The sequence below is a fragment of the Athene noctua genome, chromosome 4 (assembly GCF_965140245.1).
Source record: "Athene noctua chromosome 4, bAthNoc1.hap1.1, whole genome shotgun sequence".
NCBI classification, from domain to species: Eukaryota; Metazoa; Chordata; class Aves; order Strigiformes; family Strigidae; genus Athene; species Athene noctua.
In genome coordinates, this window is record NC_134040.1 from 70859416 (window position 1) to 70927887 (window position 68472).

Consider the following 68472-nt stretch of genomic DNA (forward strand, 5'->3'; position numbering starts at 1 on the left):
TCTGTTCCAACATACCTATGGTTGTTATGAGTAATCTATAAATTAAAACCTGGATTTTGGGAGAAGGAAAATGAAAGGAGAAATTTGGCAAGAGTTAGAGAGGGGCAGCAAGAAGTTTCCTGACCACTTTAAAACTACTACAAGAGCTTCAACGTACTTTAGCAACCATCCACGATTCAACTAACTGAGAAGACCTATTAATACCATCTTATTTCACCTTGTTCATACTCCTAAAACAGCACAACATATTAAATCCTGTCACTTTAAATGATCTATCTCAGGCAGTGTTAGCATTACCCTCTAATTCGAAGGGAGAAAGTAGGATATTGGAAGGACAGGAATGAAAGCGGAGTAGATTGGCAAAATCATTTGGACTTCCTAAAAATAAAGACAATTAAGGGTACAAGTTTTTCTAACACTACATGTCCAATTCTCTATCCAGGGAAATCCACATTAACATCAACATTGCTAAATAAGACCAAATGTGAGATCTCCTAGGGAGCTCAAAACATTTTTCCATCAAGAGATGGTCTTGCTCATCCCTATACTCCTGTACTCTTGAACTGTTGTGTCCACAGAAGTACCAAGTAGTAAACTGGACTACTCCGTTTATCAATCTAAAAATAAATACCTGCTTAGTACAAACACCTGTCTACTTACTGAAAACCCAGCCTAGATATTCTTTCAACTTGAGAGATTTTTCATTATGGGAAAGCAGTGGCCCACGCTGCACTGCTACAATATTTAAAAGCTGGACTGCAGTTACAAGTATTTTTTTCAGCACATTGCATTTATCTGGTGAGACTATGCAGGCATTTCCCTTTCCGAAGGGTTATTCCTTTTGATTGTGAACCAAAAGGCATATCATCCTACTCAAAAGCAAATAGCAGAGATAAGGCAAGCATAAATGAGAGGGTTTGCTAGCAATAGAAGCCCAGAAATATATGAAAAATGGAAGGGCACTTCTTTCTATAATAAACCATATGACAGATTTTCTATGCGTTATTTTTCAGTTCCAGTGTATTCTGAAGCATTTATTCATAATGATCGTATAATGATGACACTTCCAAGTTTCACCCTGGAGAGATAGTGATCTGTAGCCACTACATTTAAAGGCTAAAATTATATGTCTGTCATTATGCTCTAACATAGCACATTGCTTTCTGTTTAGACACATACCACAACTGCTCAGGATTAAGTTTTAAAAGCTAGATCCCATTATATACTTGGACAATTTGTGAATATAAATACAGACTTTAAGACCTCAGTGTTGACTGAGGGTTATTGTGCTTATGGCTGACTAACTAGATCTCTTAGGTACTCTATTCAAAGCCCATTTCCATTTTCTTGCCTTCTGTCCAAGACATCAGACATTTGCATAAAAAAACATTTGTAGTGTAGCATTATTTATTAGTCTATACAAATAAGAATTCAGGAGGTACTAACAAATAAAGATTACTCACAAGTATGGGTTTTTTTGGCTTTTTATCTTTTATTATATTCAAAACAGTAAGTATCTGATCTCTCTGAGACATATTCAGCTTACTTAGGCATTGTTCAGAAAACCTGTAAAACAAATTTTGTTAATTCTTTTGGATAGGGTGTGAATAGAGATTTCTCTCTTTTGTGTTTGTACCTCACATACTGTTGTTTAAGAAAATTATTTCCATACCAAAGGAGTGAAGAAGGACTTTTTAAAGAAAAAAAAATAATCAAGTTTGATTCTGGTTTTACTACATACAAAGCAAATTCAAATAAATATTAAGTGATGCAAAATTTCATCCTAAGTAATAAATATCAAGAAAAGTATTCCTTTGGTAATAAAAATGTTAACATTTTAAAGCGCAGCTTCTTACGTGTTAAAAAGTGTCTGTTTTACTTGCTGTCTCTGGTTTCTGCATGATGTTGTAAGTGAAAATAAGTAAACACTTGTCAAGTAGTGTTTTTAATCATCAAGATTACTTGATCATCAAGAGCTACTGTAATTACATTTGGAAGTTATTAAATTTCTTCTTGAGTTTAAAAAAACTACCCTCTTTTGTAATCACAACTGTAATGGAATTTGAAATGCAATAATACATGCCAGCAGAATTGAATATAGGAGACAAGTTCTGGTAGGGAAATTAAATTAATCACTTTAAAGGCACAGCAGTAAAGTTAAAGCTCCAGATTATTATTTTTTTAATCACTGACAGCTTGACATGTTAATAATCAGAAAAAAAATATACTACTACAATGATATTGTAGTTTCATCATAAAGACGTATGGATGTTGAATACTTCCAAGACAATATAAAAGACCATCTACTTTCGAAGAATCATAGAATAGTTTGGGTTGGAAGGGACCTTTTTTAAAGGTCATCTAGTCCAACCGATACCCTGCAATGAGCAGGGACATCTTCAACTAGATCAGGTTGCTCAGAGCCCAGTCCAACATGACCTTGAATGTTTCCAGTGGTGAGGCATCTACCACCTCTCTGGGTAACCTGTTTCAGTGTTTCACCACTCTCATTGTGAAAAATTTCTTTGTTATAGTAGTCTGAGTCTACCCTCTTTTAATTTAAAACCCATACCCCTTGTCCTATTGCAACAACCTATACTAAAAAGCCTGTCCCCGTCTTTCTTATAAGCCTCCTTGATGTACTGAAAGGCTGCAATAAGGTCTCAGAGCCTTCTCTTCTCCAGCCTGAACAACTTCAACTGTCAGCCTGTCCTCACAAGAGAGGAGTTCCATCCCTCTGATAATCCTTGTGGCCCTCCTCTGGACCTGCTCCAACAGGTCCGTATCTTTGAAGATAGTATGGGAAGATGCATTATTGATCAGATCTTCTTGAGATCTTTTGTCTTATTATTAGGTTTTCTCTTCAACTGAGTCAGAAAACTGATCCCACTGATAGATGAGCACTGTTATTCTCAGAAGAAACAGACAGGTACGTAGCAGAGAGGATACGGCCACCTTTTCAGTGCATTTTTACATCCACTTAACTGCTCATGAAACCACAAACTGAAAACTAAAAAAATGAAAAGGCAGCCAGGCACAGCTCCCCACGTAGAGCAGAACAGTGAACCACCACAGAAAGTGACTTAAGTGTGGATCCCTCCATTCAGTCATTTGTATGGGGAAAACAGAGGCCACAGACATCCTAACAATGACAGATAATGTGAAGAAAATGCTAACAGATGGTCCCCAAAATAAGCATTTTCTTCATCTCAAGGGGTAATCTAAATTAACATTTTAATTGATACAATGCAATGGAATGAGAGCGTCAACATACTCAGCCCCTTTGATTCAGCAGTCTTACAGTAACTGGTTAAGCAGTAATTTGTAATTTGTTGTCTGCTGCTGAAACTTAGCATGAGGCAGGCTAAGTTACATTAGTTTAGAATAACTAACAAATATTTGTTTAGATATTTTTTTTTTTATATATACTCACATATATAATCTCTATATATAATTTTATATATACTCACATATATAATCTCTAGTGATAATTTAATATTTATAGTTTAAAGTGCATATGTTATAGATTATTATATTATATATACATGCACACATTTCTTTATATTGATAATAAAACTGCTTACTGGAAATAAAACATTAGATTATGCTTAAGATCAACTGTATTCAAAAAAAAAAAATTCTTCCTCGATAGGAAGGGGATTTGCTTCCCAAGATTACTTCTGAAAATTAGAATCTAAGCAAGACATAAAACATTGCTTCAAAGATTTTCTATGTCTCCTCTTTTATTACATTATAAGCTAGTTCAGAGTCAGTCATGATTATTCTTTTTTACTCATTTATGTTCTCTATTCTGAGACTGAAACAGAACATCACAACTTAACTGGATTAGTGATAGACCACCTGTAGGAACTTGGCCACTTTTGTAGCTTTTTGGCTCTAAAGAAAATAGGCGTAAGATTTTTAAAAAATGTGGATAGGCCCAGAAATTGGACAGAGAAATAAATAATGCTTTCTGGTTATGGCTGCAAAGTTGGAAAACAGTTTGAAAGGAAGACATCTGCATTTCTACAAGCAAGCACCTAGTGTTGATGTTTCCAGAACTGCATTCTTCCACAGTTTAAAGGCCCAAATTAGTGCTAAAATATTCCACTCAAAAATCTTTCAATGTCTGTTGAAAGAGAGTTTGTTTATGTTTTTTCCTCCAAAACCAGGTTAGAGTTCTTATTTTTAAGTCCCTCTGTGCCTTATTAGATGCATTTGCAACAGTTTTACCTTTAGATTTACTTGGGTTTAATCACAAATTATGAAAAAATTCACCTTTAAAAAATATCATCATCACTGGACAGTGAAACATTCAAAATTCAGGAACACCAAGACTAAGCATATCTTTACAGATATACACTTTTTCATCCAGAGATAAAAAAAGAAATACGATGTGTAAACAGCTTTTGGATTAAAGACTCAGAAGCCCTGCTCATAAGATCTTTAAAAGCAATACTCTGAAGTGACAATATACATAAAGTACATCATGCAAAGGTATGAGTTATCAACAAAACACCCCTTACCTGACTCTTGATAAAAAGGCAAATCAGGTTAGTCTCTAATTTTCAAAAGGAATTAATTTGTTGAAAAGTCAAAGCAATATTCTGTATGTGAACAAATTCTATATGTTAAAGTCACATTTCCACTAGTATTAATGCAAATAAAATTGGTTTATTACTATTATAAAAATAAGTGTGAAAACATTGGATTCTCTGAAGATTTTAAATTATTTTTAGGTCAATCTTCTCTCTCAAAGCAATTTTAGATTAACATTTCCATAGAGGACTACAGGAAAAGAAGTCATGGGATTTGGACACATTTCCCATTAATCTTCCAGGAAGATATAAATCTAAATCCCTTATACTTTAAAAATGCTGAGCTAATTTGCTTTTTTCAGGTCTGATATACAGTGAGTGTCAAGAAAGTATCAGCAGTATCTCAGTTTCTACCTGCTAATCTTTTGCCTCACACACCTCTCATGTTAACATTTTTCTTAACACTGCAGAATAAATGACAAGTAAATGTCAAGGAATGCCCAAATCAGAAATATGTTTTAGCCAAGTCAAACTAAAACAGAGTGTAAAAAAGATATTGAAGACATTGTAAAGACACTTAACTGTAAAACTCTAAAGACAGATTATGTGTTTGTGGTTTTGCTTATTCATAGAATCCATGAGGATGTTGTTATTTTCAGTATCACAGGTATATTCTAGTACCCAACAATGAAACATTAAACTGCTGCAAAATATCTTTCTCTGTCTATTTGTTTGTAGCTGCTTGAATCGACACAAAATATATTTCTTATTGACACCGTACAGTTTTAATTTATATGTATCTTTCTATAAATTAAATTCAAAGTTAAATTTCAAGATTACACTTTACTAACCAAATTATGTGCAGAAATAACAAAAAAAAAAGTCACTACGTAAAAGCTCATTTCTGTGTTATCCTTATGTCACACAAATGCATAAAGATGGGTCTTTAAAAGTTTCTAACTGTTTTAGATTCACGAGCATGGGACAAGAGAAACTTAGTATCGGATCCTGAGTTTTCTCTGAAATGCAAATTGAATTCCTCTCGGGATCCAAAGTTTAATGTTTTCCAGATGTCCATACTAGCCATATTGATTCTGTCTGAAATTGCTTTTTAAATTGAATCTCTGAATCAGTTACAAGGCACAGGAGACACTGACTTAACCTGTGACAAATTAGAATCATCTCTTCTCCAAAAGGACACTATCTTTATGGCTAGTTATAATAGAGTCATCTTCCAATGTGTTATATATTCCAGCAAAATTAGTTTGAACTTAATAGGAAATATTTTGCCTAGGAATTCAAAACTTGATAAATGCCATAGCTCTTTACTGGTTTTCTCCTCCTGCTTCTCCAATGGAAGAAATGGTTGATTTGTATAAGAGGTTGTGGGTGACAAAGCTGAATGTCCTATGCTATCATGCCCGGACATGCCTCAATTTTGGGGAGTATGATAATCCTCTTCCTAAGATCACCAAGTCTTTCTTCTTTCATTACATTGGAATAGTAAAATGAATAGCAAACAGGATTCTCCACTCACAGACAAGAGAGGATCATGACCTACATAACTTACCCAAGGCTGTATTTTCCTCTAGAGTGCAGTAATTGTTTCCATCTCAAACTCTGATCTCACCATTTCATCACCTTATGCTGGAGGAATGGAAATCTTCAATGCCTGAGAAGTTTCAGGGTCAGAACTGTACCGAAAGCAAGAATCAGGTATATCTTAAATAGAAAGAGAGCATAAGGGGTATATACTGGATACACTGCAAGGGAAAAAACAAACAGGCTGTTATCAAAAGCAGAATATCAGTGCAAGTGGCACTGCATCTCTTTTTGATATAACAGAGGAAGAGATGAGTGTTGTGGAGTAAGAAGTAGGAAAAAAAATGCAATGTATCCATGCGTTCTCTACCTTTCAGAATGTGTTAACCACGACCAAAGATCATGTACATCGCTATGCAGCAAAGTAAAGAAGTGCAGACTGAGAACTGTAGGGTATAATAAATAAAAGCAAAACTATGTGTGAAATAAGTGTGTCATGGTGAAGAAATTAAATGCTGATCATGATTTCTGGGAAAAGTGCTCATAAAAAAATGTCTTCTCTTTGCACTTTTAATAAAGTTTGCTCAGATATAATGTCCTGTTATACAGGACAGCCTAGGAATGGTGGAATCAAGGGTGTAAAGATGCAATAGAAAGGTTAAACAGGTCTTTATAGACTAGGTATACTTTTCACTTGTAAACTGAATACTGTAGAAAGTCTACTTTTGGACAAACTAAAGGATTCAACTGAAAACTCACAAATTGTACTCTTTTCTTTGATTCTATGTTGAAGAAAATATTTTTTCAGATCTCACATGCATGCAATCTTCACAAAACAGGTTTAAGATTACCTAATTTACATATTAAAAATCGAGTAAAAATTACTAAATACATATAAGTAATGACATTTTTCCTCTCTTTGAAGAAAATCTTACCTGTATCCTATTTTAGAAAAGACAAACCTCCATGACAACTTAGTCTGAGATTAAGTAGCAGTTCATTCTTGATGATTAAGAAATTCTTAGATTTTCTTACTTTCCACAGTAGGAAGCTTGCAGAGTGAAATCTTCCTGTTTAGAACATAATGCAAACAACAGCCTTTGAGACAATATAAAAACATTTAGATACTTCATAACCATCATCACTCCCACATTAGTTTCAGCACTTGGTGAAGCAAGTTATTTTATGCCCAGGTACTCACACTGCTCCGGTGGGCACAGAAAAGTCAGAGACAGAAATCCTGTTTCCAAGTTCAACAGTAGAGTATGTGACAGTTGCTCACCACTGTCTCTGTGTACAGGTGGCTGGCTTCATGCTAATAAATGGCAAGTGTAATGTATAATTTCTACCCATTTTAGATCTCAGAAGTCACACAGAAAATTCTAATAAAGCGTTTTCGCAGATCATTACCTAACAAATTAAGAGCATCAGATTCATAGGAAAAGCAACAATAAATATTCTTCCATAGTTACCACAGATTTCATTTACAGCAAATTAAGACTATTCCATGTTCAATATCTTTCAAGCAATTGAGATAAAGGAATAACATTACTCATGCTTTCCAAAATTATATATTTGCCCTGAAAGATAAGATGTTCTATAAAAGCCTGGTGCTATGCCTACAGTAATACCTTTATTTGCCTTATCATCCTTGGCAGTGTTTTCCATTTTTTTCACCTGTCACCATGTAAGATTCTATTACCAACTGTTCTGTGTAGATTCAGCAATACTTTAAGTCAGTATGTGCATCACTAAATTCACTAGACAAGAATAACTGACTATACCTTTGACTTTCAAAGAAACAGAAAACAGAACCTGGAAATGGCTAAACATAACCTATAAAATCTGCTTATTACTAGTTTTCATCTGTGTGGTACTAATATGCATCCTGGCATGAGTGCCCAGCATGATTCAAAAGTTCTCCACTAAGGCAAAAATTCCTTCCTTACAGAATGTTTGTAAAAATAATTATCAGGGATTCTCTTGGTTTGTATTCTGTCGGGTTTTTAAAAAACTTTTTTGGGCATCGTTATTCATTACTTCATTCTCTAAATAAATCATACAATATAAAGTGGTTTACCCCCGAAGAGAAAATGACAGCAAGTGAGCCTTTCATTAGTATTAGTTCCCAAACAAGTAATAAAAGAACAATTCTTCAAATCAGCTTACATCCAGTGAAATGGAAGCAGTCATTATCTTCCACAGCAAGTCCAACTTTTAGCACAGCATGGATATTTTAGATTTAAAAATCTGTAGAATAATGAAAGAACACAATAGCACAACAGAAAAGCTAGGCTTCCCAAACACCAGTAATCCAGGCTAGGCTATTCATGCTTTTTAGCATCTAGAGACAAAGGGTCTCTGGTGTGAAGACAGAACTCCAGAATGACAGCAACGACAAGAGTAGTTTAGGTTGGGATGGCTTTCATAAGACCATCCGGTCTACCTCTCCACTCAAAGTGAGACTAACTTGGAAATTACTTCACACAGGCTCTTGTCTACAGTCAGTTTCTGAATCCCTCCAGGATCACAGATTCCACCATTTCTGTGGAGCAAACTGCAGCACTGTGAACTTCCTCCTGTCCCCACAGTACTTCTCAGAATTTTGCTTTAAGAAATCTCACCTCTAGGAAAAAAGTTCAGGCCCTTCTCACTGCTGACACCTATCCAAACTGGAGTTAAAAGTCAGCAAAAGTACCAAAGTTGTTTGTTAACAAATGTAAAAGGAATGTTAAGTATGTGATTACAATTTTAATTTTCTCATGTCACCACAGTTACATTTACAAAGTCCAATAGTTTACTGTATGCATACTTCTATTTATAAACTTCAGCCATTTGAGAAATTCCAGCCAATTCTTCCCCTAAATCTCTGCTTTTCCTCAAGTCTCTCCCCTCTCTGCCTTTTCACTCATCCCATGCCTTAAGCTTCCTAGAGAAAAGTAGCCCATGAAGAAACATTAAATCCCATGGAAGAATAACTAAAAATGTTACAGAAGTGACAGGACTCTACTGCAGGTCTCCAGGCCGAATCTGAAAATAGACATGAGTCATAGAGAAATGATGGCCTTCTACGAAATGTTACTTTATCACATCTGACCCATTACAGCCCAGAGCTAGCTATCTCTGATACTTTTTGCACAGATGGAGGGGTGGCGGGAGTCACCTCTGAAAAATCCATCTTGGACTCAAAACTTTTCTGATGTTGACTTTGCTTTACTCATGTTGAGAGGAAAATGCTCTCTTCTTTTGAGGCTTTTACAGACTTTCCAACTATATCTCAGTGAATGAAAGCAAGCTATTGTAAAGTTCTAACCTCCCAACAATTTAGCAAATCCTAACAATTTTGTAAAAAAAGTGAAAAGTTCATAAACAAGTCATTGTAGTATTCCTACACCAAATACATTTATTTAGAAAGACAGTATTCAGACATAAGTAGTGAATTACGTTGGTTAACTGAAGGAACGTAAATGAATTTATAGCTGAAGTTACTCCACAGGGAAGATATGATGGCATTTTTCCTCCACTCTGATTCATCTTCAACCCCTGAACAGTGTAAGTTTACATTTTTTGTATTCAAAACAGGGTGACTACCCAGCAGAATTATGAAGTGATATCTGTACATATGGGAAGACAAATTCAGAAATTAAAAGTTTGGGTGGTTGTTTGGTTTTTTTTAAACACATGGACTAATGTGAACTGTATTCAGTAAGCATTGTGGAAGCTGGGATCCCCCTCTTTCTTCACAGCTGGATATTTCATTGCACAAATCCACTTCACAAATTTAGCATGGGGGTTTTTGTTTGGGTTTTTTTTTTTTTTCTGTAGCTGTTTTTTGAGGGTAGGGGAAGAGGGGAGAGTTAGATAGTTTTGTTTGTTTTTAAACACAACCTATCAGATATATTCCAATGTTTTTATTCAATAAAATGCTGGTTTCGACACCTTTTTTTTTTGTTATCAGTGTACTAATCCAGCAACCTGCCAACTGCTGACACAGTGGTCAAAGCGAAATTCCTGTCAAATAGGTGTTTGCTGGTATTTTCAACTGGCATCACAATTGAACACTATCAATAGTCAGAGGGAACAGAGAATTTTAAGCCCTTCTGTCTTTGTGTACCTGTATTAGAAACATGCCTAAGCAGTATCTATGAAAAACAAGGTTTATTGCAGTACATGCTGAATATTAAAATTACACCCACATTAGCAAGAAGTGTGGACCAGCTAACAGAGATCTGCAGAGAAAGTGTTGGTGCTGAGGACCTGCTTTCTGCACAATTCACATTTCATGGCTTCTATTTTCTGGCTGACTGGCTTTTTAAATTTGGAGTATTCTCTAGAAAGGGTGCATTACACACCGAGTTATTTCAGACTTAAAAGCTCTGCCTGCTCCTAAGTAGCACCGATCAAGGATTGGGCTAATGTGCATTACTCTTCAATTTCCAGCAGCAGAGAAAAATGAAGATGATGTGCTTCATTTGCCAAGGATCTGTCCCTGTTGTGTCTAGGACTGAACTGGTGTCCCAGACACAAGCGTGTAGTTGAGCAGATCAGTTACTGTAATCCTATTATAGCATATTGCTCTAACACTTTAATGCAGTAATATGTTCAATGTAACACAGTAACATAGTAACATAGATTTCTATAAAACAGCTTGACATAAAAATAGCTGGGGCCAAACAAAACCAGCCATTCTTACCACTAAAATTGTCAGGCCAGTTCTCACAAGCTTTACAGTTAAGGCTTTAAAGCCCTGTGGACAAAGAGAGGGACATTTTTCAGAGTTAAAAGATACAAAAGAAGAAAAAGGAATGTCATGGAAACACTGTCAAGCACACCGTTTTATTTTCCATCCCCCAACAGCTAAACTTGCCCACACTTCAGTTCTAATCTCCCCTAATCACTGCATCTTTATACTGCTTCCTCAATAGCAAGCATCTAGCACACTGAACCAGGGTCCGATGGGATCTGTGCAATGCTACTGACTACAAACAGCTATATGAGGAAACTTAATAATCAATGATTACATATAAGATCTTTACTAAAAGAAAAAAAAAGTTACATTAGCTCTATTTTCAAATTAACACAGTGGTACTCTAACAATCTATTGCAGAGCTTATTCTTCGGTGTAAGGGACATTGTGTGCAACACACTATTTTGGGCAAGGAAATCAATCCTCCATATATTTCAAACTCAGTAATTATACCTAGCTCTCAAGTAATTTTATAATGAAGAACTAAAGTTGATTCCAAGCAAAGTTCTGCAAGTGTGACCTGTACTCACTAAATGCAGAACACCTGCCAAATTTGTTTCAACATAAAAAACAAGCAAGAACACACAAAACCAGTACTGCAGCTAAGTACCAAACATTAATAAAATGGCTTAGACCAGAATAAATTTCTGTCAAACTACCTTCTGTAACCTAATTTTACATTGGCTTTTGTTCCAAATAAAATGTTATGGCAAGACAGGATACACCTTAGTATAACTGAAATCTTAACAGACTAATCAAAGAATTATTATTAGTCCAGATCCAATTAAAAGAAAGTGAACATTACTATACATAAAAAAAGGTCTTAATAGCAGTAATAGTTAAAATTGTTGTACATACACTTCCTATTACCTCACTCCTTTTCCTAGTTATGCTTAACCTTTAACCAACCCTTAGGATCTCGAGGCTGATGGCATGGGTCTGTGCCAGGGACATACAGCAAGTCATCAGCATCCCAAACCCGAGTATGTCATTGGCAGTTTTTCTTCTTCCTTAATCTGTCATTTACTTGGGATCGCTTTTATGTCCGATAACACGCTTGTAACACCTTGCTCTTTCTTCATCTGACTGCATGTTCACAATTACATCTGATATTACTGTATATGGTGCATTTTACACATGTTGCATAGATTTTCTCTCCCTTATATTCAAAACAAGTTTTGTGTACAGCCAGGATTGCACTTCCTCAACTGACCACTGGGGAGCAGTTTGAAACCCACTGGCTTCCCGTGCCAGCCCTGCCCCATAGAGACCACACATCCCAGGAACTCCTCTACCCTGCAACCTGTGCTGCCACTTCAGGCTTCCCTTATGTCAGGTCTCTATTCCACTACACTATCTTATTCCATTAAAGCCATAAATACTGCAGGCTACATAGAATAACTACTTTCCACTGCCATCGCTGTAAAAACCTATGTGTATATCATTAAAAAAAATTCAAGTAAAACAAATTAATCATACCTACCTGGTCATTTAACAAATTGTTGTTATAGCTAAGTCAAGTAAAAAGAAAGCTGCAGGTGAGCCAAGGGAAGCTCAGACAAACTAAATCTGCTAAGCCTCAGAGATGAGGCTGTAGTGAGTTTACTCACATTGTGACCTATCACTAGCAATGGTAATAGCTGGGGTACAGCTTAGCCCTTCTCCTTTCCCCCAAAACATAAGCATTTACAACAGTCTAGAACTGAACATTTTTTTTTTACTAACAAAAAAAAAAAATCTGCAAGAACAGTTAAACACTACTGTCTGGAATGATATTGTTCTGAAACAAGTTTTTGCCATTCCACAGTACGTCTGCCATAAAATCTGGGATCTATATAATCTTCTCAGTTGCACACCTATGAAATAGTAGTTTTAGATAGAGAATACAATTTTTACTTAAGTATATTATGGGAAAATTCAGAAGTCTGAAATTAAATTCTAATTCACAGTAGCAGCATCTTAACAAGATGGTCCTTCCCTCTGTGCATGAAATTTTTTCTTCATTCTTAAGTTATTTGGAAATAGAGTAAAAGTCTAAGCAAGACCCACAGAGCTTAATTAGCTTTTAAATACATATCCAAAGTAACAAGGCCAATATGCATTTGAGAATAGAAATACATACTGCACACTTCTATCAGTTCTGTTCAATGGCTCAAAGCATCTAATGATCCAAAAATCATTAAAATTAGTAACGATTTTTCAGTGGAAATGCCATCTTTAAGATGGCTGTCTCACAGTTATTTTTTTCCTCTTTAAAATCTTCATGCAGTAAGAGTTTCCATTCTAGTCAGTCAGAGCCACCTTCATGGAAACTAAGGAAGTGAAATTTCTGGACTGACCCTTAGGACAGGTGGCGTTTGTTCCAGACTGTCTTTGTCAATTCCATCCTCCTCATAGAAACAAGCTGGGAGAGCTGATGAAAATTGTAATTTCAGAAGAGAGTTTTGACTGTAAAAACAATCAACAGTAAACTAGTGCTATCTGCATTTTGGATACAAATTTAAACAAAAGAGTTCTGAAATAGCATACTTTCTCTCCCTGACAGGTCTGATGACTTCTTCCTAGAAAGGCTCACTACATACTGTATGTATCTATGGGCATTTCTGCACTAGGAGCAAAGACAAGCTGGCTTATAAAGTTTTAAGCAGGTTTAGAAGTTATGCTCATTTTTAAATTCCCCATACCATGAAGTTTTACATCCTATATTAACTACTAAACATCTAATCGATAAGTTATCTTCTACAGCTATTGGAGGACACTAAATCTGACAGAGTAATTCAGCTGCTTGTCTATCTACTTCAGTTATTTAAAAAAAGACCATCCAGCTGCAGTCTTTTAATTAATACAAAATTAACAAAATACTAGAAGTTGGATTAGCAGGACTTTATACCTTATATAAATACTGGAAAACCTAGTTTAAAATCTAGATGTCATATTTTTACTTTCCATGCAAGTAGGTTTCAAAATTTGCAGAAACTGAGAAGATTTGTTTATCATAGCAATATACAACCACTCTAAAAGTATTAAAATACCATATATGTGACATACCTTCATCACTATTAGACAGCAGTTACATAAACTCTTAAATTTAATACAAAATAGATTTCCACCACTACATATTAGTCTCCAAAAAGTTTTTATTTATCATCCCAAACTAATAGGTATAATAAAAATAAATCGTCATTTAATATTGAGGTTTTTTTCTCATACAGCTTTCTTTTTTGAAACAGAAAACATATATAGAAAATAAAAAGATATCTATGGATGTCCCACAAAGCATCAAACTCTGTATTTGTTCTACTGTTGCAGAAAAATGACGCATCTCCAAAATAAGGGGATACAGTCTTAGCAGCCTGTTCTTCCTCCCTTTACATTGCAATGCTCTGTATGCACATTTATAGAAACTTAGTAAGGCCTAAACTGAGAAGGATGGCTATCTGGAGGAGGTGGAGGAGGTGGTGGCGGTGGCAGCAAAAATGGGTATGATGAGTTGTACATGTTCGGGCCTGTCCAAATCATATTCAGATTTGAAGGTGGAAGGTGGAATTGATGCACGTCATTAACAGAACCAAAAACTGGAGGAGGAAAGGAATACTGTTGCATCATTGGATTTTCTTTTCTATGAGGTTGTGGAAACACCGGAGATTCCTGATGTATTCTGTTCTCTGAAGAGTATAGCTGTGGTGGTCTTACTTGTGGTCTCAAAAAACCTGGAGGGCCTGATGGAGGAGGAAATGGATCCCTGGAGAACCCTCTGCCACGGTATCCCCTTGCATAACTTGAAGCAGGCTGTTGAACTGACTGATGAAGTCCTTTATTCTCACCTAAAAAACCCACAAAACCAAAAACAGACGCACACAGTTTTAGTATTCTTTTGGGAAGATTAACTACAGTCCTCACAAATCCTTCAAACTGAAATCAAGGAAATTTGCAACTAAGCTTATCAGTAAATAATACTGCAAATAATACATAAACAAAATAATACTGGCAAGTCTACTGTTTAGTAACTCATCTAGATTTATTAGAGCAATATAGAAAGGATGATCCTGAGGGTTGCAAATTCAGCCATTAAGAGAAAAATATCACATTCTTTCCCTCCAGGCATTTTCATTTGTATTAACGAATCACGGGAACACTCAAACTGTGAGTATTTTGGAAGCTTTGGTTTAAAACAAGATTTAAAAGCAACACATTTTAAAACTGAAGATAAATCAACACTGTATTACACTACAGCGGTATACAGCTTTCAGATCTGAGCTGGTATTACAGCATGGACACAGGACACGAGAAATTATTCAAACTTAAATTAATAAAATTAACTGACTCTATGAGAAAAAAGGAAACCTGTACCTTCAGCCAATTAGCTTTCAACATTCATCTTTCCAAGATGAATTTTCACTGTACAGGTCACTGTAAACCTATATTTAAGGTCTGTAACAAAGGTATTGACACTGTAACAAGGTATAAACACCATGAGAGTATTAATGGGTTAAGTGCTATAAAATTAAGAACACTGAAATATTAAAAAGAGCTGCTAAGATAGTCAAAAGGCTGTAGAATTTAAACTGAAACCTGATCTCTAAAGGATTTTAGGGCTAGAAGCAAAAAGGTATTTAGGTACATAACACTGCATAAAATCACTGAATTTTAAGAACCTGTGTGGACCTAATCCTTGGCAGTAGACTACATAGAAACATTTTCACCTTTGAAGAGCTAAGTCTGGAAAGGTAAATGGATACCAAAACTCCCACTCATTTTCATGGGGGATTAGGACTTAAGACTCCTTTGGTGCATGCAGGCCTCAGAAGCACTGAAGTGTAAGCACCTGAATATTTTTTTTCTTTCTTCTTCTATCAAAGGCTACAACAATGAGCCAATTTTAATATACCCAGAGTTTTATGAAGATGCAACCAAGAAAAACTTCAGTTGAGACTGAGTTTGTACCTCAGTTTGCCAAATATCCTTGTTGTTGAATTCCATAGCCAAACTAAATTGCGCACAATGCCAATTTATACCATGTTATCTACAGAAAAACACAGGAAATTGTAATCCATACTCTTTTGACAGATTGAGACAGTTCCTCCTGTTGTGTTCTCAGTTATGGAATATAGTTCAGTAACAGCCTCAGCAAGCCCTACGCAAAGGCAGGTCTGCAATAAGCTGGCAGAATAAGGATATAGTGGAAAACATGCCATATGCTAGATAGGCAGAAACCAGGAGATAACCATCAGCAATGAAGGGGAAATATGGCATGATTCAGATCCTTTCCTTAAGGGAATACTGTCACAACCATAGGGCAAAAGCCAGTCCAAGAAAGATCGCAGCTGTATTTAAAGGGTACAAGGAAGGGATCTACTCTACACAGAGTAAAAGAGTTAACAGGACAGTTACTGACTTCCTAGATCAAAAGAAAAGGGGTTCAGTGGGGCACAGTGTCTAGCAGCTTTACAAATGAAGAGCAGCAAACTCATGGAAGCAGTCAGTCCAAGAAAATCAATGGGGTATAGCACTGTGCTGATACAGTTGAAACAACCTGATATGTAAGCAGTAGAAGAGGAAGAGGGAAGAGGATGCGAGTCAGTAGTATTTAAAAGGAATGGTACAAAAAACAGGCAACAGAAGCAGACCAGCAAGAACAGAGAAAGAAGGATGTGATTTAAATTATTCAACCAAAAAGCAAAATGATTTGTCAGTAGAGAGGCATGAGAGAAGGCAGATACAAAAATCTGGTTACTGCAGAGCACAGCTGCAAGCATCCACCTGGAACAGATCTGTCAACAGGAGAAAGGAAGGTGAAGGCACCTAATAAACTACACATAGTTTATTAAACTACTATAAGTTTGTTTATCTAATGACTGTGTTAGGTAAACAGCGAGGTTCTCAGTGGGCTACACAAGTAACAGTTATTTTAAAGGAGTATTTATATGCCATGGGTGAGGAAGAGCTTCCTTTTCAGACAAAGGAATAAATGCCCTAAGACTTGTGTCTTCTCTCTGATTGTCAAAAAAATGGGTTTCCAAAAATTGCACATGGCCTTCCTCTATCTTCTCCCTGCACTCAAAGGCTTAAGCTGAACTTGGGCCTCAATAACCCCTGCAAATAAGCAAGCTCTAAACTCCAAATGTGCCATCTGTTCAATATCCTCACTGTGTGTCAGCTGACACTGTTGTAAGAGCCTGTGAATCTCCTCTGACAAGTGTCCTGTTCCTATACTACTTCTTTTCCATAGTTTAATGGAAAACACCTTAGTTTTCTTTTTTTTTTTTTTTAAAAAAAAGGAACGTAGCCACAAATTCACAAATATAACTTGTAAAGCACAGAAATACTCATTAACTGTATGAAAGCTCAATTATTAAGACAGATAACATTGCGTATGTCAAACTGTTTAACAGACAAAAGCATTATCCTGTAACATTCACTCACTTGATACATTTGTTTCTGATCTGAGTTTCTTCCTTCCTTGACTTTGAGGCTTTTTTTTCTTCTGTTTTGCCTCTCTTTCTTTTTCATCATCACTGAAATCCAAGGCCTGGTTAAAAAAAAAGAAAAAAGAGAGAACGAAGCCATATAAAGACTGCAGAGAACTTCAGTTCTAGCAATAATTCATTATTTAGGAAACAATCCATCCTGCAGTCAGCTTAGAAGAATATTAAAGCTGCACTTTCCTGTTCTGCAGTCAAAGAGCTACCATGTGTTCAGCTGGCTTCTCAACACAATTAAAAACTTAACACTTCACAAATTTCTCATAAGGCAGTTCTACAATACTTTCGGGAAATTCCTTCTAATTTTCCTGAACACAAATTTTTGATTGCCTAGATGTTAGTAAGAAAAAAATTGGGAATCTCTGAGATCAATGGCTAGTTATTGCCAAGAAAAAACTTTTGAAAGGCAAACTGCAGACTAGATAAATTAAAATATGGATTTTTAAAGCAAATTAACTTGGTGACCAACACTTATCACCGTCAAACTACATTAAAAATATCTCTATTGTAAATTTGTCACTAAACTGGAATTTTCTATAGTATATTTAATAACATTGTTCCCATTAAACTTCCAATAGAAATGTTATTCCAAAGGAATATTGAACTTTGGAGAATGATGTCACTTACAATACAATCTATGTCACTGAAACATTCTGTTCCTATTACAAAGTTTTGCTACCTTTCAAATCCTAGCTTACATTTAGGATGAGCAAGTCATTAGTGACAGGAAAAACATCTGTCAGCATAATTAGTTCCCTGAAAAACAGCTTGCTCATAGGACTTACAGGGGTAGGGTTTGTTCCCACTCTACTCTTCCCAGTTCTGAAAGGAAGGGTTTTGCTGATATCTCTATAGCTTATACAGAGCATGGATCTCAAAAACACTGCACTAAAACAGTGCTAAAAAAAACACATAAAAATTACTTCTGAATACAACTATCTCCTTGTCTACATATTTGGATTACATTTTTACTCAGGAAAAGCCACAAGGAATACAAGGTAATATATACCATGAAGTAAAATGTTCCACCAACTCCTGCTTTTTCTAAGGACTTCAATACCCATCTTCCAGTAGAGCAGAAATAACAAACAGGTACCTTCTATTTCTAGCTAATTTCCATGTAACATTCCATAATAGCCAGCTCACCCAGAAATAAGAGTTACCTGCTCCTTTTAGCTTTGCAGTATACAGATCACATGTCATCTTATGACCCCAAAGACAAGGCCAAGAGAGACTGTATTACTGAGTGGACAGTTAAGCTGGGCTAATTATGAGCCTGTCAGAAAACAAACGTTTATCATATGCCTTAAAGTAGCAAGCATAAAAGGGCCTAACATGGACTAATTTAACATTCAAACAAAAATAAAGCTTCACTGTATCACAAAAAGAACTGACTCCAGCAACCGCATGCAGTTTACCACGGGAACTGGCCAGAGAAGTTACAGAATCAGCTACCAGCTGAGGGCCCGAAAAGAGGCTGTAAGAGACAATTTCAAGCATCAGTAGCATAAAATTTAATCTGCAGCCCTGTCAACAGCTATTACCTTCACAGCAACAGCTACTTTCTATCAGCTCATCAGCTGTCACAGTTTGGATACCTTAGTGTGAACTGTAACTGCTACAACTACCCACAGATTATTCTAGTTCAGGACTGCAAGATGTTACATGTGGCATTTTCTCCACAATAGAGCACACAGATATATCACAAAGTCAGAAAGCAACGGAAACAAAGGTGTCACAACAAGGAATCAAGTTTGCCCATCCTTGCCATCACTGATTTCGTTCAAGCTTCATTCCTTCCTACAGTGAGGAACATGAAGTTCTTCCTGTACTTCCAGATTCTAACTTGAAGGTAACAGTATCATCATTAAAATTAAGAAACATCATAAAAAACCCAACCCAAACAACTTTGGAAAAAGCAATGAATCTGTATCTGCAGAAGATCTGACTGCTTGACTGTATTTAGCCAAGTTTTACAGTTACTTAGGTTCCTACAAATTCAGACTACACATTTACAAGCTTATCTCCCGAATAGCTTTAAAAACGTGACTAAAACTAAAAAACCAGCTCACCATTAGCCAATAAGCACATTTTGTGTCATCACCACTAGAAAACTGTTCAACGAAGGAAAGCTAAGACTAGCCAAAAATTTCTAAGTATGCAGTCTTTCAAAGCTCTGTTCACCACATACCCACAGTCCAATTCTATGCAACACTTCTGATTCTCAAATGACGTTTGTGAAATGTGTCTCCCTGAGAAAGGAAGGCCATTTACAGTCAGACCTGACAGACAGCATTGTTTGAGAGAAGTTAACACTGCTCTGCTCAGTTTTGTTTGTGGGAAGAAAGAAAGATATTTCAAAATGCATCATTCCATCCATAGCAGGAAAAGAAACATTCTGGGTTGAGACTGATAATCATTACAGGACCTGTCTTCAACCACAGAAAAGTCCATCACAACATCTCTCCTTCAAACAAGAACAAAAAGCCTGGGATAAGGACTGTGAATGTAAAAATTGATACAGTCCCTCACAGCATGATACTGTCTCTCACAACATCCTTCTGGACAAATTGTCCAACTGTGGACAACTGTAGCAAGGTAAAACAGAGAGCTGCAGTGAAAGAACAAAGCCAAAAATTCCATAGCAGAAGCTAAACTGTTAGGCAAGGTAAAAGCACTGCTACTCAAAGTTGAACATTCAGGTTGCAATACATGCTCTTGAAGGACTAGAGGAACTGAAGACAAAGATACACAATCTTCCAACTGCAAAAAGGAGAAAAATACAGCTAGCATACTCTACACCGACTGTGTGTGAGACCTCTTCAAGAAATCTTCTTTTCAATGAAGAAAAGAGGTTCATCCAACTCATTTGTGTGAAAAGTAAGCTTGCTAATTAGTTATTCTGCACATAATTTTTCCTATAGGTATCTTGTGTAATCAAAAATAATAAACCACAAAAAAAAGTAGTTACTTCAGGTGGTGGTTCTTGGTCGTTCTTCCAAGATGCATCTGAACCTTTTTCTCTGAAAGAAAAAAAAAAAGAAACCACAAATCAGACAACCAAGATGAAGAAAGATTATAAGCAGGCTATGAAACATCTCATTTGGATCATGTAGTAGCAACATATTCCAGGTTAGAAATAATTTGCAAGAACTGTATTGTACCAAATAGGGTATCAGGTATCATATCTCCTAAACCAGAAGCTGCCCATTTTAAAAAACGCATTTGGTTTTTAATGTTGTTTTTAAGGGAATAGTAATGTATTGTCACGATCCAGACTGGAAGCCCAGAGATTCACAACAGTTCTGTGATGCCCCCAGGTTAAATTGAAGTGATACGACACCAAACTACCTGTTAAAATGTTTTACTTGCAGTAGAAAACAGTTTAAACGTGAAAAAGGGTAATAAGCAATGTGGTCTCTTATAAATCTGTAAGAAGAAAAGGACACGGGACAGGGGTCAAAGAAATCTGGACCACCACCCCTGGATCCAGCATTGTCTCAGGTCCAGTAATGGACCCACTTGGGTGGTGGGTGCACACACAGCAAAGTGTCTGGCCCCTTTTAAATTCATCTTATCAGTTGATTAACATACTAGACGAGGAGGGGCAGGTATCCCACAAACTCATCTCCATGAGAGACAAGGAAAAAGGTGGAGCATGGGCTCCAACTGAGTCAGTGGTCATACTCGCCCTGTCCGGTTTTGTTTTTTCCTCTGTTCCCAGAGATTTTTGCTGACTTCATGCTTCTTATTGGTCATCGCAGAGGCGATCAGTTCTTCTTACCACTTCAACGGTGAGGATACAAAGTCATTAGCAAGGCAAGCCTGGTGTCTGGCTTGCACCAGAGCCACAAAGTATCGGGTTTAGCGGTATTTGTGCTTAAGGGGAAACAACCTGGTTTCACTGAGTCCATGTCTCCCGCTTTTGAGGTTTATCTACGGAGTTTGTCAATGCAACTGCAAGGGAGTGGGGGGTGCCTCCTTCCATACACTCCCGCTTCCCTGGGTGACATTCCTTAGACTAATGCAAAGGCCACAGCTTGTCCTTGAGGTTTTCTGTGTCGATGAATGTTTGAGGCACCACTTCCTTCAGTTCCTTACATGTATGTGTCAACTTCAGACTTCACTACATATGCCAATTGAAAAATGTTCCTACTCTGAGTCTGAACATGTCACACAGTTAATATTAAGCTTTGATCAATATTCTCTTAACACACCCTTTTGAATTTAAATTGAGGTAGTTCACTGCGACTTTCTTATGCTGACTAACTGCTGACTACAGTGACAAGCTTTCTTCTTCTGGTTTCAGAACATATTGCCAGTTAAAAAGGAACTGGTCTAGTAGGACACATGCTTTAAGTGTAACTATAGCAAAGTGAATTTGGAACCAAAAAACCCTCTAAGCTTGGCTTATAATTTTATTAAGACAGGGTTAGCTAGATAATTAGGTTTCAACTTCTATTTTGCTGTAAATATAAAATTAAAAAGGTAAAAGACGCTTAGGGAAGCGAAAATTCAATTGTCTTGCCTGACAAGCACCAAAATCAATTTGAAGTGGTATCATTTATTCCACCCAACACTAAGAAATTCGCTAAAAATCAAGTTATTTCTTTGATTAGTAACAAATCTGTGGTACAATTTTAAATTATGCTGTTAAAAGTCTACGGAAGGTTTTTCCACACTGTTTTGGTCTAAAACGTCAAGACACAACCCTTATCCATGCAGACAAACTACATGAAATAATGCAATATTGAAAATTCTTACCTTCAAAATGGAACCGTACAGTTAAAAACATCAACATGTTCAGTGTGAAATCCTTCAATCAGTGCTCTAATATGTATTCATGAAATTAGCAACAATTAAGTAGCAAAAGCTACATCAAATGCATAAGCATCAGCTCTACGTAGCCTGGACTTATGAGGCCCTTAGTCAAAGGCTGCCCATGAGAACACTGGCAAGTCATCTGGTGGTACTTTGTGCCTCAACCCCTAACCATAAAACTGAAGCTCAATCTCTATGTATTACTAGAAAACCATAAAGACACACCACCTTTGTGATTATAAGCAAATCGTATTAGCAAGCAAGCCATTTTAAAGTTCAATTAGAACAAAATGTTAAGGGAGAAAAGGAAGATAAGGGCTCTATATGAGTAATCCCTTGGTTGCAGAAAACTACCTATGCAAAGATGAAAAGTAACACTGTTATTTTTTATTATGAACCAATTTCTTTGTTTCTCCCTCTCATCTTGTTATTTCAGGACAATACATGCCTGCCAGAAATACCAGAGCATGCAAGATCTTTCGTCATTAGTTAATATGTAGTACCATTGACTGAAAAATTTAAGCTTTTTAAGTTTTTCAGGCAGCTTATCTCCCTCTTCCAAGATAGCCTTCCCCATTTCACTGAAACACAAAACACTTTTCATGCTCTGAGATACTTAATAATCTTATGCAAAGAACAAGATAGGAATTCTTTGATTTCTGAACTCAGATACTGTAAGACCTAGAAGTCTAACAGAAGGTGAACTCAAAGGAATCATGAAAATACATGAGGTTTTTTAGAATTACTTTGTGTTTCAGGCAACACAACACTAATCTATTTTTAGCAACAAATTACTTTGCATTCAGGAAGTTTTACACTACATTTTCATTTATTTTGCAATAAAGTGTAAAGCTTATTCATAGCACTGCAACTTCATACAATGCAAGCAGATTGCATTCTAGATTTTTAAAAAAAGCTTCAAACTTAAGGTTTCTTTCAGATCTTAATCCTGATTCCTTTACTTTTCAAACTGCCATCACAGTTTTGAGTAGCAGTTCTAAAGCTTTAAGCCTATAGTACTCTACAAGCTGGTCTGCACACAGTCAAACTAACAAAAAACAGGAAATAAAAATCACTGGTCGTCAAAATTTCAATATGCCAAGGTCCAAAAGCCTTCTTGTGAAGCACTGAACAAATCTCAACTTTTCTACTATCCATGACATCGTGGCTTCTTTATAGAGACATTAGGTCAGAAATCAAAATTCTTCATCCTTTTTCAGTGATACTTTGTGAAAAGGCAGCTTCAACAAACAGTACCAATTGCTTCACAAAAGCTTAAGAAACTTTACTGACAAAACTCAGAAATAAAATCATTTCAGTGAAATGTAACTTAAATCACACCATTTAGAAATTAGTGTTTAGGCCAGATTACACAGGTGTTCACAGAATCACAGAATCATTTAGGTTGGAAAAGTCCTTGAAGATCATCCAGTCGAACCATTAACCTAACACTGACAGTTCCCAACTACACCACATCCCTAAGTGCTATGTCAACCCGACTCTTAAACACCTCCAGGGATGGGGACTCCACCACCTCCCTGGGCAGCCCATTCCAACACCTAACAACCCGTTCTGTAAAGAAATGCTTCCTAATATCCAGTCTAAACCTTCCCTGGTGCAACTTGAGGCCATTACCTCTTGTCCTATCGCTTGTTACTTGGTTAAAGAGGCTCATCCCCAGCTCTCTGCAAACTCCTTTCAGGGAGCTGTAGAGGGCGATGAGGTTTCCCCTCAGCCTCCTCTTCTCCAGACTAAACACCCCCAGTTCCCTCAGCCGCTCCTCGTACGACCTGTGCTCCAGACCCTGCACCAGTTTCATTGCCCTTCTCTGGACACGCTCGTTATTCAATGTCCTTTTTGTAGTGAGGGGCCCAAAACTGAACACAGGAATCGAGGGGCGGCCAGGATGCCACTGGCCTTCTTGGTCACTGGGCACATATGTTCACACTGCTCATTTTAATTCAGGGCAAGAAACAATGTCTGATGCACTGTTCAGCTCCACTGATAAGTCATTAAAGTGTGAAACATCTTACCTAGTGTTTTGTAACCCATGAGATAGTAAAGTACTACGACAAGACAAATAGTTCCCTAACTATTAAAACTTGCAAAGCATGTAACCAAGTAAGCATCGGAGATGTGAGACTTATGTTTGAGTATGGCACAGTTATTGATGTAGCAAGCACATGATTAAAGCACGACAAAGTCTCTGCAGTTACTGTGCTAAGCAACAAAGTTTAATGGAATAAATCAAAGACCAGCTGGCATCAAAATGCTGCAGAAAAACAAACAAGCAGCAGTGAGAGTGTGATGATCTATTTTGGTCTTCACTGAAAGAAAAAAATATGCTTGCTGCTTCCACAGAAATGGAAAAAAAATAAAACAAAACCCCACAAAAAACTCCTGCAGGCCTGGCCACCCATGCATGACTAAAGAAAAAAATTATTCAATATGAATACTGGCAGAGTTGCAATTAATGCAAACACCAATACTATTGGCTATAGTAAAAAAATCTGCAAGTCAGATGAGAACTAGTTCTAATAGACAGAGACTACGATCACTTGTATGACAAAGGATTTTTTTAACTTATAGTTATTTCAGACAATTATTCATCAACAATTGGAACATTAATGTCTAGCAGTCATTTGTTACACTTTATTTCTCATTCTGTATCTTTGGGTACACTACCTTTAAATGGCAACAAGTCCTATTCATACATGCTGCTTTCCTCAGGCAGACTGGGATACACAAACACTGTAAGTTTCCGAACATCACACTACATTGCCACTCAAATTGCTTCTCCCAAATTTACAGTAGGTGATTTTCATACAGAATTGTCATTCTCCAACTGTACAGTAGATTTATTGATAATTAAATTTCAAGTCTGGCCTTGGAACATGAAATAAAAATAGCAAATAAATACAAACTTGTTCAGAATTCAAACAAGTTGTAGGCGAGGGAAGTATCCATTAATTTTTTTCTAGTTATGATATTTTAGGTAACACAGAAATATGAAAAGAAAGAAGGCTTAATATATTCAATTGAATAAGAAGCTACTAAATTTTAGGAATTGTAAAACCTTAGAATTTTGAGTTTACAGTTACTCTGTACTGTTCCAAAAGGCAAAACAGTACAACCTTGTTATTACAACACAGTTGAGAATATTTAAGAAAAGAAAAGTTTTAGTGTCAAGCTACAGTTTCTCACTCAAGGCTAAACTTTAATCCAGTACTTTTAGCTATATTAAAAAATATATTATAACCAGATTAGAAGAAAAAAAAAAAAAAAAAAAATCAGACTCACTGTTTCAGTTTCTCTGCAAATATATACTGGGTGAAGTCCTCCACTGACGGAGCAAAATACATGCTATCTTGCACATTTATACCTTTTGCTTTGATATGCTCAGAGCTGTTAAACCTCAACACATAGAAGGGATGTAAAACAGGACCAAAGATCTCAAATATCTGAAATGCAAACAAAATTAAAATGTTTAAATAAACCAAGAGTAGATAGCTAATTTCACTGTAGAAAACCATAAACATTTAAGATGCTTTGTATTTAAGAAGTTTGATATATTTTCGAAATGCAGCATCAAATAAAGGTACTTTCATGCTTTGGTTTTATTATTGCATTTTGTTTAACAGTATATTTCCCCAGATACTGTTTAAGTTATAATGTGGAAAAGTTCTCACATGCTGATGTTGCCTTTGGCCACCCAACTGTACTGCTTTCACTGTCTGCTTCCTTTACTTCAGTAATCTTTCCTTTTATCAAATCTCTATTCACTCTCCATTATACTTTGAAATCTCTTACACGTGGAACAATATCCTGATCATTTATTTCTCTTTACAAGACACCTTTACGTTAGTTCCTCTGTCTGTTCCCCTATTTCATGACGAGCAGAGAATTCTGAGATGTGCAGAATATGTGCAATTTCAGGCTGAGTTTTTTATTTCACTCACATCTAGCATTCAAAGATATTATAGTAGTAACCATTCTAGATGATGGCTGTCCCCTCCCAGATAACATACAAAATTCAATGTGACACCCCTCTCAGCAAACTTTCTTCATTGTACTTGCATACACACTGGCCTTAAACTGAAACAGCAGAGAGTAGATATGTAAGCATTTCCTGTTTTTCATGAAACTTGATAAATTTCTCCAATTTTTGCCCCCAACTCCTGGCAATGAAAGAGCACAGCCTGTTATTCTAGACATAATGCAACATCAATCAACCTCTCCCTCCCCACAAGTACTTTCATAAAACAGTGAAAACTTATCACACATAGTAATTCTATAAGGATGCAATGAATTCCAGGTTAGGAATTACTGAGATTAAAAAAATGGATTACTATAGCTAGGGTCAAAAGCACAAAAGAAAAACGACATATTAAGGAAACATTATCTTTCACTTAGTCAACTTCAACACTATTTGTTGGAACATAAAAGAAAACTTTGAATTTTATATTAGAATAGCAGGTTTTTATGCTTTACACACACCTTTCCTGCTGCTTGCCGGTCTTCTTTAAAAATTATGCTTTCTTCATTTACCGGAGGTAGACCTCTCAATGATTCAATTATTACTAAAATGGACAAAAAAATCAATTAGAATTTTATGTTTCAACAGCAGCATTTAGTGAATTGCAGAGAAACTTAACAAACAACACCATTATTTGTCCACCAAAGTTTATAGAGCTTCACCCAGAAATTCTTGTGCACACACAAACTACTTATAACAATACACCCTTTCTCCAGTGACATATGAGTGGTAAGATTTACATTTGTTTACAGAATTATTGTTCTCTTGGGGTGGAGAAAGAAAGGAAACCAGATGACAGGTACAAAAGAAAAGTCTCAGATACGTATGTGCAAGATACTTGTATTTACAGAGGATGCTTCTTGATTAAATTTTATCAGCAATAACCTGGGATTTTTTGAGTGCAGATACATCTTTATATTCTGCCTTCTTAGTATGCCAAATTAAATTCTCCTTGGAAAAAAGAGTGCTTCCCCTAATAAGTCATAAGAATCAGACTAGAACACAAAAGATGTCTGGCAGTCCAGTCACAGTAGCAACTAGTGGTGTCATTTATGTATTCAGACACACAATCTGAAATACAATTCTGCAATTTAATGTCATATAAGCCTCATACCACATCTGGGCCTAAACCATGATTACTGATAGTATGAGTGGTCAGAGCAAGCAAGTCCTTCTAGTAGATCAAAATATGAAATCTTAACACTTAGCAGACTTAAACACTTATAAATGGACATATAAGCATGTTGTTCTTCCTTAAATACATAATTTGATATACAGGCAACTTTACTTTTAGTTTTTCCAGATTCAGACACATAAAGAGCTTATTCTTTACTGAAATCTTCAGAGTAGTTCACTCTCTTCTTGGGTAGTCATTCACGTTTGTTGCTTAATCTACAGAAATAACATGTATTCCTTTACATTCAGCAGGGATCATGCTTAAATGTGTCAATATAGAGGCCTAGCAGCTTTACACTCAAAAATTCTCATTCTGAAGGTAATCTTTCCTACCTCTAAAACAACAGAACGCTCAATTAAGAATTCTCAATGTCTCTCCATCAGTAAATAAAAGTCACTCAAGCACTTAGTGTCACTCAGACTTCAACAAAAACTAACAACATTATCACTGCTAAACTTGCATAACAGGACTTAAAGCAATAAACATCTCAAAGCTAAAACTCAAGTTTTGGTTCTATTTCAATCTGCAAACACTTTATGACACACCAAGAAAGCTTGTGACAATGCTACAGGTGTAGCAGTTCACTGAATTTTCAGAGAATTAGGGAAATCAGTTTATTTTGTGCCTACCTATATAATAAAATATGCACTGAAAGAATCCAGTGTGTTGCTTAACCCTCATGAGAAATATACCTTAGCCAAAAAAAAGAAAAACCCACAACAGAAAACCCAAAACAAAACACAAAAAAAACCCACACACCAAAAACTCTCAGAGAATGCTCTCAACTTGATTGATCATACATAGCCCCCAGTCTTCCAGCAGGCTAAGGAAAATATTCTAAAAACGTAAGTCATGCCAGTCCCATGAAACTCAGGAGAAACATTATCACCTACAGCCTATCTGACTTACAGCTTTTCCTACCCCAGCCCACCCAAAATACTCAGCTTCTACTCATTCAGACCCCAAAGCACAGTCCCAGGGCAGGTTTCTCACATGCACCAAAGCTATTTACTTTTCAGGCTACAACCCATGCAGTTAATTTTTCTCTTCCCCAAGTACCTTGAAGTAAAACTTCTGCTCAAGTGTCAGACCTGACATCTTGCTTTTTAGCTAGTATGAAGCTAGCGTGCACCTATACTGTTCCAGCCTTAAATTCACTTCATAGTATGAAATACCCAATTTACAGGCATCACACACTGCAGATTATGAACTTGGAGTCTTGCTACAGAGAACAGCAGAGATTTCTGATACATCAATGGGACAGACAGAAAGTGTTCGAAAGACTGTTGGACTAAAATGTTTGTGGTTTCCAAATGAGACCTCAACTCCCCTCATACTAGATACAAACCTGGTATAATACATGGGTATCAATTTAGGTCAAAAATCAAAAAACAACCCACAATAAGCTGGCAGAGACCCTAATATGGCCACAAATCAATTGGCAGTGAAGCCACTCAAGATACCTATTTCCATAACTGAAAAGAAAGGAAAATATGTTGAAAGAGGAAGTCATAAAGCAAAGTAGTAAAAAGCAGAAAAATAACATGTATCTTGAGGTTTTATTCCCTTTCTATGACTTTCTTTCATGTATAATTATTAGTCTGTTTTCTAACTTTCACCAAGCAGTCTAAATTCAACACTTCATATATTTCAGTTACATAAAGTAGGATGCAAACTGAAGAATTCACCTGTCAGTAAACTGACAAGATTTGAAAAGGTTATACTCACCAAGGAGGATTACAAATTAAGGACAGTTTTCAAAACTGAAGTCTGAAAATAGCTTTGTTTAAAAACTCACATATTAGATCAAAAAGAACAGCAAACTATGATTCAACCATTTCTCTTTTAACTTATTTTCAAACTATCATTTTAGCTGAAAACAGCCTTCTTGAAGTCCCCATTATTATCAATAAGCAAGAAAGGGAAAATTAGAACAAAAGGACAATGATGACATTATTACCTTCCACATTTTCAAGACAGCTTCCTACACATGAATGAAATTAAATCTAACTTCAAATCAACACCACCAACAAAAACGCTGTAAAGGAATTGCCTGTGTTACCTGGAATCTTTACAATAAAAGAAAATTTAATAGGAAAGGCTATTTGCTTTAATTGTTTTATACCCCATCAACATAAATACTTTAACTTCAAAATTGAACTTAATTTCTAATTCTCATAAGCAAATTGCTTTGAAAGCCATTCAAGCATAATGGAACACTTGAAATAAGCTTAAATACAAACATACTATGGCTGTTTTATTAATATCAGCTTCAGCAAAACTTTGATTTCATATATGAAAAACTGAGGTCCCACGTAGATCTGAAAAGATGCCTAAATGCATATACCTGCAGTTAAGCTTACATCCATCATATGTCTCAATCCCATTAAGCTTACCCTCCAGCCCCCCTATAAATCATGTTAGTCATGCTGTCCTATGACTGCTGACACCGGCAGCTTGCATTTGGTCAAGGTGCCAGAAGTGGGATAAATAAAACAAAAAAAGCAAACAAACAAGAACCTGCACTGCTAAAGAAACAAGCGTTTTTCCTGTCTGTATATTAACAAACAAGCACTTGACTGACTGTATCTGTGCTTTCAGTTATACGCCTTCCACTATCTTCAGAGATAATTCAAATATAACATGTACAACTGCAAGATTTTCTTAAAATACTGCAAATGTTCAATCTTATTGTTGCCAGAACATAAAGATCATAACATACGGTGAAAAAAGGCTTTTTAATGAAAAAATCAGAACATGAAGGTTACTCAGAAACACATGCACAATAGTCACAGATGTAAGCTAACTAAAAGGAAATTCAACACAAGTGTCATTTGGTAGTCTGAATTCTCATTCAGCAACCCACTACCCCTGAAATAGAATGCTGCAGTAGTTGAGGGAACAGTTAATTACACTATTAATGCAGAGATATAAACTATTTTAATTCAAAACAAAGCAAACATATCTTGCCTACCTAGCTGCTCAATGATGCTAGAAACTGTCCCAAAGAGCTTCAGTTCAACATCATCAGGCAGAATTATTGACAAATCTTCAACAGGAGGCAGTTCCTGAAAATATCAAGTCAATGTTCAGAATATAATCTCATCACACTAAGACATTCATCACTTTGTTGCTGCATAAATTTGACAATCAGAAAAACCTCCCAGCATTTTGAAGATTTAATAAAAATAATCTAGTTTGATTTGTCTCTTTCAGAATCATCCCAAATTAACTCATCTTGGGCAAATGACACTTCTGAAGACACCTTTTCTATTGAGACGCTAGTCTACATATTTCCATTGAAACTAAAATAGAAGCCAATTTTATTCAACTGGAGAAAACCAAAACCTGATAGACATTTTGTTCATTTTTTCTAACTTTCAAGTTAGATAAATTAAGTTCAATGTACAACACAGTAATTAAATAATCAGTAATCAAAAAAATCAGACAACTTGTAACCACATTCAGTGTGTGACAGAAAAACAATTTACAGAGCAAGAGATAAAATAGTATGAAATACACCAGATAATGTATCATCCGATCCAACAAAATGGCATCTGTCCATTTATGCCATGACTTGGATGATTATAGAAGATGTAAAGATGACAACAACCTATACAAATAGAATTATTTTTAGGTAGAACTTGGATTTGGTACAAGAGGATAATCACAGAGAACACTTTCAAAAAAACAAGGCCAAACCTCAGGTATACAAGTGAGTACTACACAAAAAATATTCAAATTATTTTTTTACCTCAAATGTAAGCATCAAAATCTGCCATCAAAAGCTGATTAACACTGAACTCATCATCTACCTTCAATTTACTCATAAACTAAGATTTCTGTGTATATACTATACTCCTGTGAATTCAATATAGACTGTACGTAATACAAGGTAAGAGCAACTAGAGTAAGAATTATCTTCAAATTCAACATCTTCTGAATTTGGAGGTAGAGTACAAATCCTAGCACTATACCACTTCTAAAGGCCATCACCAGAAACAAAATCCCTTTCCAACAGAAGAATCTTATCTTGTCTTATAAAAATTTCACCTGATAATCTTCACTTTTAACAAAAGTGCTTGGCAAAGGCTTCTAGAGCAAGTCAAAGACCAAACAGAAGCCAAGACTTTCCCAGATCATATAATACAGCACTGAAGTCAAAACATGAATTCAAATAGAAATGCCACACATTTCTAGAGGACAGTAAGTTTTCCAACATTAAAACTTCACTGCTAAGACTTAATCGACTCATGGATGTCAGACCAATTCAAAGGTCAAAGACCAGAAAGCAGAAAGCTAAATTTCTGATCATAAATCTCAGATTGGTAAACTGTATCATTTGTCATACTGTGTACAGTATCTGCCAATCCTACACTTCAAAGCAGGAGGTTTCTAAAATAGTTCCACACTCCTTAATACATGCAGGTTTTTTCCCTCAATTACATATTGCAGTTAAATACTTTCTTTAATTTTTTATTTTATGTTTGACCCATGCTTTAGGAAATGAGCTGTTATTGGGGACTTTGGGGTAGAAGACAAAACATCATGTTTCATTTTTAACAGACACATCTCAATTTTCAAATTGTGTTCCTTCAAATTTACATAACACAATCGATAAATTTTTACATAGACTAATTCAACTATTGTAGAATGGCTTAGTACAAGATACAGTAAACGATGTAGTTTCTAGAACTTCAGTTCTTATTAACTATCATTAGCTTAAAAGCTATAGCTTTGCTGAACCAATGAAATTAATCAAGCCAGTAATTAAAGGAAGACAATGTTTCATAAACACTTGGACTTAGCTGGTAGGCTAATTAGACAAATGAGCAGATCAACAAAGCATTTTCAGAGTAACATGACTTTTATTTAAATGAGATAAAAGGCAAATAAAACCTTTTTAAGGTTATACATGTATTTGTGCAAGGATTTCTGTTGAGAAGTCTAGTGCTGTAAAAAAAAAAATTCACAGACGCACTTCTATTGGTTTTACTATTAATCATACTTCGAAACCAAGTCCAGATAAGCAGGAATTGCTCTGACGTTTTACTCCAGAAAACCGAATCTGTTTCTCAATCCTTTATTAATTTTGGAGATAAGAATATCCTAAGAGCTTTTCTTTACTCAAAGGGTCTCTAAAGCAACAGTTTAGTAATTAACATGCTCCCAGCTCCTCTTGTTGCTACTACTAATTCATGTCAATGCTCTTCAGAGATTCTTTTTCTCTACCTATCTAATAACATCTTGTACCCCTCACTGGACTGGTTTCCCATTCCAGAAAGCTTTTTTTATGAAGGGGAGAGATCTACAGAATAACAGATAAACATACGGATAAACAAGGAGCTCGTGGACAAGTTCAAACATAAAAAGGATGCTTATAGATGGTTGAAGCAAGGACACATTGCCTGGGAGGAATACAGAGAAACTGTTCAAGCAGTCAGGGATCACGTTAGGAAGGCCAAAGTCCTAATAGAATTAAATCTGTCCAGGGACAACAAGGGCAACAAGAAAAGCTTCTATAGGTACGTTGGTGATAAAAGGAAGACTAGGGGAAATGTGGGCCCTCTCACCAAGGAAACAGGGGACCTGGTTACCCAGGATATGGAGAAGGCTGAGGTACTCAATGATTTTTTTACCTCACTCTTCACCATCAAGTGCTCTGGCCACAGTGCCAAAGTTGCAGAAGGCAAAGGCAAGGGCAGGAAGAATGAAAAACCACGCACCGTAGAAAAGCAGGTTCAAGACCATCTAAGGAACCTGAAGGTACACAAGTCACAGAAACACAAAATCATCTAGGTTGGAAAGACGTTGAACATCATCCAGTCGAACCATTAACCAAGCACTGACAGTTCCCAAGTATACCATATCCCTAAGCACTATGTCAACCTGACTCTTAAACACCTCCAGGGATGGGGACTCCACCATCTTCCTGGGCAGCCCATTCCAACACCTAACAACCACTTTTAAAAAGAAACACTTCCTAATATACAGTCTAAACCTTCCCTGGTGCAACTTCAGGCCATTCCCTCTTGTTCTATCGCTTGTTACTTGGTTAAAGAGACTCATCCCCAGCTCTCTGCAACCTCCTTTCAGGGAGCTGTAGAGGGCGATGAGGTCTCCCCTCAGCCTCCTCTTCTCCAGACTAAACACCCCCAGTTCCCTCAGCCGCTCCTCGTACGACCTGTGCTCCAGACCCTGCACCAGCTCCGTTGCCCTTCTCTGGACACGCTCGAGTCATTCAATGTCCTTTTTGGAGTGAGGGGCCCAAAACTGAACACAGGAATCGAGGGGCGGCCTCACCAGTGCCGAGTACAGGGGTCAGATCCCTTCCCTGTCCGTGCTGGCCACGCTATTGCTGACACAAGCCAGGATGCCATTGGCCACCTTGGCCACCTGGGCACACTGCTGGCTCCTGTTCAGCCGGCTGTCAATCAGCACCCCCAGGTCCCTCTCTGACTGGCAGCTCTCCAGCCACTCCTCCCCAAGCCTGTAGCGCTGCTGGGGGTTGCTGTGGCCCAAGGGCAGCCCCCGGCATTTGGCCTCATTGAAACTCCTCCAGCTGGGCTCAGCCCATGGCTCCAGCCTGTCCAGGTCTCTCTGCAGAGCCTCCCTACCCTCGAGCACATCAACACTCCCACCCAACTTGGGGTCATCTGCAAACTGACTGAGGGTGCACTCGATCCCCTCGTCCAGATCATCAATAAAGGTGTTAAACAGGAGTGGCTCCAAAACCAAGCCCTGGGGGACACCACTCGTGACCGGCCGCCAACTGGATTTAACTCCGTTCACCACAACTCTTTGGGCCCGGCCATCCAGCCAGTTTTTTACTCATCAAAGCATGTGCCCATCCAAGCCATGAGCAGTCAGTTTCACCAGGAGAATGCTGTGAGAAATGGTGTCAAAGGCCTTACTAGAGTCAAGGTAAACTACGTCCAGAGCCTTTCCCTCATCCAATAAGCAGGTCACCCTGTTGTTGATCAGGTTTGTCAGGCAGGACCTGCCTTTCATAAACCCATGCTGACTGGGTCTGATCATCTGCTTGTCCCGCATGTGCTGCGTGATGGTACTCAGGATGAGCTGCTCCATCAGCTTCCCGGGCACCGAAGTCAAGCTGACAGGCCTGTGATTTCCCAGAGCATCCTTCCAACCCTTCTTATATACGGGTGTCGCATTGACCAATTTCCAATCTGTCGGGATGTCCCCGGTCAGCCAGGATTGCTGGTAAATGATGGAAAGTGGCTTGGTGAGCACCCCAGCCAGCTCCTTCAGCACCCTCGGGTGTATCCCATCTGGTCCCATAGACTTGTGTGTGTCTGTGTGATGCAGTAGGTCACTGACTCTCTCCTCCTGGAATGTGGGGGTGTCATTCTGCCAGGCCCTGTCTTCTGGCTGAGGACACTGGATTCCCTCAGTACAACTGGTCTTCTTATTAAAGACTGAGGCAAAGAAGACATTAAGCACCTCAGCCTTTTCCTCATCACTCATTACCATGTTTCCTCCTGTGTCTAGCAGGGGATGGAGCCTCTCCCTGGTCTTTCTTTTCTGTTGACATACTTAGAGAAACGTTTCTTGTTATCCTTGATTGCTGAAGCCAGATTAATTTCTAGCTGAGCTTCAGACCTCCTGATTTCCGCCCTGCATCTTTGTAATCACTATGAGCAGCTAGCTCCTTCTTCCAAAGGCTGTAAACTCTCTTTTTCTCCCCGAGTTGCAGCCAAAGCTCCCTGTTTAGCCAGGGTGGTCTTCTCTGCTGCCGGCTTCTCTTACAGCACCTGGGGACCTCCTGCTCCTGAGCCATTAACACTTCCTTCTTAAAGAGTGCCCAGCCTTCCTGGACCCCTATACCCTTCAGAACCATCTCCCAAGGGATTCTGTCAAGCAATTGCTTAAACAATAAAAAGTCAGCCCTTTGGAAGTCCAGGATGGCAGTTCTGCTGCCCCCTCTCCTGGTCTATCTAAGAATAGAGAACTCTATTTCATGATCACTGTGCCCTAGTCAGCCTCCAACCATCACATCATCCACCAGTCCTTCTCTGCTCACAAAGAGAAGATCCAGCAGGGCACCTTCTCTGGTCAGTTCACTCACCAGCTGTGTCAGGAAGTTGTCTCCCACACATTCCAGGAATCTCCAGGACTGGTCCCGCTCTGCTGTGTTGTATTTCCAGCAGATGTCTGGGAAGTTAGTCTCCCACAAGAACAAGGGCAAGCAATTGGAAGATTTCTCCTAAGTGCCTATAGAATTATTCACCCACCTCTCTGTCCTGGGTGGGTGGCCTATAGTAGACTCCTACTACAACATCTGCCCTGTTGGCTTTCCTGCTGATTCTAACACAAAGATACTCCACCCTGTCTTCACTACACTTCTGCTCAAAGCAATCATAACAGTCCCTAACATACAGTGCCACCCCACCGCCTCTCCTTCCTTGTCTATCCCTTCTAAAGAGCTTGTAGCCATTAACTGGCACACTCCAGTCACGGCAGACATCCCACCATGCTTCTGTGATAGCCACGACATCATAATATTCCTGTTGCATCATGGCTTCAAGCTCCTCCTGTTTGTTACCCACACTGTGTGCATTGGCATACACGCATTTCAGCTGGGCTGATGTCCCCAGCACCTTTTTGCTTATAGAGGTCCTAAGTCCAGCCTGACCATTCGCAGGTGTTATCACAGTTACTGATGCATCAATATCCCCTGCATCTTTGTTGTGCTGCATGTCTCCATCCCTTGCCTCCACTGAGATGGCAGGGTGAGGGTCGTCTCTGGCACAGCAGCCCACAAACTCTGTTAATCTACCCTGGGGCTTATGTCTGGGAGTTCCAGTTTTGTCCCCTTCCCCCTTCAAATCTAGTTTAAAGCTCTCTCAATGAGCCCAGCTAACTCCTGGCCCAAAGATCCTTTTCCCCCTCTGGGACAGGTGCATCCTCCCTGGCATCCTGTATGCTAACCTGTGATTGAAAAATCCAAAGCCCTGATGGTAACACCAGTCTCATAACCACAAGTTCACATGTTGAGTTCTCCTGTATTCTTCTTCATCCATCCCTGCACCTGAAAGGATGGAGAACACTATTTGTGCTGCTGACCCCTTGAGCAGTTTCCCCAAGGCCCTGAAATCTCTCTTCAGTGATTTAGGACTTCTCCTGGTAATATCGTCGCTACCTACCTGAAAAACCAAGAGAGGGTAGTAGTCCTTAGGTCTCACTAGAGTGGGGAGTTTTGCCGTAAGGTCCTTCACCCAGGCCCCAGGGAGGCAGCAGACCTCCCTATGAAGCGGTTCTGGTCTGCATATTGGGCCTTCAACACCCCTCAGAATGGAATCATCCACTACAATGACTCTTCTGGGGTTCTTTTTAGACTTGATTTTAATACCTGATCTAGAGACACCCAGCCTTGCTGGACCTTCACCTTCCTCCTTGTTTGACTCATTTTCTTCATTCTTCTCTGCTTCACTCAAAAGTTCCAGGGCCCTTTATCTGTTGTGAAGGGACACCATGGAGGGTGTGGGAGGTTGGGAGGGAATTTTCCTGCCTCTCTGATCAGGGACCTGTTTCCAGTCTCCCCCATCTCTTAGGTCCCTTCCTTCTGCCTGGTAGCAAGAGGATGAGGGATCACCTGCCTCTTCTGGAGCCTCCATTTGTTCCTCTCACTTCATGGGTGCCAAGGTGCTACTCCACCAATCAATTTCCCTTTTGCACTCCCTAATACTTCTTAATCTTTCAACCTCTTCTTTGAGTTCCACCACCAGGCTGAGCAGGCCATCCAGTTGATCGCAGCACACACAGGTGTTGTCACTGCTGCCCTCCAGCAGGATTGACAGGCTCAGGCACTCCCTGCAGCCTGGGACCTGGATCACTGCATGTCTGCATGGCAGCTCCGTCTGGGTCGCCACGTTCTTTCTGGTGGTGGTTTTGACACAAGAGGAGACCCATGGTTCAGTCCACTCGTGGAGGAGGATAAAAAGACAACTAGGTCATATAAACTCTAGACCCAGGAGATGGACTGTGCCCTGTCTGCTCGCCCTGTTTGCACTAACTGACACGCCATGCCCCGGTCGCCCACACTCCCTGGGGGCTGCTCTTGTACGTGATGGCGCTGGGCATCGTCACTCCAGTCGCTGTCCACGCTGAGTCCCCGCTGCCCTCCTTTGCAGCTCACTCTTCCCGCTCAGGGGGGAGGTGACTTGAGGCACTCCCACTTGCCTGTGCTTCTGCCTTCTCGGCTTGTGGTTTTGCTGCGGGTTTTTTGACGCTTTTGGAAGGGTCTCCCACTGCCATCCTCTTTAGAGCCCCTCTCCTCAGCAAGTCTATGGGATCTGATGAGATATATGCGTGGGTCCTGAGGGAAATGGCAGATGAAGTGGCTAAGCCACTATCCATTATATTTGATGAGTTGTGGCAGTCCAGTGAAGTTCCTGCTGACTGGAAAAGGGTAAACATAATCCCCATTTTTAAAAATGGGAAAAAAGAAGACACAGGGAACTATAGGCCAGTCAGTCTCATCTCTGTCCTTGGCCAGATCATGGAGCAGATCCTCTGGGAAACCATGCTAGGGCACATGAAAAATAAGGAGGTGACTTTTTACAGCCAACATGGCTTCACTGAGGGCAAATCAAGTCTGACAAATTTGATGGCTTTCTACAATAGGGTTACAGCGTTGGTGGATAAGGGAAGAGCAGCTGACATAATCTACCTGTATTTGTGCAAAGCATTTGACACTGTCCTGCATGATATCCTTGTCTCTAAATCAGACAGACATGGATTGAATGAATAGACAACTTGGTGGTAAGAAAGCGGATGGGTGGTTTCAGTCAAAGAGTTGTGGTCAATGGTTTGATGTCTAAGTGTAGAGCAGTGACAGGTGGCGTTCCTAAGGGATTGGTGTTGGGACCTGTCTAACATCTTTGTTGGTGACATGGACAGCAGCATTGAGTGCACCCTCAGCAAGTTTGCCAACGACACCAAGCTGTGTGATATGGTCAACACACTGGAGGGAAGGGATGCCATCCAGAGGGACCTGGACAGGCTTCAGAGGTGGGCCCATGAAAATATGAATTTCAACAAGGCCAAGTGTAAGGTCCTGCACATGGGTCAGGGCAATCGCAAGCACAAATACAGGCTGGGCAAGGAGTGGATTGAGAGCAGCTCTGGGGAGAAGGACTTGGGGTAGTAGTGGATGGAAAACTAACTATGAGCCAGCAATGTGCGCTCACAGCCAAAAAGGTAACCATATCCTGGGCATCAAGAGAAGTGTAGGCAGCGGGTGGAGGGAGGTGATTCTCCCCCTCTACTTAACTCTCGTGAGACCCCACCTGCAGTGCTGTGTGCAGCTCTGGGGCCCACAACATAAGAAGGACATGGACCTGCTCAAGCAGGTCCAGAGCAGGCCATGAAGATGATCAGGGGGCTGGAGCACCTCCCGTATAAGGACAGGCTGGGAGAGTTGGGGTCATTCAACCTGGAGAAAACTCAGAGGACACTTTATAATGGCCTTCCAGTACTTAAAGGGGGCCTACAGGAAAGATGGGGAAGGACTCTTTATCAGCGAGTGTAGGCATAGGATGAGGGGTAACAGTTTTAAACTGAGAGGGTAGATTAAGATTAGAAATAAGGAAGAAATTCTTTCCTGTGAGGGTGGTGAGACACTGGAACAGGTTTCTCAGAGAGTTTGTGGATGCCCCCTCCCTGGAAGTTTCCAGGTCAGGCTGGATGGGGCTTTGAGCAACCTGGTCCAGTGGAAGGTGTCCCTGCCCATGGCAGGGGGGTTGGAACTAGATGACCTTTGAGGTCCCTTCCAACCCAAACCATGATTCTGTGATTCAATATACTGTTAATGTAAATTGACATGACATTGTTATATTATCCTTTTATTTGTAATCCATTATAAATGATGCATAGCTAATCATCCGTTAGCACACTATTACGAAAACTCTTTCCTTTAAACTTCTTAATTTTGAGATAATGAGGAATAATGGCAGCAATACTTAATGAATATGGTATTTATGAGAATCAAATCCAAAAGACAGAATTATGATTCAAATTAAAGTTCTGATGTGCAATACATAAAACAGTGCTATAACAAAAACTGCAGAATAAAACAAATACAAACCATTTCTATGACCACTCTAATAATTTAGCTTAGAGTAGAGGCAATTCAGTATGAACCCCTGGAAGGCTTAATACAACATTTGAAATTTTTACCTCAAAGGTAAACATATCTGAAATATATCTATAAGACATATTAGACCTTCAAGTCTGTCAGAGAAAGAATGATGAAAGCCTGCAATATATAAACAACAAAAATGGTACTAAAACATCCAGAAATGTTTTCATTAATTATAACTGTGATTTTTCACAAATGTGAACCTAAAATGAGCTGTGAACCTCAGAGTGGCCTTAATATACTGAAAAATAAAACATTTCTAGTTATTAACTGCTATATCTGAACTACCGTAAAAACACATTCAATCACTACATATTGCAATGACTTAAAAATATATTAAGTTAGAATATTTTAAGTTGTGTTATCAGAAGGTTTAAAAGAGAGGAGATGGACTGTGTACATTGTACTTACATCAACAGGCAACTCATCTTTTGTTTTAACACAGTAAGTTCTGTTATCCTTCTCATTTGGATGATCATCTTCATCAGATACAGTTGAAGGAGAATGTGAAGAGGTAGATGTAGTTGATGAACTATCTGAATCTGTATCACTGAATAAAAAAACATGGGAATTACTGACTTCCACATTACAGATAAAAAGAGTGGATACATTATACATTGCTCAAATACCTTTGGTTACCAGATATATTTTTCTTAAAAGTATATATTTATATACAAAAGAGCAGCAATCTTTCCTGAACCTATAACCACTGGACAAGATCATTAAAAAAAAAAAATCTCAGAAGAGTAGTAGCTTTGGCAGTTCAGAGCAAACGCTAACAACTACAGTGGCTCACTTCGGTTCCCACTGTTTCATTGTTGAATGGTTCATGTACTAAATTCATGTAGTCCAGCCTCTCCCACTGGCTAGCCCATGTTAAATTCCAGCACCAGCATAACTCCCTCTGTGAGACATACACAGTTATAGTCACGGTTTGGGGCCTACACTTTATTGGTTTGCAAGTGAAATGAGACATTAGAGTCATGGGAAGATCACTTCAGTATAGTGCCTAGATAAACACAGCCAAATTAAGACCATGTCTATACACTATCAACATATTTCCGTTTTATGCACCACTTAAATTCCCAGTTTCAAACATCATTTAATGTAACTGAGCACAAAAAAATATTCAAAGATAATACATTAAACTACCTTCTACAGCTCACAGCGACTCTTCTTGTACAATCCCAACATTAGCATAAAGCTACGTGAAAGTAAAGAAAATACTTATTCTAAGCAAAGCATCACGCACTGTGAGGATAAAAAAAATTTCTAATTTTTGCAGAGAAAAGGGATTAGTTTCATAATTTATGGCCTGTCTGAATTCCCTTAGTATGTATTCACTTGGATTAGTAATTTAATATTTCTCACTGGCACATGCATAAGAGATGTTTATTTCCTTAGACTCTTATTATTATTTCAAGTAAAGAGCACAGTAAGAAACCAGTCCTTCTTCACACCAACATGTTCCTTTTAACAAAAGTCTAAGTTCTGCAAGAGTTGGTGGAAGAAACAAACGTGGAGTAACTGATATTGGTGACTGAAAAAACACATTACAAACTGTACACAAAAAAACACCAAGGCAAGCAAACTCTTGTGAAATTGTCTATCCCTTCTTACCTGATCTGGCTGTTAACAAAGAAGCATTTAGAAACAAAGTGATAAATAAAATACAAAAAATACTCTCTTCTAGATTCTTTGGTATTACATTATCTCCTTCAGAGGCTAATTATCTGCTGTTGCATTTTTTTTTTTCCAACAAATTCTGACAAATAAGAGCACCTTTCCAAATAAACCTTTTGAATACGGACTTCTTAGAACAAAATCGACATAGCAGAAACATAAAAATCAGTCAGACTAACAGAGACCAATCAGTGGAAGGAGTTTAAAAAAAAAAATGTTTGACATACACAGAGGCAGCTAAGTAAATTAAAGCTATCAAAATTTCTTCTTTGATATATGAATATCAGTGCAACAGATTTTGGAAGCAAGAAAGACTACAGGTAAAGCCCCTGCTATAGGTCAGGAATTTCACTATCCATCACTTCATGATGTTCTAGGAAAACTTTTGAAGTGAGCAAACAGAGTATTTCCATAGTCAAACTTTAATCTATTAACTACTAAAGAAGCTCTATCTTCTTTTAAAGAAGAGATCCTTAGACTTCATTCCACCCTCCACTAGTCAGAAGGAGCACATACCCATCTTGCTGCAACGGCCGAAAAAGAAAACGCAAACCTCAATGTGAAAGTGTGCAGGCTTCCGACTGAAACAGAGCCCGCATCTAACCAAAGCTGCCTTTCACCAACTACACTGAACACAAAAGCACACACAGAAGTAGAAGATGGAACCTTTTACAAAAGCATACAGGTTGAGAAGGAGCTTTTCCACTGAGACAACATCAGAGTTAAGATTTGCAGACTCTTTACCTTGAACCCTTCATACTGCTTATTTCAGCATTGACACCGCAGGTGTCTTGTCACAAGTGATGTAGGAGCACCCTGTGACGACCACGTCAAACAAGACATTCAAAGGTCATGGTGGACCAATCACGACGTTCTACAGAGCACCGCCACCACCATCAAACTCATGTTTTCGCTAAATTCTGTACCCTTACAGCCCCTGTTCCGAAGGCTTAATTCAACAATAAAACTCCTAGTGAAATACAACTTAAAGTGTCACCTCTAATGAGGAAGAGAAAGTTACAGAAGCCGAAACAGTAGGGCGGGGATTAGAGGGCGGACTCGGGCCCCTCTCTCGCAGGGCGCTGAGCCGCGGGGCCACACGCGCCGCCGAGTAAGAGGCTTCAAAGGGGAAAGAGCGACCCGCGGAAAGCGACGCGCCCCTCCCGCCCCGCGGCCCAGCCCCGGTCTGAACCCACCTGTCCGAGTCCGACGGGGGGGCGGCGGCAGGAGGCCGGATGGGACTCGGTGGCGGCGGCGAGCTGCGCGCTCCCTCGGCGGGGAGCGGCGGGGCCTTCTCTTCCTCAGCGCCCTCCCGGGAGCTCGGAGGGCTCGGCGCGTCCCCCGTGCCGGCCGCCTGCTCCCCGCCCGGCGGCGGCGATGATGGCGGCGGGCCGGCGGCGGCGGGCTCAAACGCCAGGTTCTGCAGCTGCGCCACCACCGCCCGCTGCGCGTCCATCCCCGCGCCCGCGCCACGCGCCCCGCGCCCCGCCCCCGGCCACGCCACTTCCGGCCGCCCGGAGCGCCGGCCGTACCCGGGCTCGGGCAGGGCGCGTGCGTGGCGGGCAGAGCGCGCCGCGGCGGGGCGGGGCCTCTCGTCACGCGGCGCGAGGTGCGGCGGCCGCGGGCGGGCGGGGGTGTTGTGCGGTGGTGGGTCCCTGTTTAACGTTTCATTGGCCTGAGCCCTTTTTTATTTAATAGAAGCCGTTGTTGGTAAAAACTCATGGAAGGTAACAGTGATGAATTTTGTCATCATTTTTAAAGTCTTGTTTGTCTTAATGCTAAGTAAATTTTGTGGTTAATTTAAGTTGCACACCGAAGATTTGTTTTTATGAGACTTGCCTAAAAGACAAAGTTAGAGATCATGGCTACTCTTGCTGGGGCTGACTGGGATGGATTGGGTTTGGTATTTTGTAAGTATGCTGACAACACACAGAAGATTTGTGTAGTTAAACAAAAAAAAAAAAAAAAAAAGAACCAGTTAAGCTGTATAATACCAAATTACCACAGTAATACCTACCGCTACTGTAGTAACCCTACAATAATACCTAGTTCTGCAAAACCTAACCACATCCTTTAGATCACCAGACCACTCACCACAACATAAATGTCCATTTACATTCTAGTTCCACCATAAATACCCACTGTTCCAGAGCTTGAGGGTCTTCCGGTGTCAGTCCAGTGCTCACACAACTCTATGGGGGAAGCATGTTGGTGTCTTAGTCTTTTCTCCTGGCATACAGTGTCCTCTCCTGTAGGAGAGTACAGAGGAACTCCCCTGCCCTCCCCCAACCTCTGTGTTTAGGGACTTAAAACTTTTCCCCATAACAATAACTTAAGATAAAAGACAGGTCTTCTCTTAAACACAATTTATCCGTGGGAAAGCCCAAAAGATGTGCAAAAGACAAGCAACATTAGGTCACTGTGACTGTGAGCCTACAGACAAGCCCCTATAACCCGGACTCCAACCTGACAGCAGTGCTCCTGTGCCAACACCATGTGTTCCTGACAGAAACAGTAGCTTAGCTCTGTGACACTGTCTTTTGGACGGGCTTTCAAATCAAGAGCTAAGGCTGTCTTCGCTCCCAGGCAACGGGGTGAAGAGCAGAGTGCAATATACGTCTGAGGAGGAACCACATAAATATATCAAAAGTGATGTGTGATAATGCTGAAAGTGCCAAAGAAGTCTGGGACTTGAACACCTGATGAGAGCAGAGAATGGTGTTTTCCATGTAATAAACTTCCCCTCCAGCTCTGAGAGGAGTGTGTGCCTACAGCTCAAAGGGCACCCAAAACGTTTTGTTCTCCCAACTGTCGGGGCTATGTTGAAAACGCATCACACGAGTGCTTCACCAGTACCCCACACAAGCTAAAGGGGGCATCTGGCAGGCAGATGTCTTTCTCTGGTAGTTCTGCTCTTCATTTGCAACATGACACAGCAGATGCACTCAGCAGAATTTATTTAGTAGGAAAATTAAACATATACAAATATGTATATAACATAATTCATCAATATTTTTATTTATGTTTGTCTAAAACTATTTATAGGTCAAGCAGAGTAGTCACATTATGGGCATTTGGTATTTTTTACACTGCCTGAAGCGAGGAGCCTATATAGGCTGTATGTACAAACAGCAGAAGTAAATGCTCTCTCCACACAGTCAAACACCTGGGTTAGGAATCATCTCTTCAATGACAACACTGGGATCCTGAAGTGAGGGTACATGGGCTGCGTGCCCTGTACTGCAAGCTCTTTTACAAAAGGGATCTTTAGAAATTGATGCAATTAAATGTCAACAACAATTAGATGTCAATTGCACAGAGATTAAATATTGAACAGTCATAAAAATGGTTTATATTGAATCTCACTGACAAATATGTTTTCATCCCTAATGAAATGATCGAAATGAGATATATATCCAATTAAAGAGTAAGTAGAGACAGAATCCGACTAAAACCCTGTCCTGCAAAAATAGATTTTGCAAAGCAAAGATTCATTTTAAAACTAAGCAAAGAAAGTTTATTATTAGTTTGAAGGTTATTTAATTTCTTTGCATCTTTTTCAGAACTGGGACTTGGGATGTACCTGAAATGGACCATAATACAAGATCTGTGAGTTTGTGTGAGAAAGTTGATCAGTGTGACTGGGGGAGGAATAATTTCCCCAAAGCAGACAAAACCCTTATATTGGCAAAATCCTTTCCTAACAAAAGGTAAAATAATTGATGTCATAACGTAGGACTGAATGAGTTGAATGATGAGGAAATGAAAATTAATTTTATTTGCTGAATATAAACCTCTTATAAATGTAAAAGCGTATTCAGGTCTCTGCCTTGCACTTATGTAAGTAAAACTCTTCAACTGACTGATGAATCATGACTTTCCTGCTTTTTAAAGCATTTTGGTAAGTGTTTTGTAGCTGTACTCTGGCACCTAGATTGTGTTTTGACAGTTTCCTCTGTGTTTGTGCAGAACTAGCAGCATCTTTCAAACAAGAAGTTACTTTATTTCATGTGAACACTGCAGCTTAGCCTTTAACCTATATCATTTCTCTTAGAATGAGGATAGTGAAGGTCATGATGCATAGTAAACATCATCATCCATTCAGCAGGGGCATTTTTAAGTAATTGGCAAAGTAGTAGCACAAGCACGAGGATGTTCTCGGGAAAGAGTCATTTCACAGACGAACACTTGAATCACAGTAGTTCTGATACTTGCTTTCAAGGTCTGAGCAGTTAAGAAATGTCACTGCTGGGACTAGGACCCAACGTCATCTGCCCAGTCAGGGCTAAAAGCGACTGTAGGCCAGGTTTCTGCCTGCAGTTTCTTTGATGAAGCTCTCCAGAGGTGTTGTTTTCTACATTACTTTTTTCTATGCCTGCTGCTAAGACAGGTGTGTGTAATTGCTCCCATCATACTTTTAAAGCTAAAATGACACCATTCAAATTATTATTACAATGTTTTACTGAATTTCTTTGGATACAGTAGAGGAATCTGTTAAAAAACTATTTCATCCTGATATGTCTCCTGAACTTGAAGGTGGAAAATCGCTTGGAGATTTCTGTAGGCTGCTTTTTGTGTCTTCAGAGGAAAAGGCATGAATAAGAAAGGAAGTCATGTTTGCTAATATATTTGAAACATGAAAACAAATACTATTGTGACATTTATCATTTACACATTTTATGCTTTCATATTCTAGTGACCATACACTGTGATATCAGATTATAGGTAGTATAAAACCAGTGCAATTTAATTAATAGAAGGAACACAGTAAATTTGAAAAATATACTTCTGAAAATATTTTTTTGTCTTATATTTCAGGTTGGTTTATTTAGGTAGTTTGACAGTATTTTGTGTGTAACCAATTTCAGTCTTTCATAGGTATAAACATTAATTAGATCTTCATTGAGATTCTTGTGTCAGTTAAGAATTATTTTTAATATAAAATAATAAGCAAGAAAAAGATCACCCTGGAAATACTGTTTTTCAGGGGTATAAAAATAGAATCTGAAAGTGAGTTGTTTGAGCATCCTGATGGTTTCAATTGCCATATCCTCTTCCCTTGCTTATTACCATGCAATTTACCTTTCCCCCAGCTGTAGCATTACTAACTGAAGCTTCAGACAGTTTGTAGCAAGAAATTGCTCCTCACAGCTCTAAATGTGGTCTCCAGATACCATCAGGTGATAAAACTTCTGGGAAATCTGTTTACACATTCAGAGGTATAGTATTGAATGGATTGACAAAAATTCTTTTTTTCTTCTTATCTAATATCCTGCAGTGGGTCAGAAAAAGCCTTCAGAAGATCATTTCTTCTCCTGATGACTCTCTTCGCTGTTTTGGGCCAAGAGGTGACAAGAGTTCCATTAGTGTTGATTTAGCCTTTTCATCAGCCCTGGTCAGAACAGCCTTTACTACTCCTTCATATGATGTGGGTACCATTATACAGCTGGTCAGCTCTTCAGCTCAGGTCTGCACCAGCCCTTCCCCTGTAAGTAGAGACAGAGAAGAAAGGGAGCGAATGTACGGATTTGATGAGTACTGGAATAATGGTACCAGGAAAAGAATTATAAACACATAAAACTGCAATTACAGTAGGGCTTTTTGCCAGCATAGTGATATCAAAAAGTCACATCCCTGTGTGCCTTTACGCTGCTTCAAGTTTCTAGTGTAGACTTGCTCCAAGTGACCTGGAGCAAAAGGATGACACTTCACATCACTCCTCACAATAATTCACTTTTAGATTCATGAGGGAAAGAAAATTGCTTTCATTTTGACCTATAAAAATAGGTAAGAAAGACATGAGCTGAATGTGTCTTCTAAAATGACCTGCAAAGTTAGAATGCTGGTATCTGAATTGTCTCTCTAACATCTGAGAATAATTACTCCAGGGAATTGAACCAATCACTTTAAAACTTTCTTTGAGTGGTTGGTTCCGTTTGCAGACTCAAAAATATCCCTTCAGAAAACCAGTTTTTTGCTGTTGCAGGAAGTAGCCTTAAGCTGCATGTCAACACCACCCATTGAATAGGCATAGAACAGAAAGAGACTGACTTACTACTTCTCTTAATAAACAAGGTCAGGAAAAAATGACAGTTATCAGCACTTTTCTTTTATTAGACAATCCTTGATGACACATCCATATTAATAAGCCTGTATGCCAATTTGTAGTGAAGACTTTGTCCATGGATGCTTGGGTGCTCATACGGTAGGTGGGGTATTCATCTGGTGGTGGTGACTGTGGTTCCCCCATACCATTATACATTCATTTTGTTCCTTATATTTAATCTGATTCTAAGAGGGAACTATGGGCTTAAATTTGCAACTGTTCTGAAACTACTGCTCCTACCTCAGAGCATTTTTTTTTAGTCATCAGCTGACCTATTGGAGGTTAAGATATTCATGGTCAGGAGCAATGGGAGGGAGAGGAAATCAGATCAACAGAATTTTCTGTATCACTATTGCTAGTCATATTCCATTCCACCCAGATGAATCAACATTGTAGCTTACACAGCTGAGAGATCTTGTTCTGAAACAAGATTAAAATAGCTACAGTACAGAATGTTTTACTCGCTTCAAATTATTGTACAGAGTTAAATTACACAAATTCCTTAGTTCTTTCTTTGTATAAAGGGTTGGGCAGTTTATAACTAGATGAAAAGAAACAATATGACTTCTAAGGATAAAAGACTTTTCCCCAAAATAAATTTTTAAATATGAAAAAATACACAACTTTGTCTTATGGTCCCATTTTCTTCTTTTACTTTATTCTTCCAAATATAGCCAATATAATTTTCTCATGATTGAGCTGCCCACAGCCAATTTCATCAATAGCAATCCAAATCCTTTCACTGCTGGACAGACTGGTTCACCTCCAGATATTCTAAGTTTGTACAATTAATTTATCAAGTCTTTTATTAGGGTCTATTACATTCCCTTTCTAGCTATGATTTCAGTCCAATATTTTAAATTATACCAATATAAGAATAATTTGGTTAGCTGCCAAACCAACTGCATCCAAGCTGCATCTATAAATGTGATTTATTCTGGTATGTATAAATAGCTCAGAAATTTCAAATGTCTGCATAGCTGAAATCATTGTATTGGAGTCTGTAGGGAGTCACATTTGGAGAGAGTAATAGGCTCTGTAAAATTGAGTGTGGCTTCCCTATAATGACCTCAATATAAGAAAAAGAACAAGTTTTAGTAAAGTGGTTGTTTATCTGATTATCATAAATTCTTGTGGTTCAGGCATGTCTCTCACAACTTTGTATGAAGCTTTTGTGGCTGAGTGCTTTGCCGACTGTCTTCGGAGCCTGGAAGACCTTTCTTTCCGTCTTGACACGTGCTCTCAACCAATCCACCTCATTTTGGCTCCACAGCCTACTGTTCTTTCTGTGCTTGCAATAATGTTTTGGGTAGACAGGCACTCATTAAAGTGTCAATATACGACAGGCGTTTGGCATGAAATCCATGAAGAAATTAAAGAATGTAATTTTTAATCCACTTATGTAATAATTGAATCTAAAACATCTTTCTCCCTGTATTCAATGTTTTGCTGTAGACTTCTGCAGACTTGACATCTCAGATTGTATTTCTTATATCGTGGTTCTTAACTTCAGTGCAGCATAAACTGGCATTGCCAGCAAAATAGATGGTTTTGCCCTTCCCCCAGTTCTCATTTTCTGTCCCATTCCTTGTGTCAGCACTAGTGTTCATGCAGACAAGAGTGAGTCAGGGTAGAGAAATCCAGTGAAAATTAAACCACCACCACCCTGTCTACAAATGCTAGCATCAGCATAAATGGGCTGTAGGATGTGAAATGTCAACACTCAAGAGCTAGGGCATTTCAGAGTTAAGGGACAATATACAAGCTCCTAGCACTGAAAGTTTTACCTCCTCCTAATCACGAGGAAGAACTGGTTTGCTTTTTATTTTTTTCCAACAGACCAATGTTAAGAAACAGAATAACAAAAGGACTATACAAATTTCTGAGAAGTCCCTTTGAAACAAAAACTGGTTCGTATGGAAAACCATAAAAAGGCACTTCTTTGAAGTATCCAAAGAAAGCAGTCTAAGCTAAGATAACAAGAAGGTTCAGGAGACCAGCAGTTGAGAAAGTTGCATATTTAGACTCATTGTTGACTAGCTTTTGGGAAATCATTATGTTCTGAAGAATTTTATGCATACTTATTTGCCCTTCACATTTCTTTGGATACTCAGGGAGTTCCTTCCACAAAATGCACTGGGTTTTTTCATGTTTAGCTGGAACATGATGATCTTTCTATTGCACTCAGACTTAACCACAGGGAACCAATGTACATTTGACCTTAGGCTCCATTATTATTCTCTGTACCAAAAAAAATAAAAACAACACAACATCAAAACCTTACAAAAAATGAAAATATCTCAGAAAACAGCAAAAGTTCTGCCTAGCAGAAACGGCTACCGAAATCACATTGCCCTAGTGCTCAAATCTTGTTACTGATTCCTCACTGACAGGTAAGATTTGCACCACATGTCCCTCATGAGAGCTACATACAAGTGAATTGCAAACTCCCTTTTCCCATCCAGGGAATATGTGTTTCACACTGCCCCTTCATCTGTCCCAGTAATTTTATATGCCAACTGTTCTCTTACCATGCCACATTCCTTTTCTTTATTTTATTTAATTCTGTCCCACTTTTTTTTTTTTTTTTTTTTAGTACTTTGTTGTTGTAGATACAAGGCTCTTTGAGAACCAAGGAAGAGAGATGTGGAAGAGATGTGGCTCATCAAATCCAGTCTCCTGAAATCTCAAACCATCATGTGATTTATGTTTGGTCCAGAAGGACTAGGAAAACATCCACTCTCTGCATCACAAAATGGAAAATACTTCTTCCTGTTTCATGAAATGTACAATAAGATGAAAAGCAATACTACTACAGTGCATCAGAAAGAAAATAAAACGGACCTTGTGAAATGATCAAAACCTTCTCCCTATAGCACTAAGTGGCCATTTGTTACATAAATTACCTCAGTTTTGACCAGGCAAAGGGAGAGATACAGTGCAAATGGGATCCCCACTGCCGTTGTCCAGTCTTCCCTTACTTAATCCAGTAAAAAGTAAAAAGTAATCCATAGAATTACTATTTTAGTCCTGTACCATGTGTCCTGGAACTCTGAGAGCTTCTGAATTCTGATCTCTGGTCTGTTTGCTGATTCATTTTTAAAAGTGAATTTTGAGTATGTAGAAGGATTGAACTGCTTAACCTGCCAGTGACATTTCTCAGCCTGAAGTATTAGATGGAAAACATATGAAAACTTTGGCTTAATCATTGTCACAAGTGATCCAGAAAATGAGGTGGCAAAATTTGCTAGCTATTACACTAATGAGGGTAGTAAAGATACAGGTGACTGTGAAGAATTGCAAAAGAATATTGAGAGACTAAGGGAAGGAAGATTTCAGAATCAGAATTTGTAAAATCACACATGAACCTAACCAACCCTAAATTTACGGATATCACAACAGATTCTGGCCTGTTTACTACATATCTTGAAAGATACCTTAGGATTATAACAAATAGGTCTATAAAAACATAGCACTTGGTAAGAATCTCTAAAGCACAGAGCATTTTTATTGAAAAAAAAGGAAAGTTGTATCTGCATTCCATGTTATTTTAGTAATTATAATAATTCAGTGGATGCCTCTCACAAAACAAAATAAGTGTGCTATAGAACATGCCATCCAATATATTCAGAATAGATTTGTCAGTTTATTTGAGGAAATGTATATCCCTTAATAACCTTATTTTTTTTATTGCTTAGAATAATTAAAATATCTCAAAATTCCATTTGTCAGTATGAGATTTGCTTTCTGAATTTTGGAGATATGCAATAGACAGTGGTCCTAATATGCAATTCAGTGGTCCTAATGGTTGATTTGTTTTTTCAACAGAAAGCTCATACTTAGACTAAGCAGCAATACTAGGAATTTCCACACAAACGGGTGAGTAAAATGTTAGCCTCACTGATACCTGTAGAGTTCTTTTATGTGTTACAGTGAGCAAAGTCACCTATTTTATTTCTGAATTCAATATTCTTCTTGTCACTATGTCACAGAAAATGGGTTAGACCGAGAATAGTCATATCTACTTCTAGTATTTTACATCCTGAACCCTCAAAGAATGTAATTGTCATCTTGATCTCTGTAAACATGCTTTGCCATCAGAAGTGTTGATATTGTGCATCAAAGGCACCTACTCAACCCCATACTGGTTTTTTTAATATTTCAGGAGATTTACTGTTTCATAATAGAAGGGAGTTTTACATCTACAAGCTTATTTTCTTGCAGTGTAATTTATGGATAAAGTTTCCCTGATGGAACATTTTATTCCAGTGCTTCTCAGAATTTTTGATGATTCTCTGGGTATGATCTACTTTATATCTGCCATGACTACTCAGTAAGTGATCTGGCAGTTTGGAACAACAGTCCTGAGAAGACTGCTTTTACAAGGGATCCAGACAAGTTTTAGCATTAATCTTATTGGCAGTTATAGATGTCTCTATTTTACTGAGTTATAGACGTCTTTATTTTATATAGACAGTGTTCTAACAGGCCTCTGAGGTACAACAGGGCAGGACATGCTGAGTGTTCATTTTGCAGTGCCACAGACAGAATTTAATCAATATTCTAGTAATCAAAATTCAGTAAGTCCGCAATATACTGTTTATCTGACGTTTCTCGGGGGGATGGAGGAGGTATTTGGGCAGAAGGTGCTGAGTGTCAGACAGAAGCACCGAGTTACCTGAGGGGAGAGGTCCCTGGCGGGGGGGCGGGGCCGGGGGCTTGGCGGGAAGTCGCGATGTACCTGCGAGCGAACAGCAGGGGGCGCTCTTCGGGCGGGAACGGCTGAGGGGCCTGAGCGGTGCCAGAAGCGCTGACGCGCCTTTCTGGGCAGAGCAGGAGTTATTTTGTGGGAAACGCTGAGGTACTTCAGAGGGCTTGGGCGAGAAATTCTGAGACACCTCAGTAGATGCGGTGGAGAATCTGGGTGGGAAACGCAAGCAGTGACAGTGGAGGTCTCAGGCGAGGTTTGTCACAGATTTTCCTCAGAAGGGACAGCGATGGGACACAACTCAATCCAGGACGTCTGATCTGGGCAGTAGAGATTTTTGGCAGGAAATGCTGAGATACACCAGAGTGACAGACCATTTGGGAGTAGAAATGCAGAGGAATCTCAGAGAGAACACTGGAGGTTCTTGGGGGTGGAGGGTGCTCAGTTATTTTGAGGGGCCATGGGTAGGAAGTGCTGAGGTGCCACAAGATGATAGTGATATTTGGGAGTAGGGGAGCCAGTCCTAAATGTCTGAAGACAGCAGTGTACATGTGTGAGTGGGAAATACTGAGGTACTTCAGAGGGAACAGTGTAGGATTTTGTTAGAAGTGCTAATGTCTCAGAAAGTAGAATGAACAGTTTAGGGTAGTAAAACTTGAGTTAATTCAGGGGGGAGGTGGTCGTCTCAGATGGAAAGTGCGAAGATTTGTCTGAGGGGACAGCAGAAAGTTTTGATGGGAAATGCTGAGGTAACCCAGATGTCATAATTCAAGGATTTCAGAAGAAAAAAGAGGTATACCCTCATATGGACAGTGAAGGGTTTTGGTTAGGTGGATAGAAGTACTTTAGAAGTGGTAACAGTGGAGTTTAGGTGGAAAAGGACAGGGTTCCTGAACTGGACAGCAGAGGATTTTAGGAGGAAAATGCTGAGGTAAACCAGCTCAGGGCTTTGTGGAAAAATGTTGAGCTACCTGAGACTATATATATGATAACAGCAAGCAGGAAAGAAGTTTGATTTGGGAAGCAGTAAATTAGATCTTGAAAAGGAGAGAAAAGAAAAAGCTAACACGCAGCAACAAGATGCAGCTGAGGTATCCAAGTGGCTGCTGTGGCAAGGAGAGTGAGAATTTAGTGGGAAACCCTGAAATGGTCTTAACAAAGCCTGAAAGGGCCTTTACAAAAGCTCATTTAATCCCCAGGTTGTCCACAGAGAAGGCAAACTGACTCACTACAAGTGGACTGTGGAAAGGCACAACTGAGAATGAGTTAGAGATTAGGTAGGAAAAACTAAGAAAGGGGAAGAGCTAGAAAGTGGAAAGAGTCCACATCACAGTAAGTGAGCAAACAATCTTGTGCAACAACGTGCCATATAAGCAAAAATAACTATTTTAATGGGAAATACCAAAAAACATTTTTGTTTTAGGAATTGCTTTGCCTCTACATGAAAAGCTCCCATAGAAGATAATGGAGTGTCATGAACGCAGGTTTGGAACAGCTTATAAAAAGAAAATGCAATAACAGGCACATGCAGAATGTCTGACACAATAACTCACATAAAAGCCTTTGGGACATCCATTTTAAAATTTTAAATGATTCCTTAAACAGGAAAAGTTATTGGAATAAGACATGCAAATTTTCTCTATCTTAATAGAACCATGAGAAAAAAATCCAAAACAAAACACAAAAACACCAACCTTAAGGGAAAAAAAAGTTATATAGTGAAGAAAAAGAAAGCCACCCTAGGAGTAAAGATCCACACAGACATGCTTTTTCCTCCTGTCACTGCTCACAGTGCTGCTGCCTGCAAATACGCCTCGAGTCCCAGCCAAGCTAGAATGCTGGCGGAGCAAAGGAGGGTGGTTAATTTGTCTGAGAGAGCGGGTAGAAGGTTTTGCTTGGCTCATCCAAATCCTAAACCTGTGCTGTATCTCTTCTTCCAGCAGTAGGAGTGAGTCCCAAGGAAGGGAGTGCAGGAGGCAGGGGAGGAAAGGCACTCTGGGCACGGGGACTCTGCCCCTAAGAAGGACTCAGGTTATGCATGGCGAGCCTTTTTTGTTGCTTTGAGTGGAGGGCCCTCCCTGTAGACAGGGCTGGGCTGGGCTGTCTGCTCTTCTGGCCTCTGGCCAGGGTGCTCTGTAGTAGACTGGCTAGCGAGAGTGATGGCCCTGGCCCCCGTGTCCCCAGGACGAGTGTCACTTGGGGGTGTCTTCTGCTGAGGACTCGAGGCCTTGTGCCCTGCCCAGAATCTGAGTCTAGGTCTGTGCCTTCATGCTCCATTGGCAGTCTAAGCCAGAGGATGCAAGAGCCCTGTAAGGAGGGCATCTACTTCTGGAGACTCGTGCTTTTGGTAGAGTGGGGGAGCACTTTTATACCAACAGCCTCTCGACCTGCCAGTAAGGAGGGTTCAGGTCGGTGTGCCAGTGGTGCCCCAAAGTCAGCCTGTGGGTCAGCCCTGTAGCTGGGGTCTGCGTGGGAAGGCTGGCCTCAGCAGGAGAGAGTAAGCCTTTGCTTAGCTGGAGCCCTGCACTGCCCCTGTGGCCAGCCTTTTGGTGTCTGCCTTGGCAGCTTCATGCCTCTCTGGCAGTGTAGCCAGCTGGGCAGCCCTGTACAGGGGATGTGTGGTGCCACCCAAAGCCCTTCTGGGGAGGGCTGGGGGAGCCCTTTGCCAGACAGAGCCATGAGGACAGTCCTGTAGCTCAGTGTGAGGTGTCTTCCGCCTCGGTTTTGGCTGCTTTATGGAATGGGAAAAAGGCAGGCAGCCCTGTATATGGGGCAGCAGCTGCTTCTTTCTCTCCCTGCTGGGGGTGTGGCCACCTCCCAGCCCCATAAAATGTGCCTAGAGTGCCAGCACTCCTGCCCCCAGCCCTTCACACCTGGCTGGAGGACAACCCAGAAGCTGCTGGTAAGCAGAGGGATGAGGGGCTGTTGTCTCCCAGTGTGGGAGGGAGGTTGGGGTGGCCATCAGGGGTGGCTTGAGAGGGGCAGGGAGCAAAGTCCCTGTTGCGCTGGTAGGCAGCTAAAGGTGGGAGAGCACATTCTCTGCCTGATGACACCTTGCAGACGGGTGGCCCTGTGATGACAGGTGCTCCCCGGTGGGGTGGTGGGCACAGGTTTGGGTGTGCTGCCCAAGGGGACCCATGAAGGGACAAGAAACTGCAGAGTAGGTCTCTGCCTTGTGTGAGCAGTAGGCAGCTGGGCCAGGGAAGGGCAGAGCAAGGCCCAGGAAGGAGAGCAAGGCTTGCCCAAATTGCCTTAGCTCTTGCATGCTGGGAGTCATCTGTGGTGCTGCTCCAGGAGCCTGTCTCTTGGTCTGCGTGGCAAGAAGGGGCACTGGAAGTCCGTGCTTCTCCATCCCGAACTGATGGCTTGTATCTTCAAGTAGGCTGTGAGGAAGAAAGGAAGACGGATGCTTGGGAAGGCTGAGAGAAGAAAGCAAGGAAGAAGGCCAGACAAGGAAGAGCAGAGAAAGGCAGAAGAGGAGAGGCACCCTGGGCAGAGGGCTCCAGTCCCATATGAACATCCCCACAGAGGGGTTCTCTTGGTCGCCTTTCTTCTTTGGGGCTGGACAACCTCCCTGTAAGCAGGGCTGAGGTCTGGGGTTTGGGGGCATTTGCCATGTTGCTCCTTTGACTGCGTGAGGAGAGTGATGACCCTGTAAGGAGGGTGAGAGTCCCTCTCCCCTCACCTGTGGGAGAACCTGAGCTCACCCCAAGCCTTTGCCTACCCTGTAGGCAGGGGAGGGCCCCCTTCCCCTGGCAGCTTTCTGCCAGCTGGTCCCATGACCAACATGACAGGCCTGTTATCAGGACCTATCCCAGCAATGGTCTCTTGCAACAACTGACAGCCCTTCGCTTCTTGAGAACTCTGAGCTCCACCAGCCTGTCTGGGAGGCTTGGACCCATGTTACTGGCTGCCTAGGCTGGTCTTCCTCTTCTGGAAGATCTCTTTTTGTTTGTGTGTGTGCCGTGCCTGTGGCATGTCTGTGGGTATGTGTGTGGCTTTGGGGGGGGGGGGGGTGTTTAATAATAAAATCACTGCAATATATATTAGTTGGACTTCTCAGGATGGAAGACAAACTTCGTGCATGCCTGCAGGTAGATCCTGCCTCCCATCCAGTGCCAAGGAGAGTTCAGACTTGCTGCTTCTTTCTTTGGGACAGCACTAGCCCACTTGGTAGGAAGGTTGGCAGTGTGGCCACTCTGTAGGCAGGGCTTGGTCTCCTGCCTGCCTGCCTGCCTGGCTGTCTTTGAAGGAGTCCATTCAGTGTGACGAGCCTGTAATCAGGGTGTGTGTCACAAGCTGTGGAGCCCTTTGTCATCTGGAGCAGCTGGACCTCCCTGTCAGCAGGGCTCAGGTACCTGCACTCCTGTGGGCTGCTGCTTTAGGCAGCAAACATGGAATGACCTCTCCGTGCCCTTGTCCCTGGGGTAGGTTGATTAACTGCTCTGATTGAAGGGGCAGTTGAGTGTTTGCTATGGCTTCCTCCTGGAGGGCTGGCCCCACCGTTGGGATTGAGGTCTCTGGGTGGGCTCCTGAAGAACAGGTGTACTCCAGGCAGTGTGAAGGGTGGACTGTTTTGTGCGTGTCTTGAGAGGCATGATCTGCAGCACAGCTATGCCTGCATTTTTTGCCTGCTAAATCTGGGAATTTCCTATCCCTCCATGAAATTGTGTGCAAATTCCTGGGTTTCAGCTTTTCAGCATCAAGAACTTTTTCCTTACATTCTTTTTTGTACTTGCTTGTGTTTAAGGGCCACATTTCTGAACTCTGCCTCAAGAAGTTTCCCCTGTGCAGTTATGTTGCTGCACTGGCTTTGGGGAAATAGACATCTCATTCTGAGGGAGAGTTTGGCAGATTTCTGGCTCAGACTTCCAGGCCCTGTGCTGGCTTGAGTTAACTGTGTCTTGAAATTCCTGGTTCTTATGCCGGCTTAAATTTCTCTCAACATTGGAAGTTAAAAGGATGCTCATGAACCAATAGATGTTTCCCACAGATACATATACCAGAGATTATTGTTAACATCAAAATGCTAGGCAATGACCTCTATCTACCCTTTTTCCAAGGAGAATATTCATTCCTCAGCAAATGGCAAGGCAATTTGTAACTTGGTAATTTTCAAACCTAACTCTCCTTTGACTCATGCCATCAGAACTGCACTTCACATTTGAATTTAACTTTGCCCCAGTCTTGGCTTTTTTTGACTGCTGTAGGGTTAGGGTGTCTTTGTTTCTAGGTAGTGCTGTTTGCCTTCTCAGGAGTATTTTGGAAGTTGTCAGTCAGCAGTTGCTTTCTAGCAAAGCATTGCTGTGTAATTTTTTGTTCAGGAATTTTGCTGGTAGTGGAGTTTTGCAGTAGGAGTGGTGGTTTTGTTGGGCTTCTTTGAGATGCCGTATGGAAAGGAGGGTGCATGAATGGATAAAAATCAGTAATTTTGTAGATGACTGTTAGGTGCAGCATGGGGAGAAAAGTTGCGATTGAATGTATAGTGCAGCTGGTCTGATGTGGAAATAATAGGGGTTATTTAGGATATAGGAAATTAATAGGGGTGAGTTTTCGACAGTTACTGAGACACTTAACACCTTGCTGGCTACTTCAGCCCCTTTTCCTCTGCCTAAGTGGGCTGAGAAGGGCCATGTGTAGCTGAAATGTTCCCAGGCACTGCAGTGGAACTCACCAAGCTTGAATTTCCATGAATTCGTAAAGGTGCAACAACTGTAGAAAAATCCAGCTGTGAGCTATAAAATCTGTTAGAAAAATTGCAAATTCTCCTTTGACCAGAGCTCAGTGGGATAAACATGCTACTTGTTTATTTCACAAACTGTCACAAGGTTTAATTTCATTAGAAGGCATTGTGAATTAGGAAATAAAATTACTTCATTCTTGATAAGTTAATCCAAATTCAGGGGGAAGATGGAACTTGAGTTTTACAGGCGTGTTTGTTCCATTTTTTCTTGTAAAACAATAGTGAAAAAGGAATAAAGCCCTCCTTTTCGTGACCTCTGAGAATATCTTACTGTAGTCCCTTACCTCCTAATATACTTTGTCACAGAGGCTTTAAGTTGCAACCACAAATAGACACATACTATATTAATTTGCATGTAATGTCTAATCTGAAAAATTTGTCTTGCCCTAGGATTTCCCTTATTTAGCTGTGCATTTGCAAAAAGATATGTACAATGGCTTAAAGCTATATGGAAAGTGGAAGGTTAGAGACATTTAACAAAGATGCATTTCTGCTCCTCTTTTGTGAGTATGAAAAAGGGATAAACATCTCAGTTCCTACAATGCTCATCAGAAGAAAATTAGAATTTTATTTTGTATGTCAGCTGATATTCAGAAGTTAAGCCTCACCGCTTATGTGTTTTCATATCGTAATTTTCTATAGTGCAAGAGGCAGGAGGGCCCCATGAATTCTGAGAGAATGCTGAGATAACCATCCCCTGTTGTTGGCACAGTTTTAACGTATCATCCTCTATCCTTCCTCTTATTCCTGGAAACAGCATAACCTGCTAGTTTGTGTGCAGTTGTCACAGTATATGACTTTAAGCCTTGCACTTTGCTTCTCATTGTGAAATTTCAAACACTCAAGGCTGTAAACAGGCCTTGCTGATGGAGCTGTGTCCTGAGAGAATCACATTGTTCAAGATGAAAAATCTTCTGTTAACATTTTTAACATTCCACTGTGCACAGGCAGTCTTGAGTAATCTACTTGTGGTCAAATCAGAGAAAAAAGAAAAAAATGACTTTTCAGATACCAGAGAGATTATCCCTGAGTAGAAGCACTTGTGGAAAGCCCTTGAGAAAAGAACTGATCTTTGGCCCTGTGAAAGAGAATATCAGCTTTCATTAAGCAAACAAAGCCTTGAAACATAAATTTATGTAAGTGGAATTCTAAGAATTGATGACACTGGTATTTCATGTCAGCAACAGACACTGGACATAATGGATTGCTAAATTACACATACACAGATACGGAGTCATACTTCACAGTCTTAGATGAAGCCTGAAATTTATGGAAAACATTATATCCAATAATATGATATGATACAGTCTGACTTAATATCAGTTTATAATATAGGGTGATACAGTCTCATATTACAACCCATAAGCCAAATCTGATCCTAATGGTAACATAATGGGAAATTCTGGTTCAGCAGACATTTCTAGAATGCTACAGTTATCTTGACTTTTCAGATTCTCAGGTTTCTCTCAAGATGGGGTTGACAGGTGATATGTAGGTAGCCACTGCAGTGGACCTGCCTCTTTCTTTTATGACATGAAAATGCACTGAGTTACCAAAATATGAAATTCTGCTGGCTGCTCCAGCAGAGTGTTGGAGAAGAGCACAGAGGCTTTTTGTCTGTTCTGATATTCTGACTGCCTTGTCTCCATTGTGGAGCTCAAACAATCAGGAGTAAAGAGAGCCTTGAAGTTTCCTCTCCAGTGCTCACCTCAAAATCATGGTATCATACTTACTACCTAAATTCACTTCCTTATACCAGCAAGAAGAGAAACGTGGTAGTTAGGTGAAAATGCCTGCAAAAAGACCAAGACTCAGTCCTCTCCAACTACGTGCACCTGGAGGGAGGCTATTGCCTCCACTGCTGTGACAAAATTCATATTCAGCTGGTCCTATTTCTGGTTTAAGAAACAAAATTCAGATAAGCTAGTAGGAGGCTACCTGAGCTACTGGGAATAAGCAAATAACTGGAGTGCCATGGATTTCAGGATTTGTCATTTTGACATGGGGTTCTTATTTTACATCAGAAGCATTGCATACACTTCAGGTAAGGTAATATTCTTTTTAGAGAAATATTTTGTTATATTATAGCAACAGTTTAGCATATACAATCATTTGTGGTCCTTTTTATTTTCTGTAGCCTTGGAAATACTTGAAGGTAGCATATGTTTTTTCCCTTACATATTTTTTTTTAAAATAACTGGTTTTAATTGCTTGTAATAAATGTAGGTGGATGAAAGACTCTGAAGTTCTTGAGGTTGTGTCCAATGGTAATAATGACATCACTACCACATTACAGCCTAAATTGAGAGAATACTGTTCCAGCTTTCTAGTTCTAGTTATAAAATGAATACCAGATTTGTATTTTTTACAGATATTTAAATACTGATCTAAAGCTGTCATATTTTATTTTGTGTTAACAGCTTTGAACTTGTGAAGAAAATACTGTTTCCTGTTATGCAATTATCAGAGAAGCAAACCTTTAAAATATATTTCTTCATTTTCAGGTTTCTATATGAAGACATTTGTATTTTTTCTTATCTCTAAGAATTATAAGAATTATCTATTCATTTCTCACTGTATCAGTGAACCTCCCTGTCAGTGCTGCAGGAATCTTTATAAAAAAACAGTTCTGCACACAGAGATTGGACAAAAAAAACCCCAAAAGTTTGATCTACTTAGTCTTTGAATAGAAATGATCATCACTCTAAAGCTATGCTAGAAAGACAAAATGGGCACCATATTCCACAAATTTAAATGTTCTACACAACTGAAATACTTCTTCTCATATGCATCAACCGAAAGTTTGCAGTGTGTTACAAAAAGTGAACACAAACCATCTATGTGATTATAACATTCCAGACTGACATATGTTCCTATCAATTCAAGCATTAAATGCCTATCATTCGATCTCCAGGTTCAAACCATGTTTTTTGTTCCTGCAAGTGTCCTTTTAAGTGGAAGAGATAAGTACAAAACAAGGAAATTCATTACTCATTTCAAATAGGTGCTGAAATACTGGTATGTTATTTGCCCAGCTGCACTTCTCATTCCTTTTTGAGGTAAAAAATGGTAGGCAAAAGCTGTTCTTCCTCAAAAGTCAGATTTTTAGATCCTTACATGGATCTGTTTTCCTAATTTTCTCCTATGCTGTCCACATAAGGCTTTTGGCCGAGTGAGCACAGATCAGTCAGCAGTACATTTGCAGACAGCAGTGAACTGTGTATCTCATTATCCATGGATGATCAGCGGCATCCCATCGAGATCGACATGGCAGCCATCAAACTTGAAAAGCATTTTGAAGGATTAATGGAGAGAAATGTTCCCTTTTCCAGGCAGACTTAAGCTGCAAAACTTTACAGAATATTTTCTATTAATCAGATGACCTATCTCATTTAAATTGATATCTATTAATTAAGCGGGATTTGGAGAGTGTCGACTATCTTTGAATAAAAAGTAATAAGGCTGCTTAATTTCTAGGTTTGGGGAACCCGGAAGACAGATGCAAAGGTATTTTTTAATTGCTAAAGATAACTACCGCATTGCGGGTGCTGTAAGGACTAGGACGACATATTGTCCAAGATTTGAAACATTAGAATTCACAGCAGATCTCTTTGACAGGATGCAATATTGCTCAGATGTAAGATCATAAAACCTGGAAGACTTTCCCCAGAGACGTTTGGAAAAACTACTCTATATGCAACACTTCTGCTTCGTTTAGAGAAAAAGCATTGCGTTGCTTGACACTTGTGATTTATATGAACACCGTCCCATGGACGGACATGTTATCAGTTCTTCTAGAGGCATCATCACTGTAAAATAAGGAGCATATTAAAAAAAAACCCACAAGACCTATCAATCATTTTAAGCAATATGGAGAGACTAATGCTTCCAAATGTTGCACTGATACCCAACTTGGGAAAAATCCACATCTTGGATAAAGGCAGGAAGGGGAAAGAGGAACTTTTCTGAACAGTAAATTATGTTCTGTTGCTTCCTGCAACAAGCTGCGTCTACAGGGTTCTTTGGAACAATCAGAAACATTTTTTGGACACATTTTCTTAATACTATGATTTGTTGTTCTGTTGTATATGCTATGTTTTTGTTACTCTGATTTATACTGTGAGCATAAGAACCAGAAGAGGGGAATTTCTAGAGAAACATGATAACAGAGGTACCAATTTAAATAGGTGACAATTCCTTCCAGTCCTGGAACTTGGACTTTGACAGAAATACAGCTGAAGGTATCCTGATCCCTCTTTAGCTGTAAGGAACAGCAAGAAACAGACAAATGCAGCTCAGAAAGCTCTTCTCTGTATGGACATTACTATTCCTATGCCAAAATCTGGCACTTTGACCACATGCACTCGCCTAGTCTATTGTGGCATGAAATTAGACAAATTTTCTTACTACCACTCTAAAAGGTGGATTGCCATTGAATATTATTACTGCAGGGTAAGGCATAAGAGATTCCATTGTCTTGAAAAATTCTCATTTGCCGTAGTCACACATCAGAACACCAACAACACTTAGGGACGTCAGATACTTTAAAACGCACAGTTAAAATAAAATAATGTCAGTCATCGGTACATCAGCCAAATTATTGGTTTTATACAGATGTATATTGCACGTAATATTAAAAGCTCTTTTACCTTCTACTGGTTAGAAGTGCACACCACTTTGTGTTAAAGGCATTTCGCAGAACTGACTAACGAGTTATGCTGTGCTGTGTTAAGCATGAACACCAAAAACTGCGTGTGAGGCCAAACCCTGTGTTAAAAGCAACACCTTGCTCACAGGGGCAAGAAGAACCTGGGTGCTTTTATATTGTCTCTATGTGCTGATTGCATCAGAGAAGCACAGAGTTGAGCAACCATGGAAGAATGAGGAATACTCTCAGTTTATTGGTATTTTATATCAATTTGACATAATTAAAATAACGTACACGTAAATTAAATTAATTGTCTGCTTCGATTCCTATCTGGGAGCTCTATTGTCAAGCAAGGTACACAGGGACATATGTTATACATGAAATAAGATTTCTTTGTGCAAGCTTGGCCCCTGAAAATCAATTTACTTTGCTTTCAGCAGTTTTTTTCTTATTAAAAGAAGCAATACAATTGAAATGCTATCAAAATATTGATCATAGAGCCTTTTAAGGAACAAAGGGCCCACTCTTACGAAAGTCTTAGCACAAAATACTGTCTGAAATAAGAGGAGATCTGCAAATGCTATGTTTTTAATAAAGAATTACAGTCGCCTGATCTTTCTTTGGAAAAGGATCGGAGAGTGAAGGAGAAGGCAGAAGGCTGTAGAATAAGAAAATACAAAAAATTTTTGAACAATTAAATTTTTTTTTCCAAAGAAAAACTGCATTATTCTAATCTGCTAGAATTATTTAAGCAGGTGAAAGTAGATGAAAATGGAGATGTGTTCGACTCAGTAAGTTCTCAACAAAATATTAATCTTTATTAATATTGGTTTTACCAATACGTAAGTAATTTCTTCTGGTAAAAAAAGCTCTCCAAAGATATGCCCTGACCTTTCCCAATCTCAGCGAACAAATTGGATAATACTTATTTTACATGAAAGAATGTTTTTATAATAGTGGATTATCATCATTTAGGACTTGAAATATTCCTGCTTCTGTCTGTAAACTCCACCAACTACAGAAGTCAAACTCAGAGGTAAAAAAATCATGGTATCTTGACAGTGATGAAACCGGCTGGATTCAGGGAACTTATTGAAGTTACAGTCAGTAACTTCCCTAAATGTCATGATAAAGAATCACATCAAGCAATAACTTGAATAAATGACAAGGAATGATAAACGAAAATATTCTCGATAAAATACTTTCTAATTAAATGTAAAGCTCTAAATAATCATTATTTAAAACACAACATTGAAGTGTCCTAAAGCTAAATGAATGAAGCAAGATTGAGATCAAAATTAGCTCTTATATAGGAAAATGCTAATCGTTGTATTACAGACTTCATTTATTTGGATTTATAAAAACTGGGAAGAAATCACTGAAAGGCCCTATTTATTACATGTTGCATATTGTCTAGAATGATAACATCAGGTAGTATTTTTCTGACTTGTTTTGTCACCTGGAATACAGCCCAATTTCTTGAGTCAAAGAGATGCAAGATGATGACACAGCCTTAATCCACGCTGAGCTCCACAACTGCAAGCTCGACAGGTAACAGAGCCCCACGTCACCTGCCTACCTGAAAAACACTGTGACCGCAAGCACACCCATGGCAGGGACACCACGGCTCACAGGGATGCCACGGCTCACAGGGACGCCACGGCTCACAGGGATTCCATGGCTCACAGGGACGCCACGGCTCACAGGGCCACCACGGCTCACAGGGATGCCACAGCTCACAGGGATGCCACAGCTCACAGGGACACCACGGCTCACAGGGCCACCACGGCTCACAGGGATGCCACAGCTCACAGGGATGCCACGGCTCACAGGCAACATGAGCGGCCCGCGCACAAGCAGGACAGGCTTGTGCGATGCAGCCAGTTATCTCAGACTGCAACCTGGGCTGAGCTACCATTGTAGGTCAGATTTGTCTTGAACCATGTTGCTGAAGATCCGGACATCCCCAAAAAACAAGCTGTCCTAAGTGCGGCCGGTGTAGGGTTAACCTCGTGCCCTCACTAGTGTGTTTGCTGTTGGTTAAAGCCTCAGTAAAAATAGATTTGGGACAGGGAATGAAATCAAGGAAAGCCATTCTGATATCAAAACTAGTTATTTTGAGAAAAAAATTATTGGATGGGGAAACTAATATAGCTTTTATTCACAAATTCAACAAAACTGCAGCTTTTCATTTTACCAAAAGTCTGCAAAGCCATACATGTAGCCAGTATTACACTGTAATCTGTGAAAATGCCATAATCATGAGAATTTATTAGAACTGTCATGTCTCGGTGCTGGGTGTTGTACAGGTACAGGGAAGGGCTTATTTGTACACATTAACTGTGCTAGCTCTTGCATATATCTAATTGTACACCTATAAGTAAAATGAAGATCATTGTTAATGTATAGTTACCAACACAATCACTGATGAAAGAGAGGCAAACTCATGCTGTGGATGGTTTGGTTTGAAGCCCTGGATATCTTAGGAAGATTTAGATGTCATTAAGAAAAATCCATTGTTTACAAAATTATCATTTCCCTGCTGAGAAAATATCCTCCAGTCTGCAAAGCCAACATATTAACTTAGCATGAAAAAACAATCTTATGACATTATTTCCACTAGGATGCAAGCAACTGAGAAACCAAATGTGCAAAGATGTTTATTGATGGGAAGGGAGCAGGCTTAGAGAGGAAAAACTTTTTCTTTTTTTTTTTTTTTAGCAAGCTATCAGGAATTTCATATAATTTCACGAACACATACTGTTTAATAAGATATTTAGGTCACACTGAAGTAAAAAATAGCCTGGAGTGTCCTGGCAATTATCACTGAGAATTAATTTTTCTTGGTATTACACAAGATTGAGATTTGAACTACACACTCTTTGCAAGAGAATACAAGAACCTTATGTATCTGTGTCAAAGTTGCCTGCTCCTTTCCTGAGACACACTGGCATTACCCAAGCTAACAAGTATTGCTCTGGACACGCTCTCCTTTGGGCCCTTTTGACCCTTCCATATGTGGAAACAAGAAAAAAAATTGCCTCAGAGGCGTAACTATCCCTTGCTTAACTTTGCTTTTGGGCTGATGTATGTTGCACCTCAGCCCTCTCTGATGTTAACCTACAGACATGATAGAAGAGGCTGCAGGCGCTGCATCCTTTAAATCTGCTGTACTGTTATAAAAAATTATTCTGAACAACAAAGGAAGCGGGCAGTACCAAGACTTCTTTGCTTTGAATGGAAAGTGGTTGGTTTTCAATAAAAGGAGGAATGGTGGAAGTAGTTAAATGAACTAAATGCTTGAAAATTTTTTTAGTCCTGGACCTGAACTCTTGTTTTCATTGACAGAACAGGAACACGCAAAGGTTAATATTTCCCATGCAGTCTCTATTCAGACTGCCTTGGGTTGTTGTCTGATGGGCTCTTCAGCTATGCTGGTTACAGTCCCACCTGGGGTGATCAGGCAAAACACAGTCTCTGAGCACATAAAATCCTTTCCCTTTTTTCTGAAACATCTAGTATGTAGTCTCAATCCTAATATAGAAGGCTTGTTCCTACAGGATTAACAGAGGAGATTTTTAGGTGCTCAGGGATTTAATTTCTATAATCTTTGGATCTCATACCACTTACGTACCTTGTGCTGAACGCTGAAAAATAATCTTGTCAGGATGTTTCCTTATGTATGAATCAGCCTGGGTTTAGAAAGCACACGTTTTTCAAGCAATATCTTCCAGTATAAAAGGCAATTAGGCACCTCAGTGAGATGCATGCCTGTCAGACTGACTTGAAAAATCTATACTTCAAACAGGACATAATTCAGGATAATAATAATTTCAAATATGAAATGTAATCAAGAAGAGGGCAGCTAAGATGAATGCAATCTATTTATGATGAAGGCAGGTGAGACAGTTATATTACCTCCATAAATTCAGCTTTGCTCTTTTCTATGAGTTATTCAAGCTTTCAGAAAAGTCATAACTTAAAGTAGGAAGAAATCCCTGTGGAAGTGCTGAGTTTTGAGGGTTTTTTAATATTAAATTACTGGGAGTGTATTTTCCTACCCTTTCCTACATGAACATATAAATATAGTCATGAATTTAAAAAATTAAGATTTTGAATTTACCATTTGAGTAGTCTAACCAATTGGAATTTATGTTAAATTCAAATTAATTAGGGAAAACAGAAAAGGTATGCACTGTTAGATCAAAATCTTAACTTATCTTTAAACCCAAATCAACCATCAATTTGCTACTTCCCATGGTTCAGTCGTGAACTATTGACCCCAAAACAGCATCACAGCAAGATTCCATGCTACTCAATCTGCAATGAACCTCTTGTTGCTTTCAATTCAAAGGGTTTGGGGGGGGGGGGGGGGGGGTGTGTTTAAGTAGTAAAAGATTTGTGAGGAATAATCTAGATTATTATGGTACACAATAATAAATGGGAATTGCAACCTTGAAAGAAAAGCAAGGGCTATTTTATTTAGACTTTAAAAATCAGTGTGTTCTGTAAAAAATAATGCAAAATATTGATTTGGAGTGGTTAACTTTGGGAAAAATCCTGGTGTTCATAATCAGATCAATCATTTCATTTAAAAAAAAATTAGAGTATCTGAATATTAGCCATCTGAATTCTGCACTGATAAAGAGAAAACACCATTATTCCCCTAAATGGGCCTGATGGACTCATAAGCAATTACTTTCATAACACTCAGCAATCAGCTTTCTTGTTCCCTATTGGCATCTGTCAGTATAATGAAAACTGTAGTTTCATGGAAAAAAATAAAAGATCACCTGTGGGTCCACAAATAAGGGAGATAAGAGGCAGAAAAACAGTAGGCTGGACATACAGATGTTAACTGCCCTTACTGACGCACTGCACACACAGTAGCCAGGGAAACAAAGGAGACAAAGAACCAGTTAAATTTATTTATTTTAGTAACTGACAGTTCTCTTTGTATAAATAATCCTTTAAGTCTAAGCAGAAAGCAATACTATAAAATATGTACTTTCCTGAATTAAATTAGGTTACACATTTATACCTGTTCTTCTCGAGTGCTGATTATAGCATTATTATGTCATCTAAATGTCTTCCAGCAGCTCACCAGCAATGTGATTAGTACTTGCTATGTTATATTTTATTAGAGAGCTTGATCTTACAAAATGTACAAGCTGCATTTGGAACAAAGACAACTAACCATTTGCCAGCATCAAAATTTCAGAAATGGACTGAAAAGTTCATATTTTGTCCAATCTGTTACATTTAATCCTCTACACACATACATAGCCTAGTTCTCTCTCCCTTGAAAAAATTGAGGGAGAACTTACAGTACTTAAAAACTGAGGATGTGTGTCGCTTGTTAGTAGGACCTACAATGTTTATAGTTCTTAATCTACTTTTTCTTTTCAGCTAACAGACAGAAATTAAATTATTGGTAATACAAAAGCAATTTGTTCTCTTTTAGCCCCTTTTGATTACTTCTAGCACTTTTGACTAAACAAGTTATAACAGCCACAGAAATTTCTTCCTACATCAACAGAAAAGACTCCACATGTAGACCAAAGAACAACTCTGCGATGGATGGTAGAAGTGGTCTCCTGTAGTATTGTATTCCCCCTAGAGAACCTACAGGAAAGCACAAAGGGAAACTGCATTTTTAGGAATCTTGTGCTGCACTTTTTTCACTGTTATTAAACAATACTAATCAAATAATCATTACAGCTCAAAAACTGAGCAGTAGTTTTGAGCAGAAGTTTCTGCTCAAAAATTTGAGCATTTTTATGATGGCAATGTTTATGATAGCAATGTAATCAGTCAGTAGGTATTTAAAAGTATTACGAATGTACACAGCATTGCATTGTGGTTATGCAGCCATGGTTATTAGACTAAAAGAAATCAAGAAATACTCTCTATAACATGTGTGTGTATGCATGTATGAGGATATATAAAATCATAGTCACCTTGATTTTACTGACTAATGATTGAAAGCAGTGTTCCATTAACAATTCATAGCTCAGTTTTGAAGACAAGACATGCATTTTTTTTCTACATCCTGTCAGTTGCTTGCATACAACTAAA

The 68472-nt window shown here is 39.2% G+C and overlaps 1 protein-coding gene across 1 annotated transcript; it reads right to left on the reverse strand.

Annotated features, from left to right (window-relative positions):
• Positions 1-13946: 13946 nt before the first annotated feature.
• NAF1 (nuclear assembly factor 1 ribonucleoprotein) lies at positions 13947-42662 on the reverse strand. The gene is made up of 8 exons (XM_074904060.1): positions 42386-42662; positions 39918-40056; positions 30318-30411; positions 26628-26710; positions 25431-25591; positions 20281-20332; positions 17251-17356; positions 13947-14651 (listed from the first exon to the last, which is right to left on the reverse strand). Exons 1-8 carry the CDS (start codon positions 42643-42645, stop codon positions 14233-14235), a joined length of 1314 nt encoding a protein of 437 aa, XP_074760161.1. The 5' UTR covers positions 42646-42662; the 3' UTR covers positions 13947-14232.
• Positions 42663-68472: the final 25810 nt, after the last annotated feature.

Excerpts from the sequence above, each read along its gene's own strand:
- NAF1 (XM_074904060.1), bottom strand. The coding sequence starts at position 42,645 with ATGGACGCGCAGCGGGCGGTGGTGGCGCAGCTGCAGAACCTGGCGTTT. Across the intron at positions 40,057-42,385 it reads CCCCCGTCGGACTCGGACAG|TGATACAGATTCAGATAGTT; the intron begins GTGGGTTCAGAC and ends TTTTTTATTCAG. Across the intron at positions 25,592-26,627 it reads ACCGGCAAGCAGCAGGAAAG|ATATTTGAGATCTTTGGTCC; the intron begins GTGTGTGTAAAG and ends TTTGCATTTCAG.